This window comes from Lycium barbarum, chromosome 7 (assembly GCF_019175385.1).
Source record: "Lycium barbarum isolate Lr01 chromosome 7, ASM1917538v2, whole genome shotgun sequence".
Lineage (NCBI taxonomy): Eukaryota > Viridiplantae > Streptophyta > Magnoliopsida > Solanales > Solanaceae > Lycium > Lycium barbarum.
The window spans coordinates 52,404,307-52,476,395 of NC_083343.1; the positions used below are offsets into that span (position 1 = coordinate 52,404,307).

At 38.5% G+C, this 72,089-nt stretch overlaps 1 protein-coding gene and 1 pseudogene across 2 annotated transcripts; one reads left to right on the top strand and one right to left on the bottom strand.

Annotated features, from left to right (window-relative positions):
• The first annotated feature begins 32,761 nt into the window (after window positions 1–32,761).
• LOC132603432 (photosynthetic NDH subunit of subcomplex B 4, chloroplastic) lies at window positions 32,762–35,073 on the top strand. 2 transcript variants are annotated; one of them, XM_060316494.1, is made up of 7 exons: window positions 32,762–32,920; window positions 33,014–33,058; window positions 33,722–33,881; window positions 34,014–34,069; window positions 34,153–34,224; window positions 34,789–34,930; window positions 35,025–35,073. In XM_060316494.1, exons 1-6 carry the CDS (start codon window positions 32,831–32,833, stop codon window positions 34,915–34,917), a joined length of 552 nt encoding a protein of 183 aa, XP_060172477.1. In that variant the 5' UTR covers window positions 32,762–32,830; the 3' UTR covers window positions 34,918–34,930; window positions 35,025–35,073. The 2 variants fall into 2 exon arrangements, with proteins under 2 accessions (XP_060172477.1, XP_060172476.1); XM_060316493.1 differs by having other exon boundaries at window positions 34,789–35,073.
• Window positions 35,074–35,488: 415 nt separating this feature from the next.
• LOC132602270 (thioredoxin-like 1-2, chloroplastic) lies at window positions 35,489–37,847 on the bottom strand (annotated as a pseudogene).
• Window positions 37,848–72,089: the final 34,242 nt, after the last annotated feature.

Consider the following 72,089-nt stretch of genomic DNA (forward strand, 5'->3'; position numbering starts at 1 on the left):
TAGGAATATACCTAGGCACCGCGTTCAATTAAATACCATAAACGAATTGCGTTCTTAACAAGTCAATTCCATAGGAATATAGGCGGCGAACTGTTTTGAATAGGCGAGTAGTAGTTCGGGAGAATACTATGAGAGTTAGTAATCCGGTAAATTAGAAATCACTGGCAATTCGGATTAAAGGGAAATAGTTCCAAAACTCAACAGGATTGGTGAACCAACCACAACCCTGGAACATTCATCTCATTGATAATATAAAAACCCGCTCTTTCTTTGCTGAAGTTCACAAATTGTCTCTTTTATCTTCAATTAGTTTATAATCACAATCTTCGAATTTCATCTCTTGTATAGATAATTTGGATAGTTTAATTTAGTTGATGGTTAATCATAACTCCCTGTGGGTTCAACATACGATTTCTAAAATCACTATATTACTTGTACGACCACGTACACTTGCGTGTGCATTTGGACGCAACAGAGCTCTTGCCAAAACAAGTTAATAAAATCTGAAAGCTAACAGTCAATGGATAGAATTCAGGATGGTATTTGAGACAGTGCTGAGAATTATTGGTAAAGATTTGGGAAAATACGATATTAGAAAATGAATGCTTATAAAAAGGAAGAATACGACAAGAAAATGATAACGATTAACTTAAAAGATATTATAAAGGGTAGCAAGGCTATACTGGGTTAGAGGTTACGATGTTGGTAACGGAGCTATTAGCTAATGATATTGTGACCTATAAGTAGCAAAGGAGAAAGGGTAGGAAATATCTCCTATAGTAGGATATGAGAAAACCAAATGGTAAACACAAGAAGGGAAAGGAGTATGGCGAAATAGACAGCAAGTGAGTGTTAGTACAATAAGACATATGGAACAGAATAAGCCAGGAGAAGGAAAGACTATGACTAAGATTGGATGCACTTTGTACAAATTGTACAAGAATAGTTATATAATCTACGAATATTTCGATACTAAAAATGAGATCAAGCGTGTACTCGATAAGAAGGGTGAGAATTCAGTAACGAAAATGTGGGTATGACAAGGAAAGGTGAAAAATGGTTCGAACCAAATTGTCGGGACAGGATTAGTGCTAGGTTATACCTCAGAGAGATAATGAGACTTCACGGTGTCCTCACAGCCATTATCTCCGATAGAGAAGCTTAGTTTATTGCTAACTCCTGAAGATCCTTCCAGGAAGGATTGGGGACACAAGTGAGTCTTAGCACAGCATTTCATCCTCAGACTGACGGGCAGGCCGAGCGTACTATTCAGACATTACAAGATATGTTACAGGCCGGTATTATTGATTTCAGGGGCAGCTGGGATGATCATCTGCCACTTATTGAGTTTGCCTATAATAACAGCTACCATTCGAGTATTCAGATGGCACCGTATGAGGCCTTGTATGGGAGGAAGTGCAGGTCACCTATTGGTTGGTTTGATGTTAGTGAGACTAAGTTAATAGGCCCAGATATGGTTCAGCAGGTTGTTGATAAAGTGAAGCTTATTCAGGATAGATTACTGGCAGCCCAGAGTCGGCAGAAATCATATGCAGATAATCGACATCGACACTTAGAATTTCAATTTGGTGACTGGGTGTTCTTGAAGGTGTCACCCATGAAGGGTGTTATGAGATTCGGCAGGAAAGGGAAGCTAAGCCCGAGATACATTGGGCCTTATCGGATTATCCATAGGGTAGGCCGAGTTGCCTACGAGTTAGAACTACCGTCTGATTTAGAAGCAGTGCATCCAGTCTTTCACGTGTCAATGCTTCGCAAATGTATAGGCGATCCTTCCAGAGTATTTCCTGTAGATGATATCCAGGTGATAGAGGAGTTATCCTACGAGGAGCAGCCTATAGCCATACTTGATCGGCAAATTAGGAGGTTGCAAACTAAGGACGTGGCTTCCATCAAAGTATTATGGCGAAACAACAATAGGGAAGAGATGACCTGGGAAGCCGAGGAGGAGATGAAGAACAAGTACCCTTACTTGTTCCCTACGCCTACAGGTAACTCAAACTCCTCACTTGGTTATATTGATTGCCTGATAAAACTATATGTTATAACGATAAGGGAAACCTTCCGAAAATTCTTATAGAACCTTACGGGACCAATTCAACATTCGGGGACGAATTTTCTAAAGGGGGGAAGGATGTTATACCCCGTATTTTCATTCGTCGAGTTATTCGCAAGGGAATCGGCTCAAGTTAAAGACGGAATCATTCCCGGACACGGAATAGAAACCCTTAATTTTCAATTTTTAAATTAGAATATAAATTGTTTATAAATTTTATTTAGTGTAAAACAAAATATTATTGGAGATTAGAGATTAATTAATTGTGATTAGATTATTAAGTAGGAATTAGTAATTAATTAAGTTAATTATGTTTAATTATTTGGTGGGCCCCACCCGATTTTTTATTAAAAAACTAAAAATAGAAAATCAAACAAGTGACACATTAGGGGGCACGTGTAGGAACCAAGGAGCAAGTATATATGTCAACAAGATGATTCATAAATCATCAATGTGACATTTCATTTTGAATTAGCAAAAAAAAAAAAAGAGAAACAAAAAGGAAAGCAAGCAAACTCTCGGCCATAGCCATGGCTAGCCGAGAATGATTGTGAGTGAGAGGGAGTGTGGAAGCTTGGATTCTAAAGGAATTGTAGGTGTTCAAGGAGTTGCAACGTGAATTGGATCGTTGGAGGAGACAACGTTAAGAAATCAAGATCGTTAAGGTAAAATTCAATCTTGTTCTATATGTTGTGATAGATGTGTGTTGAAAATAAAGAGTTGTATGTGATGATGTTAGGTTGCTGTGTTGGCCGTGAGTATGGACTGTTTTAGCTTAAAAATGGTGATTAATTCTGACGTTGTTATCGCTATGGTTGTTATGAATCGTGTGACGAAAATAAAGGAGGTTGATAATTAAAGTAAAAGTTGTGGTGTTGTGAACATATTGTCATCCTTGTTAAGTTGAGAAGATTGAAGATACAACTACGTCTATATGTTGTTGTTGGTATTTATGTGTTATCAGGAGGGTAATTGGAAATTTGGGATAGGCGAATATATAGGGGAAGTGCTGCTCAATTTTCGTTAAGTTTTACCTAATAGAAAACCCTAAACGAGGTTGTGTAAGCTAAAGGATAAGTCCTATAAATAATGGGCTATATATTTGTGAACTAGAAAGTATAGCTACTAACGATAACGTTACTCTTATATTAAATAGGCTAAAAAGAGCGACGAGGCGAACGGATTTACGAATAGCGCTAGCAGGTATGTAAAGCTATCCCTTCTTTCTTTTGGCATGTCTTAGATTTAAGTGATGAATGATATGAACTTTGGGGTGATTCCATTCATAAGCTTTGAGTGATATTTATGATTCTTATTCACTTCTTGATATTACAATTCTCAAGTGATTGAGCCTCCCTCTTCAGTTTTTTGTACGTTGTATAATAGTCGATATATATCCGTTCCTATTCTTAGGAACACTATGATAACTAGTGACTGGATATCTATAAGGTGTTTCATACTATAGTGACATATGACTATGACTCATAAGGCTTTGTGATATACTTATGATGACGTTCAAGGGATGTTTGATATGTTCCGAGTGACATTCGAAAGGCTTTCGATACGACTATTGTCTTGATTTTCAAATGGTAATTCGTGTTGATTATTCTATTGCGTTTTTGAAAATGTTTTAAATTGCATATGGTTTCTCACTACTCTGCTCGTGCATGCCTCAATATGTCTTTCACTGAGTCCCGGGCCAGGATATGTTATCGTGCACAGTTCCACTGCATTGTTCACCGAGTCCCTCACTAGAGGGCAGGGTACAGTATATCTATATATATATGATGGAGTTATGCTGTGTTATGGTGTTATGCTGTGTTATGGTGTTATGTTGTGTTATGGAGTTATGCTGTGTTATGGCGCCAAAGAAGGGGTGGCGACCATGTTCACCGAGTCCCATAATGGGTCGGATATGATATATGATATTGACATGCATGATTTATGTTTCAAAGGCAAGAATTTTGGTATTCTAGTTATTGTACTCATTTTCTGTACTCCTTATTTCATTTATGATCCTGTTTACTATATTTTATGCTTTACATGCTCAGTACATATTCCGTACTGACCCCCTTTATTCGGGGAGGGGGGAGGGGCTGTGTTTCATGCCCGCAGGTGCAGATACTCGCTTTGGTGATCCGCCAGCTTAGGATTCTCTTTCTGCTATCTTGGAGAGCTCCGTTGTTCCGGAGCCTAGATTCTGGTACAGACCCTTTTTGGTGTATATATGTGTATGTTGTCAAGGGGTACGACGGGGCCCTGTCCAGTCATATTTCACCGTTGAAACTCTTAGAGGTCTGTAGACAGGTATGTGGGTTGTATTCAGATGTGTTTGGTTGTGTCTATATGATCATCGTGGATATTCTGTCGTTATAGCAGCCTTGCCGGCTTGCATATATTTTCATTCGTAGTGGCAGCCTTGTCGGCTTGCGTAGAATAATGACATATACAGTGGCAGCCTCATCGACTTGCGTATGTTAATACGATGTGATTAATTGAGGGCCTATAGTATCAGTCCGATAACATTGACAGGTACGTATGGGTGTCCAACTCGGGCACTAGTCATGGCCCACGGGGCTGGGTCGTGACAATAAGCGAATAAATGTTGATTTATTTCCTATATTGACGATGGAGAACTCATAATGTTAAGAAAGGATTGAAAGAAAAAGTAGAACCTAGAGCGAAACCGGCGAGGCTATTCTGAGATTCACCAATATGACACGATATATTCTTATTGCTCCCCTATATGAGCTATGCATCTTAGAGTTTGCAAGTACACCGGATCTAGGGCTATCAGATATGTCTATAATCAGTTAGCATTCGAGTGTGTTAATCCTAAAGTTGAGTTTCAAGTTGCAATAAGGAGATTATAGTTTCCCTAAGTATATTGTTGTCAGAATATGATTAAAGGAATTTATAAAATGTCAGTTAATAAGAGTGGTATTTAGAATGAAGCATATGACAACTCCCAGAATACAATTGTGAAAAGTAAAGTACATAGAGGATATACGAGGAGTAACTTGTGACTAAGCTTAACTTGTACGGAGTTCAAGGGAACACGACTTGGGATGAACGAAAGGATAAAGAAACTTAAAACCTGGAAAAGGATGGAACATAACAAAGGATACAACTTTATAACTTGCAGGTATGACAATGAATAATAAGGAAACCCGGTGCAATGAGTCAGAATTTGATCAGACAAAAACATGGCTCAATGCACAGCCAATAAGAGATGATCAATGCTTGAAGGTAAGTGATGGATGGTAAGAGTGGGATACCACAAAAGGAAGAACAAATAGCAGTATGGAATCGATGCTAAGGAAGATAAATATACTATTACACCAGAACGTAAGCAGGCAAGGAACTGCCGTACGAAGAACCTGATGTAACCATTAGCCAGTTCAAAGGAATTGATTGACAATAGAAGGAAATTTTTTAAGGGAATTGCAGGGCACATGAATGATATTTAACTTAAGAAATGAGCGAAGAAAGAATAGAATGAGGTAAATAGTAAAAGAAAGACAAGATAGATAGACTACAAAGGCGGAAGCGACAATGTCAAGTAAAGGATATAGAACGATCGTATCACTGTAGAGACAGAAGTGAGAAGAATGTGGAAGCATATCGAGCACAAAAGTGACAACTCTGAGTTGACAAAAGTACAAAAAATTTGAGAAGGGCTACTGGCATCAAATGATGATTTAGTAAACAATGGGATAATATGGTATCTCCAGTAAAGCATTCAAACCAAAGGGTCATATTACGCGAAGGACAAACCAAAAGGAAAATTCTAGAGACGTAGCGCGAGGTGAAGGCAATGGTAGCTTGGAAATATAGAAGAAAAGAGTTTCAAGGCTCGTGATAAGGATAAAGGAAGAGTGATAAAATGGACTTTTAAATACTCAAAAGTACATGCTTCGACTTATGGCTTCCAGTTATTAAAAGGTTCAGCTATGAAAGTAAAAGGAAAAATACGGACCGTTTGGTGTCTCGTTTGTAGCTCCAGAATAAAATAAGAAAGCATGTGATATTATCAAATTCATTGCAAGTTGTGAGTAGAAATAAGTCGAAGAAATGATAAAAGTACGCGTGAAAGGAAAATGAGAAGAGAAGCAATGAAAATATGTCAAGTTAAGGAGAACGATGGCACGATTAGACATGACCAATTGAGAGGAAGGTATGTGCAGGGCATGAGTTCAATAAGAGAATGCAAGCTAGTTTAACATTTGAGGACGAATGTTTCTAAAGGGGGAAGGATGTTACACCACGTACTTTTATACGTAAAGTCTCCTCGTGAGTTAGTTGGCAAAGATTTAAAAGGCAAAGTTGTCGTCAATGTCATAAGGAATTATACATGCTCGTTTTTCATACATGAGAGCTTGGTGTCATGCTTAGTAATCATCTGTAAGGTTGGATATCAAGCGAATCGAAGAAATTATGTTTGTTGAAACTTTGGGAAAATTTGGTAGAATTCCGGACATAATTTCTGGGTCCACTTGTGAGGGGCATATCTCCTAGAATATGAAGAGTTACGGAACCCATAACCAATGCATTCATAAGTTCAGCGAGTCTAATTTCCAATGCAATTGGCAGAACTGCATTTGCGTATCGACGGTGGGCGTTATGAACCGTCTAAGATCAACGGTCCGTCAACAGTAAGGCTGTGGACAGGTTTCCCATTTGTTATATATTGATTTGTTTCATTTTACCCTTCATTATTTCACACACCAACAGACCCTAAAGGTCCTAATTCTTCTCTCAACCCTTTTCCTAATCCCTCCATCATCCTAGTGAGATTTAAGCCCGTAAAACCTGAGACTAGTTAGAACATCGTTGTAACTTGTGTTTCTATTGCGTTGGTGGTCTTGTGGCCTTAAATTAAAGTGTTGTGGTTGAAGTTTTTGACTATATAAGGTATTTTTTCCATTTAAGCTTTGATATTAAATGGTTCTTGAAGGATTTTAGTAGTTTTAAGTTAAGGAAATTGTGATATAAAGGTTACATGTTGGCATGTCGATGTGGTTGGCTTGGGGTCTGATTTGAAGGAAGTTTTGGGATGGATTTACTTATGCTTTGACTTGTAGTTCTTGATTATGTCGTTTTTTATGTTGGTATTGATGTTTGGGATTGATTTGGAGTTGGTATGGAATGGAAATTATAAGGGAAATGCTGCCCGAATTCCATTAACTTAAGAACTAGTTTAAACTTGGATTATGAGTTTTCCCTCAACCTAATTATGTGGTAAATGGTCTTGAATGTAGATTTTTGAACTCAGAAAGATAGGCATTAAGTGAGTAAGGAGACGCAAAGGTATGTTAAGGCGCAAAGGTATGTTAAGGCTATCCTTTATTTCATTTTGGCATGATCTCATGATATGAACGAACAAACGAGTAGACGAGCTTCCACATTGCTCTACTCTTAGAAGCATTAGGAGTACCTTAGTATTTGATGTTCCTATACCCCTTTTTATGGTTTTTCCTTCTGTTCTTGGGTCTTGAGATTACGTATATTTGATGATGTTAGTCCTAAAGATGTCTATCAGAGGTAGTACGACCTTATATCACTTCGAGAGTTCTATTTACTTACTTTACTTATGCATGGCATTCATTTGTACATATGCACATTGATCGATAACCAGAAGGCATTATATACGCGTGTAATATATGTATATGGGGTACGGGGAAAGGGATAGGCGTTATATACGCATTACCCCCTGATCAGCTGGTGCACAGTGATGACGATGATGATGATGATGGCCGCAGAGAGGCCGATGGGATATGATACATGTATCGGGCTGTATATTCCTCAGCACTAACAATTATACTATGACCTATGCATAGCATACGCCCTGAGAGGCACTTTCAGTTATACACAGTTACACAGATAGTTTCAGATATACAGTCATACAGATACATTCAGATATGTAGATTGACTCTTATGTCACAAAATTCATTCATGATTCTTGTTTATATTCTATTTCATGTCTTACATACTCGGTACATTATTCATACTGACTCCTCTATTGCTCGGGGAGGCTGCGTTTCATGCCCGCAGATTTGCAGATATAAGTTGGTGATCCATCTATTAGGATATCAGCTCAGCGGATGAAGTTGAGGCACTCCATTTGTTTCGGAGATGGCAGGAGTCAGCATGGTCTTATGTATATATAGATATGTACACGCACATGTTTATGGGTATGGCGGGGCCCTGTCCCGGCCACGTTATGTTATGTTTCCAGTAGAGGCTTGTAGACAGTTATGTACTGTCAGATGGTGTCCATACTTGAAATTTCATTTGTTATCACGGTTGGTTATGATAGCCTTACCAGTTCATATAGCATGTTCAGTATTTTCATACATGTAAGTCTTTCAGAGCAGTTGATACATACATGTTCCCTATGAGTTATTGTGAGTCACATGATGGCCCTATCGGCCCACTTATGTTCATATTCATGTCAGATGTATGTTAGGTGGTACTTGACTAGTATGGTTAAGTACCCGTCATGGCCCTTCAGTTTGGGTCGTGACACCCGCCTCATAACGGTTCCAAAAGAAGTATCTTGGTTTTATAGTGAAGGTACGGCCGCATGTTCTTCGAAGTCCCCTTAAGAAAAAAGTGTAAAATAAATGCCAGGAGTGGCGGAGTTATGATACACATGCAATGACAGTTGAAAATTGCGAAAAAGTAAACACATTAACAGTTAAAGCAAATATACCCATATTATATCGAAATCCTTATGGATAGTACCTTTAATTCCCCAGTAGAGTCGCCATCTATAACTTTTTGCATTTTCGCGGGCGAGGTTTGCGCTCGGAAAAAGCTACTTCGAAATCGTTTGTGCTCTTTCGGACTTTGTTTTATAAGAGTCGCCACCTAATTTTTAGGAAATTAGGAAAATCAGTTTTGAAAGGTTAGTCATACACCTTGAAATATCCTTCATAATTCAAAGTTCTAGGTAAGGGTTCTGGTGATCCCCTAGGGAAGGTGTTAGGCACCCTAGTATTAAGGATCCGTACTATACGATTGATCTTCGAATTCTAATGTGTGAGTATTTGCATGAACTGCTTATTTGGTGTCTATTTTCCCAAAAAAATCTGTCCTTTTTTGCATATCATCTTGAAAAAAGAATTAAATATATTCCCTTTACATATAGGGTATTTAGGTTCGGATTTATAATATCCGAATACAATTAGTACCTTCCATATATAAGGATAATGTTACTTTGTAAAGGTAGAAAGTATTTTTAAAAAGTTTGGGATGAATGAAATCTGTTCATGCTTAGACTCATACATGGTTCGGATTAGTCCATTTAGTACGTTTTTAGAACACCTTTACTTAGGACTTTACTTAGTTTTTAAGAAAAATAGTTTACATGGATTTGCAAGAGTTGGTCTATGTAATCACAATTTATTATCTTGATCCTAGAATTTTGCCTTTAAAAACCCAATATGCTTATATAATACAAGAGCAAGATTTGTCATGGGCTTAGGCTCCAAATTACGCCCTCTTTAAAAAATGATTAAAGTTCGCTTAGTTTTGGCCCAAAGTCCATTATTTTTCTTCAGTTCCTGGGCTAAGCCCAACACATATTCGTTTTACTTTGTCCGAAAAAATTTAGTTAAATGGGGCCTGAAATATGACCTTTTAGGTTGGGCCTTGGCCCTCAAACTCTAGGATTTGCCTTAGTTTATTTTCAAAAAAATAATGTGTGTATTTCAATATAAATGGATTATGTATACATACACCTAAAACCATTTTTTCTGATCTTTTTGTTTAAAAAGGCAGAACTCACCTTTTTTTTTTTTGTAAAGCATATTATTCATACAGTTTTGAAAATCCATACTTTTGTCTGATTTTAGTTTAAAGAGACAGAACTCATTTTGTAAGAGCATATCATTTGCACAGTTTTGAAAGCTCAATTCTTTTCGCCTGGACTAAAATAGGATTTTTGAAAAGACTGAAACTTAATTGAAAAAAACGTTTTTCTTAGTTTTGCAAAGATAAATTATGGTTTGAGGAAAAGATGATAGCAACGCGTTATTTCTTGTAAAAGGTGGGACTGATCCCTTTATTTCCGTTATCACACTAGCCATTTTTATCCCCTTTTGGAAAATGTTTACACTAATCCGGGTTTTAAAAATCACGTTAGGGCCTAAAGTCTAACTAAACGGCATATGCACCGTTCACCTAAGATGCCTAATTCAAATGTAAGGGATTCCAATAATGTGAGTTTATACAAATACAACATTTCAAACTTGAAAAGGAAATTTGCATGCTGAAATTAAAAGGGAAAAGGAGAAAAGTTAGGGGTGTACCAAACCCCTTAAAAAGCCATCTTTACCCATGGTTGGGCCTTCGTGCCATTCTCACCCATGGCTGGGCCTTCAATAATATTTGCTTCCCTTTTTAGACTTAGAAGTTTGAAAGAATATTCTTGTTGGGCCTTTGGCCCAACAGGCTAGTTGGACTTTGGCCCAAGTGGCCGTGCAGTAGGAGGGGAAAAGAAAAGGAATTGGATTAGTATAGATTTAGTGGATCTGGTATTATCAGAATTATACATACATATAGGCGTATACATATACAGCCCCCCCCCCCCTCCCCTTTTAAAATCTATGTTTGATGAACCTAATCCTAACATAACCATACATACATATACATATTTCTCCCCACTTGATTACAAGTGTAAAACTAAGGACTTGATTGTATACCATTGCTTCACTGGAAAACATCAAACCACAAGTTACCAATGGGAAAAAGTTGTCACCACCCTTGTTCCTGACACCGCACAAGTTCCAAGGGGTTCCATGAACCCCAGGCATGGCTGGATATCGGGGAGTGGTTAGACCTATCCCCCAAAACCTCCTCAAACTCTCTAACAAAACCAGTGTTGCCATAGTACATAACCATAGTCTCAAAGTTGTGCACAAGTATCAGCTTATAGGAAGTATTTTGAATACAAAGTAACTTTTAAATGCATTCAGAATCTTGACAAAGAATGGGGTAGACACTGTAATACCATGGGACACATATAATATGTATATCAATTCCAAGATACTTAATCAAATAGGTGTCATAACCAGGTCCTACTCTTGTATTTACATATACATACTACCTATAACTAGCCTATTTTCTTATAGGTATACACACAGTATATCCATGCTATACACCTGGTATGTGTATACCATGTGTATACTCCCTTCTTTTATAAATTTGTGTAGGGTCTATGTCTAACCACACTTTTACATGTCCAACTACTATACTAAAGGCAAATCTAATCAAAGTCCAACTTTAATTTTAATTCACATCAAATAAATAATTCATCAATTTCATATATTAGCAGTTCTTATAGCAGGGGATTAGAACTTGTGTAAGGTGGTCACAAAAGCACAATAGGAGAGTATCAACAAAGGGGAAGATCCTGTAACTTGTAATCACACTAAAAAGGGAGTTGGAGCATCAAGAGGCCTAGACCAAACAACATCAAGTGAAACTGAGACTGTACAGTTTCCTATTCTTAAGAAAGACAACAGAAAATCTTTATTGTAATACAACAGTAGCCGGATCATGTTACAAAAAAGCTTCATACCAGTTGCCACTTAAGATAGACAGGGACAGACTCAACTACATATGCACCAATGAATCCCAAAGAAATGGCATAAAGTTCAAAACCCAATCTTCACATATTCAGACTCCTTTAAACTCCTAACAGATGACATTTATTATCAACAACCTAAAGCTAGTTCATTGTTTTTTAGAACAAAGCAAAGACCAACTTCTTGAAATTACCAAATCCATTACTCTTAATCTCCTAAGTGCATTCTAGACCTTTGAACATACTAGGTTTCCTAACCCTTTTTACCTTTAGACCTTTTGTAAAATGATGGGATTTAAGGAAGTCATATCCCTTTAAGACAAGAGTGTTCCCCATGGTATATAGGTTGGTCATGACACCCTCGTTTGGGGGGTAGATACTATGAGTCAAGCTAAGCTTTGCTCTTCTTTGCCTCCTCTTGAGGTGTCTTGAAAAGACCATTCTAAACCAAGTGGCCCACACCGCCCTTAAGACTACCTACCATACCCCCATAGTCAACATCAGGCCAATTCCTATTTAACACCATCTATTTTAGAGCACAAACACAATACATTAATTATTTCATCCTCCTAATGCTATGTGCGGCAGGATTTTTAAAACACTAATGATACAGGACCAATTATTACTAGACAGATCACAATTTTTATTCTTTTAATCTAAGTTATACTATAATACTCAGTAAAGTCTAGCTGACATAATTTAGTTCAAGAAATGAAAGGTTTTTACCAACCTAGGATTAACTAAGTGTTCATTTCTAAGTTCGGACCAATCTAAGTGCCTTCACATGACCAATTCCACACATAATCACCATACCAACTTTAAAACAAATTCCTCAGGAAGACAACTACATATCAGACAAGTCAAACCTCGAGAAAAGAAAAGGGAAAACATAGGTTCAAACAATTAAGTGAGTAACTCATCTCTTTAGGACTTAATAAATGGTAATTTTGACCTCTCTAATCATGACAAGGCCATGACAGACACCTACTCTTTGTTTCAAACTTAGTTTTAGGCAACATGAAATTCAAAATTCCCCAAGGCACGAGATTGATGTAATTGACAACTATCCCTCTATTCTACCTTAGCTTTAGGCAACAAAAAATCACAAGAATTTTCCCCCAAGGCTTGGCAAACCACCTTTGACCAATTACCAACTCTCACTGAACCCCACTGTCATGAGAACAAGGTTTAGGGAGTCAAGGAAGCCTTAGGTCTTGAAAGAAGGACATGATAGGGTGAGGTCATCACCTCCCCATCCCTCTCCTGCACCTTACTTTCAGTAAAAAGGGATCAAAGGCCCCAGTGGTCATTACCTCCAGTTCATGCCTAAGCTCACCTTTTACTCTCCCAAAGTAACCTCACCCCCCTTTACCTTATTTTCCTACCAAATGCCAATCACCAAAACTCATGGAAAAAAGTGGTTTGACACTGCCCACCACCTTAAAATGAGTCTCACCTAGACCCCTAATTAATCACACAAACTAAATAGTTTCTAGTCAACTTCAGTTTTAAACGATACTATGTGAAGCCTTATTGAATACCTTTAGCCATTAACACTTGAGAAAGTTGAATAGTTAAATCACTTAAGAGCTTAAAAATCAAATTGAACATCAAACTTCAGGTTCAAAACAATTCCATCCCCAATTGATCAATCAGTTTTTAGACAGTTAAAGGTACATCAGGCCTCAAATCATCTTTTAAAGCTATCTTAAACTTCTTTCGAAAATACAGACATGAATCAGATAAGAGCGAAAGTCTGATAATATGAATGCACAGTTTGAACTCTATTCAAATGAAACCAAACATGATACTTAGTCCTGCTAATGGCATATGGGATTCCACTTCACTTTAGAATATTCTCAACAGTTTTATAGACCTTTATTAACTCCTAATGGACCCTCTGACACCTTATTATCTTATGAGTAATCTTGAATCTCAAAATTTATTTTAGACTTCTTTATCCTACTCTAGGAGGTTACCTTCTTTAAAATCATCCTTAGTGCACAATACATAACTATTCAGAAGTACTTGACTTACTTAAGCAAATTTGAAAAAAAATCCAACCTCATCCAAATGAAAACAAACCTCCTAACCTTGAACGCCCTAGAAACCTACCAAAGATTTCTTACAGGAATACTTAGGTCCTTTAAACTCTGTTTTAACCTAATCATGACTCTTCCTATGTTTTATCCCAATCACAACTCAGGTCCCTTAGTTGACATCAAACAAGTATGTAGGCCCACCAAAGAAAAGATTCAGGAAAAACACAAGTCACATTCTTATTTAGAAAAAAGAGGCAATCACTTCAAATTCTTCAAACAAATGTCACAACACTTTAATGTTCTGCTATATTCAACAGGATTAGTATTAGCTTAAAAATTCATCAAATTACTATCATTACTTATGTGATCATGTCCTTGTCAGATTTAAGCATTGAACAACAAAGGTCGTAACCTTCAACATCTAACAGCATACATGAAGCCTATTCCAACATATTTAAACAGACAATGTATATTTGGGCATACACACTCAGTCTATTTCAAGAAATTACTTATTAATATCAAACATGGCTTTGAAAATAACAGGAGTAACTTTCACATCTAGGACAGGCTAATACATCTCAATCAATACCCAATCAATACATTAACTCAACTGAACCATAGGCAAAACAGCAAGCAACTAGCATTGATAAGTTATTAGCATCCAGACTAACTACTAAACAATACAAAAAAAACAAGTAAATAGGATAGAATATTACCTTTTGTGATGCATCCCTGGTCAAAAATGAATTTGAAAGCCCTAAGTTCTTCCAAAACCCACAACTCAACCACATAGACTCAAACAAAAGAGAAAAAATTTAACTCAGAAAGACCTCACAATAATGCAGTCTAAAACAATTTACCAATAGAGGCTTAACATTCAAAGTTTTATCCTTTCTTTGGATTTATCCAAATATTCTAACCTCTCAAATTCGTTCAAAAAAAATTTAACTTTAAAAACTCAGATTTTTCTCTTAAAAACCGTTTTTTCGCACTTTCTTAAACTTCCAGGCCTCCTCCTTCTAAAGAGGGTTGGGGTTGTACTTATAGAACCCCAAAATTGTCTAAAACATCAAATAAACAATGTGGGACAAACATGTTTTTCCCAAAATTGGCCTTTGTAGGCCTTTACACGGCCAAGATCATCTCAAATCAACAATGGATGGTCAGATCTGAGTCTTTCTTTACTCGATCTGACCCATCTTTGGTCCACCAATGATATTCAAGCAAGGTACAACACAATACAGCTAAGGTCAACCATAATAATCAATTTTGACTAAGTAAATTCAAAGAAAATCAAAATGGAAAAGCTTCATAACCGATTCGGGCAAGATTCGAGTAGATACAAACTCGACATTAATTTCTTACACAAAAATAATGATGCAAACCATCGCGTCTTACACACGCACTGTAACTTTTCCATTTTTATACGAGAGAGAAAAACATTTGCAGGCGGCGCTAGGGTTTAATCAAGAAAGAGGAATAGAGAGAAAAGAGAGGGGGTCTTTTTCTGAAAAGGGAAAATGAAATTAAGGGGTGGGGGGGTATGACCCCCTTTAATGTTTTAACGACCTGGGCCGGGTCCCAGCCTGGTTTGGGCTGGACTCGGTCTAGATTTTAAAGAATAAATGGGCCCTTTATTTTGGTATACATATATATGTATACTAAGTGTATACATGTATATGTATAACTTGTGTATACAATATATGTATACCTGGTATATATGCATGTATACCTAGTATACGTATATAGGTAATTTAAAGATTAAAATTGATAATATTTTAATTATAGATAAAATTAGGACATATTTATTTTATTTCATTAAAATAGTTTTAAAAATTGGCCAAATTATGTCAATGGGCCTAAAATTGCGAACAGGGCCCTAATGTATTCTGATCCAACCAATTATTTTAATAATGGCCAAATTTTTTGTTACACCTCGAAAAGATTTTGCGTCGTTCATATCGTAAGTTGGTTAATGTAAGCTTGGAATGAGACCATCCGTCAAAAATGATGGAAAAATTGAGTCCCTGAAATAATTCCACAGGACGAACAGTAATGTGGATGAACAGTGACGCGGGATGAACAGTAAAAATCAAGAAATTAAAATGGAAAATATGAAAAAAAAAATCATCATTTTCTACCGCTCTCTCACCCCTAAACTCTCCCAAGGCGTCCTAAAAGCTCTCTAAACCTTCCAAGTTGAATTCCTCCAAATCAAATCATGATTTCATCCTAGGAATTGGAAACTAGTTAGGAAAGGATTATAGTATTTGGTGCTTGATGTGTGGAGGAATATTGAAGCTTGGAGCTGGGATTTTAGTTGAGTTTTCTGGGCAATAAGGTACGCAATATACTCTACTCTTGTTAATTAAGTTATTCATGGAAGAATTCCCTAGTTTATAGTAAAGAGAATTATGTTATGAAGGCATAGATTAGTTAGTTGATATGGTTGCCTTGAGGGCTGTTTTTGATTTGAATTTTGGAGAGATTTCTATTTGTTTATATTGATATATGATGTTGTTGTTTTGATTGATGATGTTGCCTATATTGTGGACTGTTTTGGGGTTGTGTTCTTGTGGTAATTTATGGCTAGAAATTGACGTAATAACTTGGATATTCTATTGTTGATGTTGTTCTTGTTGTTTTGGTGCTGATTTAAATTGGAGGGGAAGCGAAAGATATAGGAAAGTGCTGCCCAATTTTTCAGAAAATCGTAGTTTTGTTGTTGTTTGTTTGTTGGACTGTTTTGAAGATGTAAATATGGTTTCTAATTGCTGGAAATTATAGACTCTAAAACAAAAAAAGTGAGAGTTATGCAGAAATATGTCTAATAGCTAGTAAATAAATGAACAAGAACCGAGCGGGTATCTGAGACTGTACTGAAAATCATTCGTTAAGACCTTGAACAACATGACATTGAGAGCAAATAACTCAAGGAATATTGTAAAGGATAGCGATTCTATATTGGAATAGAGGCAAAGGAATTGTCGGTAGAGTCGTTTGTTAATGATATTGCAATTTTTAAGTGACAAATAAGAAGGGACATAAAGTTGTCTATAGCAGAATATAAGATGTGATAATCAAGGGACAATTAAAGGAAAGAAAAAAGTATGACGAGATAAGTTACAACAGATAGACAAAAGAGTTTTGGTATGTATGAGATACGTAAAATAGAACGAACCAAAGTAAGGGAAGTTTACGAATAAGATTAGATGTTCATACACGAATCACACAAGAACGGTTATGTAACCTGCAAGTATTTACATGTCGAGAATGAAACCGATTGGGTACTTATAAAGAGGAGTAAGAGGTAAGCAAGAATAGTATGTTTGTGATACTCCGGGTCAGTTGAGGGAAAACACATGGTAAATTGAGTCGAAATGTTGAGTTGGAATTATCATTAAGGACAAATAGGACAATTACTCTGAATATGATGTAAGTATATGTTATATGTTTCCTACGATAGCCCTGGGGTGTGTTAGATTACTTACAAATTCGATAGGATCATCGAATAAAGGGGGTTTCACCAGAAGAATATTACGCCTTGGAACTTTCATTTTTGTATAATTGTGGTTATAGCAAATTTCCAATAGTTTACCAGAGGATTATGAAATTCTCAAAAATTATGAAGCCTTTAATTAGTCGACGAGGGACACCTACGACAGGAAATCTCGGATTGAAGTTATCTAGACTCTACAGATGTGAATCAATACCATTATTATGGTCATATGGAAGAAAAGAAGTGGGAGAGATTTGCAAACCATGTGAGACTTAACATCATTATTGAGCAAGAAAAAAGATAGACGAGTCCGAGTATCAAGGAGGATCATATCAGGAAAGTGACTCACTTATATCTCTTGAAAGGATATTCCTGAGGAAGGGAGTATTGCAACCAAGAGTCATTACTAAGAAGGAAACTCATTTTCAACTATTCAAAGGGAATGTTATAGATAGTGCAAGTCCGATGATTAAAATGGTGACTCTGAGAAGGATGTACACAGCAGACTATGCGATCTAAGTTAAGAGTGGAACTAGAGCTATAAGAATTTGAAAGAAAGACTCGACTTAATCTTCAAGTGTAGATGGATATAGTCAGTTGCAGCCAATGATGGAGGTAGCTAAATTATGATCACTTTCTTTGGAAATTCAACAAAAACTGATGTTAGGTGAAGAATTGTATTAAGTTAAGTAAGGAGAGGCACAACATGATAGATAGTAATTGATTCATCATAATATCACCATAACCAGTATACTTATACAGGACTAGTTTAACATTCGAGGACGAATGTTCTAAAGGGGGGGGGGGGGGGGAGGATGTTACATCCCGTGTTTTCATGCATTGACTATTAGAAGTTAAACAAATCGAAGAAAATAAGTTTCGTCAAGGTTTGTAATTTAGTTGAATAGAATACGGTCCAAGCTATAATATTCCGTATTTTTGGACTAGGAAATTGAACCATCTAGCATGAGAAAATTTACCCGAGCCCTAAGGATTTGATCATATTCAAGCATGAAAATCAAGAACTTGGTGTATACAAGGAATGAAGTTCCAAAATGATTTAAGACGAAAAAGTGTGACGACGATGATTGAAAACAATATTTTATGTGTGGCAAATGACGCTATGGACTAGTGTTATATCACCTGGTCATGGTAATGGGTATATGAATTATTTTAAAGGTGATCAATGTTTAAGTGAATTGAGATCAAAAAATTAATTATATGGGTAATTAGTTAAATATTTGATTATTTTAGTGGAAGATTAATATATTGATTAGCAATATATGGATAAACATGCTACTGAACATGCTCCACGTGGTTGATAACAAAAATAATTACTAAGGCATATTTTGATAGGTGGCACTTTAAGAAGGTAGTTGGAGGGTAATGGTTAAGTGGGATCTATGGTCCATTAGATGTATATAAATAGTTTTATCCTACTTTTGGGGTATATAAATACACCCATATATATATATATATATATATATATATATATATATATATATATATATATATATATATATATATATATATATAAAGGGACCTCACCCACGTTTTTGTTACATGGAGAAGATATATACTTCTTCTCGTCTTAACTTGAAGAGTAAAAATTTCCCTTACGAATCAAGTTGGCAGCTACATGGGTCAGATCTCTCGGATCATTAAACCCATTATACTTAGAGTTACGGGCTGTTCCACCTGTCAAATCAAAGGGCTATGAGTCTACTTTCTAGTGCCACAAACCGTTCGGTGATACAATATTGGAGTAAAAGGTTATGAGCATCCTACGACGGACTGTCCGGTTCAAAAGGGACCTCGCAACGAGAGGTCCATGGAACATATAGGTCGCGATGAAGCATACGGGGCAATGGAAGAAGACTAGTTCTTAGAATATAAGGTAAGAATTATCTTCTTTTAGATATATTTATGTTCATCTAGGTCATAGATAAATTGTGGGATGAGAAATACGGAATTAATAGCGGGGAATCGTATTTTGAGGTTGTTGTTGGCTTATGGGCTTTTTGGTGGCTGTTGTGGAACTTGTTATTGTTGTGTTGTTGAGATAGTTTCCTTGTATATGGAAAGTAGTTGATGTTGTTATTGTGATTTGTTGATGTACTTTATGAATTTGGAGGAAGGAAGTGTATAAAGATATCGTATACGGGCGTATATTGGATGGGTTCTTGTATATCCTTGTGTTGTTGGCAACTTGAGTTTAAGGAAGGTTTGAAGAGGTTGTGGTTGCATTTGTTAGTCTTGTTGGTTGTATTATGATGGTCGTGAAATAGGGGAAATGTTGTCTGTTTCATTTTAGAACCGAATTATTTCTTAATATATGTGGTATACTAGCGTCGCCTAAGTTTATACATGTATACATTTATTATAGGGTTGGCGTAACAGTTACGGTGAGTTCGTTGTTGGATAGTACTGAAGACTCGAGGTATGTTAAGGCTATCCCTTTCTTTCATTTTGGCATGATCCTGGTCATATGAACGAACACAGTGAGCAAGCGAGTTCCAAAGACTGTATTCTTAGATACTGTAGAGATATTTGTATCCTCGGCCTCCTATGTTTTATGTCCATAACTCCAAGAGACTTATCATACTAGCTTCTTATGTCACCAGAGGAGTTCAGAGTATCCTTTTTCGAGTCTTACATGCATTTATAAATATTATATTATATATGGATCGGGCCGTATGTTCCTCGGCACTATTATATTATATATGGATTGGGTCGTACGTTCCTTGGCACTATTATATTATATATGGATCGGGCCGTACGTTCCTCGGCACTATTATATTATATATGGATCGGGCCGTACGTTCCTCGGCACTATTATATTATATATGGATCGGGCTGTACGTTCCACAGCACTATCAGTTATATTATAACCTACGCCTATCATACACCACAAGGTCAATTTCTGTCATATAAGAGTCACGCAGATATTCTCAAATGTTAGCCACAGACGCATTCAAATATTGAGAAGGGTGTTCATGATTCATCTGTACTTGATGTTCTTAAGCCTTACATACTCGGTACATTGTTCGTACTGACATCCCTTTGCCTGGGGGCGCTGTGTTCATGACACACAGTCCCAGATTATTTTGCAGGTAAAAATATTCAGCTAGGATGGTTGGCTATCCGCTGGGATTGGCAAACTCCATTTTCCTCATGGAGCAGTGCCGAGTTAATATGGTTATCATATGTGTGTATGGGTACGTCGGGGATCTGTCCCGACTCATACGATTCAGGTGTTTACTCTTAGAGACGTTGCAGACAGTTTCCTGTGGTTAGTATGTTGAGATGTCATGTGTTGAGTAAAGCGACCATGTAGGCCGATATGTCAGTTTGACTTACTTGGTTTTTGATTAATTGAGTATCTTTCGTAAATTTCTATGGTTTGAGGGAAAGTACTTTATTATATTTCCGAAATTTTCTATATGTCCAGTTTCATTATGTGAAAGCTAGAGGGTTCGCTCAGCTCTAAGTAAGAGCTGGGTGCCCATCATGCCCTATCGGAATTGGGGTGTGACAAGATTATTCAGTTATGTTAAGGCTATTCTTTCTTTCATTTTGGCATGATCCTTATGATATGAACAAACGAACGTATGAACAGACTTACATATTACTCTAATCTTAGAAGCATTATGTCACGACCCAGCCCCGTAGGCCGTGACTAGTGCCCGAGCTGGACGCTCGTATACGTACATGTTAGCTATAATCAACCCGAAACCAAACATAATATGGAAACTTGTAAAAGCAATACGTCGTCTCAGAACTATCACATATATACATCAAGGTAACCTGTCTCCTGAGGAATCACAATTAATCTAGCATGACATAATCCGCAAGCCGACAAGGCTGTCACTACGTGCGGGAACATCCCCAAAATATATATACAAGTCGACGAGGCTGCTACTACATACAACATCCCAATATATATATATATATATACATATGCAAGCCGACAAGGCTGCCACTACGTATGGGAACGTCCCAACGATAAGTCATGCTAACACAACCGAACAACATCGGTACACAACCCACACATATGTCTACAGACCTCTAAGAGTATTAACAGTGACATATGACGGGACAGGGCCCCGCCGTACCCCTGGATAAACATATATATACATAAAAAGGATCTGTACCAAAAGTCTAGGCTCCAGAACAATGGAGCACTCCAAGACAGCTGAGTAGAATCCCTAAGCTAAAGGATCAACAAAGCGAGTATCTACACCTGCGGGCATGAAACGCAGCCCCCCCCCCCCCCCCCCAAAGAAAGGGGGTCAGTACGAAATATTTACTGAGTATATAAAGCATGAATTACATTAAGGAAGATCATAACTGAAGTAGAGATTCCAGGAGACAAGTATGATAATCAAGAAATCACTGTACCTGTGCCTTATGAAACAAAATCATACGTATCATTATCATATACCATACCCGGCCCATTATGGGACTCGGTGAATAAAGTCGTGTACACGTATACCATACCCGTCCCATCATGGGACTCGGTGCCATAATCATATCACCATATTGTCATATCATGATATCATCATATCATCATATCATCATATACATATACCGTACCCGGCCCTCTAGTAAGGGACTCGGTGAATAATGCAGTGACACTGTGCACGATAACATACCCGGCCCGGGACTCAGTGAATAATATAATAACAGTATGCACGAGTAGAATATCATGAGCAGCCATATGCAACTAAATCATCATCTGAGACTCAATAGAATAAGTAGAATAGATAACACTCGAGTATCAAAGGCGATAGTCATGTTGAGTACCCCTTTAAATATCGCTATGGACTATATCAAATAAAGCCTCAGGAATCATAGACATGTATCAAGATAATATGAAATAGCTTATGAAAGTCAAGGACATTAGTCATCGTAGAGTCTCTAAGAATAGGAGCTTATACATACCAACTACTATCCAACGTACAGAAGACTCGAGAGGCAATAGCTCAATTACCTTAAGAGTTCTAACATCAAGAAGTGAATAAGAATCATGAATCACACTCGAAACTTATGAATAGGATTACCCCAAAGCTCATATCATACGTCACTTATATCTAAGACATGCCAAAAGAAAGAAAGGACAGCTTTACATACCTTTAACGCTTATCTATAACACAATACGTATACGCTGCCCGAAGTGTCTCAACCTATATTAAGACGTCAAGAATTATGGTTAAACTACGGGAAGGTTCAAAACATATTCCAACGTTAGTAACTCCTTTCTAGGTAATTAGACGACGTATCCCTTACATTCAAACCAACTACATAACAAACAAGTCAACATCAACAACCACACGTTCAAGTACCATATTAAGACTAATCAAAACAAGATTCGAGAACACTATAAACAGCCCGCATGACATTTCAAATCAGTCCACATATCATAGTAATCGATAATAACCTACATACGGCTACGACATATCCAAGTTATTCTTAATGATCCTTAGCCATAACATTTTCATTGAAACGACCTTATAACAGCCCAACCAATATAACAACATAAAGGTGCCCGAAAATCTTACAAACATCTACAAATACACCAAGCAAACCACATACGCTTTTTATACATTATTCCATACATTCCTTTCATCTAAATTAGTGAATTATACCAGCCAACACACGACAACAACTTCATTCATTCATATGCAAGAAAACTACATTAATATCACAATAAGTTCTACAACAGCCAACAAAACCAGTACAACTTCAACTTTAACCATTTAATTCCTTCATTCTCATCACCTAATCCATGACAACAACAACCAAAATGTTACTTAAAATTGATTCGCCATTTCCAAATAAAAACAGCCCCCTACACGGCTTCAACAACACTTCAACATCAACATACATAATTCCATCTATCCAATTCACATTTACCAAACTGTAACAAGTCCAAATCCCTACTAAAACGTGTAGAAAATAATCAAACCTTACCTTACCAACTTGACTTCTCAACGTGGCTGAAATTTAGTGAATTTAAATACACTTTCTTACTGCCCTTCAATGGTTAATTCTCATTCCCATGACCTTCAATTAACTTATAACACCTTGGAAAAATTAAATTTGAATCAAGATTTGTGAGCTTGATTTAGCTCAGCCATAGCCGTGAGCTCTCCTTCTCTATCTCTATAGTTCACAAAATGTGAAGATGATGAAAATGAAATAAGGGCTGGTCTATTAGTCATCAAGTTGGCATTTATATGTTATCCATGGGCTGGACACATGCCCCACCCAAGGCATGGGCCAATCAGATTTGGCCATGCCATGGTGGGGTCCACACGGCCCACTAACCTCTTATTAAATGATAATTAGTCTTAATCCCTACTTAATAATCTAATCATGGTTAATTAATCCCTAATCTCCACTAATATTTCTTTAACAATTAAAATTTATAAGCAATTCGTGTACTAATTAAAATCGAAGATTAAAAGTCTCTATCTTATTCCCCGAAATAATCTTGTCCTCAAATTTACCTCAATTCGCTTAAAAATATTCCAATGTACAAAAATACGGGATATAACACATTAGGGGTACTCTAATCTTTGATGTATGTATACCTCTTTTATGATTATTCCTTCTGTTCACGGGTCTTGAGATTACGTATGTTGATGATGTTAGCTCAAAGATATTTATCGGAGTAGCATGACTTTATGTGACTCCGAGAGTTCTAGTTATTCATCTTATTTATGCATTGGATTTATTTATACATATGCACATTGACCCATGACCATAAGGCATTATATACGCGTATATTATATGTATATGGGGTATGGAGAAAGGGATAGGCATTATATACACATTACCACCTGATCAACTGGTACACAGTGATGATGATGATATATGGATCAGGTTGTACGTTGCACAACACTGACAGTTATTTTATGACCTCTGCATATCATACGCCCTCAGAGGCACTTTCAGTTATACAGATATTTACAAATTTTAGTCACAGATCCATTCAGATATTCAGATTAGCTTTCATGTTTCAGATGTCTCTCATATATTTTAAGTACTTGATGTTCTTATGCCTTACATACTCAGTACATTATTCATACTGACTCCCTTTTTTTGGGGGGGGGGGGGGGGGCTGCGTTTCATACCCGCAGGTCTTCATATACAGGTTGGTAATCCATCTAGTAGGATGTTAGCTCATCGGTTAAGATTGTTGCACTCCATTTGCTTCGGAGATGCCAGGGGTCAGCACGATTATATATGCATGGGTATGGTAGGGCCTTGTCTCGGCCACGTTATGTTATGTTTTCCAATAGAGGCGTGTAGACAGTTATGTACAATCAGATAATGTTCAGTCCTATTGTTTCATATATTGCCACACAGATGATCATGACAGCCTTGTTGGCTCATAGATTATGTTCAGCATATCCATATAGATGAGTCTTTCAGACTATTTAATACAGACACATTTTCCTTATGATTTTATTGAGTATCGTATGATGGCCCTACTGGCCCTCCTATGTTTATGTTGATGTCACAAATGTATGTCAGATGGTGCTTGACTAGTACGGTCAGGTGCCCATCATGGCCCTCCAGTTTGGGTCGTGACAGAAGTGGTATCAAAGCAGTTCTTTCCTAGGGTTGTCTGCAAGCCGTGTCTAGTAGAGTCTCACTTATGAATGTGTTGCAAGCCACATTCATAATTGGGAGCCTACAGGGCATTTAGGATGGTTACTTTATTTTCATCTCTTAGATCGTGCGATAGAACCAAGTCATAAGAAATAAGATTCATTCTACTAACCATTGATTGTTTATAGCTGAAAGATGGATTTTGCGGGAGAGATGACTAGTGCTTTGGGGGCTATAGGACTAAGTACTCATATGAGACGAATCCATTTTGATTTCTGTATTCTGTGGAGACAAAGGGAGACAAATTTATGGTTTTGATGAAATGCTATAATGCAATGAGTATACTTCTGAAATATTTGTAAAATGTGTCGGCGGTAATGGGTAGAGTTATTAGTTTGTTCGAGGGAAGAAGTAAGGAGTCGATATTAAGAAAAAGTAAAAGTAGAAAATTATGACTAGACAATGAGTTAAAGTTTGTGGTTATTGATTAAGTAATGGAGATTGTTATATTGAAAAAGGGGATAGTATGACTAATCGAGATATGTCTATTGTAAAGAAAGATAGGAGAATCGAATAAAGTTTAACCCAATGATGAATTCGACTTGTAAGATTGCGGATAAGGGAAGTTGAAAGAAGTAGTATAGAGATAAGTGTCCCGTAATTGCGACTAGGAAAATCTAAGGGAATGGGTTAACAAAAGTTAGATGCTATGGCTCGAAGCTGTAAAGAAGGATGTGCAGATGCGCTACATGAGGTAAGTTTTACTACGTTGCACTTTACTCGACATTGATAGCCCTGTGTGGCTAAGTTGTAGTTTATATATATATATATATATATATATATATATATATATATATTTGGCCCTGTGAGGCATTGGACGTAATTTCTGGGCTGTGTGCAGGTTTCGGATAGTGAGAATTACAGGGGAAACTCTGCTGAAATTTTCCTAGAATTTAAGAGAAGCCATAAGATTCTTGTGCATTTTAAAAGGGTGAAAATGTTATGGCAAGATGAATATGACTTAATAATAAATGGTCAGAAAAAAGGAGTTGATGACGAGTTCTTAAGCGTAGAAGTTAAGAGGCGACCTTAAATGAGGAAGAGTGAATAGTAAGATGGTACAATGAGAAAATAAGAAGAAGGGCACATGGTTGCTATGAAGTAGGAGTGTTTTTTTTATGCTAAAAGAAGGGAAGAGTTTTGAGTGTGTTTATGAATAAGGAATCAAGGAAGATAATAACCTGAAATCCCTATGACACTTTAAGATGATGGATTAGGAAGGATATCCCCTTGAATTTTGGATTAAATAAGAAATGGGTATGCAAAGGAAGATTGCTATGATTGATATGGAAAGAATGTTAAAGAAAAAGAAGGGAAAATTAGTTGGAGTAAAAGAACGGGTAAATATATGATTGTAAACATTTTTAGTAAATGATGTGAAAGTTTGGAGTCGATCGGATCGAAAAGAATACATTTCGTCGGAAAATCCGAAGGAGGCAAATCCATGGTTGGTTTCCACAGTCCATGGGATTTTTTTACGATCTCTGGGAAGGTGGAGTTACCACTGTGAAACCAAAACAGAACTGGGAATTTCAACCTCCTTTTCACGATTCAATTTAAGGGACTGTGGAATTATTCACGGCCTGCAAAAAAAAAATCCCAGTCCGTGGAAATGGTGTCGACTGAAATTGTGAAATGTTATAAATTGAGGTGCTCAACTTGAGGCTTCATTTGTCTTCAAAACCTGAACCCTAAGCTCTCCAAAGTGCCCTCCAAACATCCTAAGCTACCCCAAAATAAGGAAAATAAACAAGAGTGAATGATTAAAACGTGCAATGGGAGGAAGAAAAGAAATATTTTATAAACGTTGAAAAAAAAAGGGAAAAGGAAGCGATTTCAGAATGAGTAATCCGAACCTATAAGGCATGGTAACTAGAATGACCTTTGACGGAGGAAAGGTATATTTTCTGGCAATATTTGGGAAGTAAATCGAGTAAGATACTCTAAAGAAGTTAAGATGTGAATGCGATACCAGAACAAGTTGGTGAATGTTATACTGACCAGTTAGCAAGTGGTGAACACGTCTAAAGTAAAATGTGGAGAGTAGACATAAGTTTGTGAAATTAAGTGAGGATAAGACCATGATAAAGAAATTATGATGGGAATCTTCGTTATAAGATATAGCGACAACAGAGGTTGGAGAATAGAAGGATAAGTATCCAGTAGAGAAAGAGAACGCGAATGTAAGTGGTGATTTAACTTAAGAAAGAGAATTTGGAGTAAATAAAGGATATAAGTTAAAGGGACGACTGTGAGACATAGGACTATCGAATGTGAGCACGATAATTAAGGAATAATTATTTTATGAGTGACAATTAAGGAAGAAGGATGTAAGGAAATAGTTGTATAGTCAGGAGTAAGATGACGACAACATATTGGCGAAATTGCCAACGATACGACATGAATATAAGAAACATTTGTGAAGAGTCATGGATTAAATGATGATAATGTACTGACAAGATCAAAGATGATCTAGGATAAGAGTATTAAGGAAAGAATTGAAAGGGGAATACGAAAGGTCTTGATGAATGGCGGTATTGGCACAAGAATAGAAGTGGTGTGATGAGCTACCACCTTACGGAAGTGTAGATTCGATACAATGCGGAATATGTCCACAAGGGCTTACTAATGAGAAACGAACGACTCAAAAGGATAATATGGGTCATAAGTCAAAGGGATAATGGTGACATAAGTTTGGAAAGAAAGTCGAAAGGAATAATCAACAGAACTTTAAGGGGAAGAATGTTCGCAAAGTAAATTCGAGGGTTAAGACGGTTGTCCCCGTATGATAATTGTAATGATAAAGGGGAAGATAACGGATAATACTCCACCCTTCACGCTACTTATGAGAATACTCAGGAGCTATTCAACTGGTATCACATGGGATATAATAAAACACCGGTAAGAATAAAGATGCGGCAAAAAGATTGTAAATCCAAGTTATGGAAAAGGATGGGGAGAATGGAAGTAACGGAAGAAACATTTTAAACGTCTTAATATGTAAAGGATGACTGGTGTAATAGAATACATGGAATTATGGCCTATGAAGAATTCAAAGTTATATAACACGGGCGACGATGAAACAGACTTTGGACTGATAAGTTAAAGGAACCATCAGCCACAAGAATACGAAAGCAACTTGATTCATAACTGGAGAAGAAAGGAAGTGTTCGGAAGTAGAAAGATACAAAATACTAAAACGAAAGAGTATGGGTGTCGATGTTAAGTGATTATCTAGAAAGATAAGTGCATCGGGGAAACAGTTATGTTACATAAAAAGTAAGGAAGAAATACCATATGAGGGGTATAATCACCAAAGGTTAAGCCAGGATATAATGGAACTCCTACGTAACGATGGATAGTACTAAAGGCTACGACATCTCCAATCTATGAAAAATGTATAGTAATGCCTTAAGAGTGGGACATTACAAAAGACATAACAATGAATTGTCAGTAATGAATGGTGATGGGGAAAATAATAAAGCAGAACTGCAATGAGAACCTTAGTCAAGGGGAAGTTTAATTCTAAATAATAAAGATTTAGCTCAATGTGAAATGTCATGCGAAGGACAAGAGTTAAAGTGGAATTATCGAAAGCGAAACTTTGTTAAGTGTAGCAGAGATGAAATCTCTGAGGTAAGCGTACGTCGAGATGAGAAGTACGTATGTAAGCATAATAAAGGGGTTCGTACAAGGCAGATCTGAAAAGCAAATTAAAGAGAACAGTTTGAATTGAATAAATTAATCGGGTCGGTGAAGAAGAAGAAACTCTAATAAGAGCGACATTACGGCCAACATGTAATAATATGGACTGAGATCGAAGAAAGAGAAGGATTATTAGAGGAAAGGGATAATAGGCAAGGACGGAAACTTGTAAGACAAGATCGTGATCGTGAGTTAATAAGATAATGAAAGGTAAAAGACTGGAATAAAGGCGACAACAGATGTAAGGCGATTAGGTTAATTATGACTTGGGTACAAAGATTAAGCAAGATCAGCGCCATAGGCTGAATGGAAAACAATGAGTGTACGAGAGCAATGTTAGCACCAGTGATGTAAAGACAAATTGTGATGCTACTTTAACATTCGAGGACGAATGTTCCTAAGGGGGGGAGAATGTTACACCTCGAAAATTTTTTACGTCGTTCATATCGTAAGTTGGTTAATGTAAGCTCAGGAATGATACCATCCGTGAAAAACGATGAAAAAATTGAGTCCCTGAAATAATTTCACTGGATGAACAGTATCGCGGATGAACAGTGACGCTGATGAACAGTAAAAAAACAAAAAATTAAAATGGGAAATCTGAATTTTTTTTCATCATTTTCTACCCCTCTCTCACTCCTAAACTCCCTCTAAACTCTCCCAAAGTTGAATTCCTCCAAATCAAATCAAGATTTCATCCTAGGAATTGGAAACTAGTTAGGAAAGGATATAGTATTTGGTGCTTAATGTTTGGCTGATTATTGAAGCTTGGAGCTAGGATTTTAGTATAGTTTTCTGGGCAATAAGGTATGTAAAATACTCTACTCTTGTTAATTAAGCTACTCATGGAAGAATTCCCTAGTTTAAAGTGAAAGGAATTATGTTATGATGGCATAGATTAGTTGGTTGATATGGTTGCCTTGAGGGATATTTTTGATTGGAATTTTCGAGAGATTTCTATTTGTTTATATTGCTATATGATGTTGTTGCTTTGATTGATGATGTTGCGCATATTGTGGACTGTTCTGGGGTTGTGTTCTTGTGGTAATTTATGGCTGGAAATCGATGGAATAACTTGGATATTCTATTGTTGATGTTGTTCTTGTTGTTTTGGTGCTGATTTACGTTGGAGGGGAAGCGAAAGATATAGGAAAGTGCTACCCAATTTTTCAGAAAATCGTAGTTTTGTTGTTGTTTGTTTGTTGGACTATTTTGAAGATGTAAATATGGTTTCTAATTGCTGGAAATTATGGAATACAACCTGACTATATTGTGGCTATTGTTGTTAAGATTATTCATGTTTTAATTGAAGGAAGTGAAAAAGAAACCATGTAAAAACTAGGACACGGAATTGAAGGTTGAAGAGTTAAAATATATGGACTGTTTAGAGATTATCTTTATGATGTTTTGGGTGGAAAAGGATATGGTAAACATAAGTATAATGTTATGAAGGGTGTGGATTGAATTATGAAAAAATAATTGGGTTTGAATTGGGCTTTGTTATTCGTTAAACGAGCTTGTCACTCAATATGATTCTTAAAGTAATCGAAGAGGTTTATATTGGATTATATTGTAGTTGTTGCTATTGTTGGTTGTTGTTTTTGTGGTTAGGCAATTGATGACCTTTCATTTCTTTTGGGATGTAGTATAAAGAAGGGAAATGCTGCCCGTTACTCCGGAGGTTATAAGATTAGCGAAATACGATAGTCATGACCATATATGTTGACGACGATATCATTTCACTTATTGTAGATGCAAGAGGATTATGTTAAGTTTGGTTGTGGATTGAGAAGGAGATTATCCAGGTATGTTAAGGCTATTCTTTCTTTCATTTTGGCATGATCCTTATGATACGAACGAACGAACGTATGAACAGACTTCCATATTACTCTACTCTTAGAAGCATTAGGAGTACTCTAATCTTTGATGTTCCTGTACCTCTTTTATGATTATTCCTTCTGTTCACGGGTCTTGAGATTACGTATGTTGATGATGTTAGCTCAAAGATATTTATATGAGGTAGCACGACTTTATGTCACTCCGAGAGTTCTAGTTATTCATCTTATTTATGCATTGCATTTATTTATACATATACACATTGACCCATGACCATAAGGCGTTATATACGCGTCTATTATATGTATATGAGGTATGGAGAAAAGGGATAGGCGCTATATATGCATTACCACCTGATCAGCTGGTACACAGTGATGATAATGATATATGGATCGGGTCGTACGTTCCTCGGCACTATTATATGATAATGGATCGGGCCGTACATTCCTCGGCACTAACATATGGGATATGGATCGGGCTGTACGTTCCACAGCACTGATAGTTATATTATGACCTATGCATATCATACGCCCTCAGAGGCACTTTCAGTTATACAGAGTTATGCAGATATTTACAAATGTTAGTCACAGATCCATTCAGATATTCAGATTAGCTTTCATGTTGCAGATGTCTCTAATATTTCTTATGTACTTGATGTTCTTATGTCTTACATACTCGGTATATTATTCGTACTGACTCCCCTATTGCCTGAGGGGAGGGGCTGCGTTTCATGCCCGCAGGTCTGCATCTATCGGTTGGTGATCCATCTAGTAGGATGTCAGCTTAGCGGTTAAGATTGTTGCACTCCATTTGCTTCGGAGATACCAGGGATCAGCATGATTATATATGCATGGGTATGGCGAGGCCTTGTCTCAGCCACATTATGTTATGTTTTCCAGTAGAGGCTTGTAGACAGTTATATACAGTTAGATAATGTTCAGTCCTGTTGTTTCATATATTGCCACACAGATGATCATGACAGCCTTGTTGGCTCATATAGTATGTTCAGCATATCCATATAGATGAGTCTTTCAGACTATTTAATACAGACACATTTTCCTTATGAGTCTATTGAGTATCATATGATGGACCTACTAGCCCACCTATGTTTATGTTAATGTCACAGATGTATGTTAGATGGGGCTTGACTAGTACGGTCAGGTGTCCGTCATGGCCCTCCAGTTTGGGTCGTGACATTTTTTGCCTTAATTGATTTTAATTCAGCTGGTCATTTTAATTATGGCCATATTTGGCCTAATTAGCAAGTTTAAAAATCAAATTGCATTGGTGACCTTGACTAATTTAAACCAATGAATTTGGTTATTTCAATCAAGGCCATTAAAAGGCTAATTTTACAAAATTGACCTAATTTTCTTGAACCATGAACTGGTCAAGTTAATTTTGGCCATAACAAAGTAACTTAAACCTCAATTTGTAATAAGGACCACTTAATTAACTAATTAAAATATTTATAGATAATTGTACATAAATGTGATAAAACAGCATGCAAAATTTAAAGATTAAAGGTGAAATGGTTAATTATTTAAATTACTCAAAATCCATGGATTAAAGGGAATAAAGTATTTGCTAATTTTGATAATTTTAAAAATTAAATAATAATTATTATTTTAAGACAAAATGCCCTTTTCTCTTTGATTAAATCAAATAAGTATCTTATAAATGTCATAAAAATGCCAATTAATTTCTAAACAACTTTGTGATGTCATGAAAAAAAACCTTTGTGATGTCATAAAAAACCCTTCATCAATTTAAAGGAGCAAAATATTGTTCTGAGCAATTTTATAAAAATTATTTAAACCTTTTAAGGTGGATGGCTTATTTTATTTATTTTCCAAGGACTCTGAATAATTAAAGTAAATTATAGGAGGTAAAAAATTAGGTGTCAACACTCCATATTTTTTATTCGCCGGTTGCTATGTTTTGAATTAATTTTGGTATGTAATAGGGATCTCGTGAAAATAAGATTTCAAAAAATTTTGGTAAATATGTATTAAGCCTAAAAAGTAAGATTAAAAAAAAGTAATATTCAAGTGAGCAGTAGTACGTAAAAATAAAATAAAAAACATAGAGAGACAAAAAAAGGACCCCAGTTGGCACTACCGTCATCAAAGTTTTATGATGTGTGGTAAAGAAGAATACGCATAAAAGAAAAGACTAATTTGACATTTGGCCCATGCGGGTCTCGAACCTGCGACCTTCGCGTTATTAGCAAAACATTCTAACCAACTGAGCTAACAGACCAAGATAATGCTCTTTGCAATAAGAATTAACTTTAAATCGCAAGAATTTTCTTATCTGCTTTCCTAACCTTATAACGTAAAAGGAACAGAGAAAACCAACTAATTATTATCCAAAACTCAAGATTGTAACGACCATTCATGGCTGAAGCTGTAATGAGTTTCACAGTCATCAAACCAAGTATTCAATGCCACGCTCCTAAATTGGAGTTGCACCCTTTCACTAAATCAGTTAAAGCTTTACTACTTTATCTCAAACTCATTTTGCCACTTTTATTATTCTTTCTGCTTACTTCTTCTGTTTTCTTTTTTTCACTTTGGCAGTTTAGGCATTGTTCTAGCTCAGCGTTCGGAAATGGCGGGCACCAGGTAAGTTCCATTTTACCGTCTTATATATATTCATAGCATAGACGAATTCAGAATTTAAAGACCGTATTGCCATTTAATATTATATATATATATACATACATACACACACTCCTCATGAAGTTTAATTATATAAATTTTCACACTAACAAATCAATTAGAATGTAAATACGGGTAGTTTTCCATAACAATAGAATTATTAAACTAAAATATATTGAAATCACTTTTTCGTGAGTTCATACTCCAACTATCCATTGTTCCCTTTACCTACCTAAACTATCACTCCCTTTGTATTAAAACACACCTCGATGCTGAGTTGGCCAACTCTTTAAACTTGATAGACAACAGGCACATGAAGGTCAACTCAGCATCGAGGTGTGTTCTAAAACAAAAGGAGTGATAGTTTAGGCAGCTAAATGGAATAACGGATAGTTGAGGTATGAAACTTGCGAATATGTTATAGTTTAGGTGTGTTTTTGACCACTAACTCTATTGAAATTAACCTTGTATAACAAGCTAAATTGCACAAACGATGTATGAAAATTATTACACAATTGATGGAGTCTAGCTCGAAGAAGTAGGTGCACTTGTATGTTGGATCAGTTGTCGCAATAATTCTAATCATATAGTATTATCTACTGATACTTTTTGGGGATTTATCATTAGATTCAAGTTGGGAAGAGCAAAAGAAATTCTGGTTTTAGAGTGAATGCTCTCCCGGATTGGCCATTAATGGCAGTATTAGTTGAGCATATGGAAGGTCAAAGAGACCTCATAACTCACAAATCTGTTTGGCACCTTAGTGATGAAGCCATGAAGAATGTTTGTGAGTACTATATATCATGACTTAATATTTCATTCTATTTCACTTCAATATCCATTGTTTAAAAGTCTGGTGAATTTATGATTATAATTGATGCTTTCCACTTCCTAACCTAATTTTGTTTTTCCATTTTAGACACATTTTACATCATGTTCACTGTTTGGGGATGCTGTTTCTTCGGTTCTACCAAAGTAAGCTTTTCCGGATAGTTATGTATTTGGAAAAACTTCCTAAAATAAAGTTGTATTTTTGGTCTAACTTGTATCTCTTTTAGGATCCCTACTATGATTCAGAACAATACAGAGGAGATGGAGGTGATGGTACTGGACATTGGGTCTATGAGAAGGTACTATCTATTGAAATGCTTCTTCTTCTTCTTCTTCTTTTTTTTTAATGGCAAATGTGCCCGCGCACGTATATGGTTAAAAAAGTAAAATAGAACAAGAGTCATTCTGAATAAATTCTAACTGTGACTTTTTTCTTGTTCACCACAAAGAAATGTTTATAGTTTTGAGTCAATATTGAGAGCTAAGAGTTAAAGCTTTGATAGGTGAAAAAGTTTTTTGAAGCGGTGACATTCATCTAAATTGATACAAGAAAGTTATTTTTGATATTCAACAGAACCTCAATTTTACTTGTAGTTGTGAGTGGGCACAGTTTTTGTTGAAAGAACATCTCTCTCTTTCAAAAAGATACTTTACTGAAATATTCTATGCATATAAATGTCAAAATCATAGCTAGTTTCGAATTTGTTTCAACATTAAGTCGTGAAGAAAACATAAATTGTCATATTTAAATGCCCTGCTCAAGATATATATGGATATCTTTACAAGGTGTAATGCTAGGATTGTTATCTAGCAAAATATCTAGCGAGTGGCACTATAAATGAATTTGATTTGTGGTGGTGCAGCAAGAAGACATAGAAGAAGCAGCAAGAGCAGAGCTGTGGCGCGAGGAACTGATAGAGGAGATTGAACAAAAGGTCGGGGGTTTTCAAGAACTTGAAGAAGCTGGGAAGAAGGAACAGCTAGTCAAATGATCATCTCCATCTGGTATATATAGCTGCATATGCTAAGAACAAACTTTATGATGCTTCCCAGTTATGTATATACAATATGATATTCCGTTTCCTGTTCCATAATACAGACTTCAAGTAAATGTTGAGGAAATCCAAGAAGGAATATGTGATTGGTCATGGTTGTTTGCCCTTCACTGTGATGCAAGACTCTTCTTTAAGATTGCCCTTTTTATACATTTTCTTATCAAAATGTCACGAATTTTAGCATGGGCAAGCTGTGGCACTGTACAAAATCATAGCAGTACTGAATAGAGAAATTTTCTCTGCTCTCTCTTTGTTTTGGCATTAGCAAGTCATGCATTGCACTTTCGATAAGCGCCTAAACCAGCATTAAATTGATTATACACACCAGGAAATGAAAAATTACTTCAATAATAGCCAATATGTCCACTGGTTGAGAAGGTTGGAGGGTTTGCTGGCTTAAAGTTACAAAATACATTTCGAAGTTCTAACTTTCGTAGTATTTCTCGGCGATGTAACTAGCAAGACGGGTATTATGTATAGGGGCAAAAAGATGAACGAACACGGGGACTGATGTAACAGTGTTTGAGGATTCATTAGTCATTACTCTATTACCCTGCTTAACAAAATTATCATGTTGGTGTTGGATCAATGAGAAATTGATCATTACATGCTTATCACTAAAAACACTCAAAACCCTGCGTTGGAAAACCTACTAATACTATGTACATTTTTAAGCAAAATTGCTTCTAGTAAAAATACCATCAGAATCAAGTAACCTTCTATCAGAAAAATCTATATTCTAGACCATCAACAACTCTGTGCCTTTGCTAGATATATCTACTCCTGTTAAAACAAATTCTTCAAATCTCTGTTTTGAATCTAAAGATGAACTTTTTGACAATTGGCCAATTGAGGCTAAAGCCAAAAGCTCAGATTCATCAAGCCCTTTAGCTGGACCAAGACAACACCGTTCACTCCCATGCCTTGTTAATACATCTTTGAATTTCTAGATCTGCACAAATACAAAAATTTACCATAAGAAACTTGGAGTCTTTTGGATTTCTTGCCAGAAACAAATACAGAGAAAGAGAGAGGCACATTTAGAGCAGATTCAAGGGGTTCAACTAAACTTACGACTTTTAGCTTTAATCGTTAATACATATGTCAAAAATTTCAAAATATAAATATACTTCCTCCATCCCAATTTAAGTGTCTTAGTTTGAATTGGTATAAGTTTTAAGGAATAAAAAGAGATTTTTGAATCTTGTGATCCTAAATTAAAGGTATGCGTAATATACTAAAATGTCCATTGAATCTCATTTGAAACTTGTCATGCCGGAAGTTTGAATTTTCAACTTACTAAATACAGAAAGATGCACTCTTTTCGGAAAAGACCAAAAAAAAAAGTAAGACACTTAAATTGAGACGGAGGGAGTATAATAAATGGCTTCTCAACTTTAAACTTTGAATTCAGGAGAAAGTAAAATACGAAAAAAAAAAGAAATTACTTACTGTTGCATTAGTACAGCTGAAGCTACAAACTTTGCCTTGTGCACCCCTGTAGAATCTGAAAAAGGGTAAGACATGTATGTGGAGAGCATGACACATGGTTGTTAGTTCTTCATAGTTCACTTTGAGAAAAATGGCATCAGAGTTTGATTCAGCTAGCTGACAGATCTGTAAAAACATTAACAAATAACATTAACATCATTAACACAATAAATGCTTCATGATTTTAAGAAATAAAAGAAGAATATTAACAAGTCAATTGTATTCCTAAATTTAGTACCTTAGGATGTAAAGCCTTGCAACCTCCACATCCAGGGGAGTAAAAGTCAATTATCACTAATCCGTTACCAGCATTTGATAGTGAATCCGCAAGTTCTTTTGCTGAATGGATTTCTACCATGTTGGGTTTAAGGGTCTTTTCCCACCATCTCATTGCTCTGCTAAAACATATTGATGCTTGTGCCTATCACCAAAACATAAACCTTATAAACTCAAAAAAAAAAAGCATAGAAGAAACAAATAGAAAGAAAGAATCCTTTAAAGACCAATAAATTGAAACATACATTGACCAAGACAGGTTTTGAAGATTTAACATTCCAATGTCTCGAACTTGACTGATTCGTAACATCCAATGATTTTCCCAAAAACTCTTTGGCTGATAAATCGGGAAGGTGCAGAGTGCCAACAGAAGAGCAAAGGCTAGAAGACCCTTTTGATTTGGACTTCAAGATCGCCTCACATGAACCATAAATAGAAAAACTAGTCTTTAAAGAAGCTGTCATTTTAGCTAATACGTGGACTTGTCAAGCTTAAAGCATGTAACAACAAATTCCCACCAAATCCTACCTTCACTTTTGGATCAAGAACGAATTTTCCAAATATAAATGAAAGAAGAAATTCAACTAATTTTTCGATAGAAAGTGGCAAGATATGAGCCAAAAGTTTGTATCGTTTTGGAACTATAAAGGACCAAATGAAATTGTGGTTTTCTATTCTTTCTAAAGCTTCAAAAGAGCATAAGAAGGATTGAACAAAATAAGTGGCGGAATGAATTATTAAAGGTAAAAAGTGAAAGGGAAAAGGTGATAAGTAGGATCATTGACTCAGATTAAAACTTTCAACTTTACCCATAATATTATCCACATTAGTTTAACTTCTAATACTATCGGTTGGAGTTGGTCAAATTATATTTTTACACCATTAAATCCAAGTTTTATCCAGAACACAAGGCTGTAGTGATGGGGTTTAAGAGAGAATTAAGGCATGTTTATAGTATTTGGGTTAGCATTTTCATTTTGTTTGATTATGGATGATTGGATGAGATGATTTTCAGGAAGAAAGAATTTGGAATATGGGTATCTGATACTGAGCTGCTAATTTGCTACATTATCGATCAGTTTTTGGCAGTTAGCAATTGTAGTTTCACCTCGTAGCTGACTCTGTCTTTACAAATTCGATTCTTTTTTTGGATAGACCCACCAACTCACCAATTACAAGGAAAAAACATATGCCACTTGCAACATTAATGTATGTGGATATCCATAATGTTCTTCCCGCATGGATACATAATTCAATCAACGTGAATAATTTTCAAAATTTTTTAAGTGAAGACTATTCATGTGTACAATTTTTTTTTTTTTTGCGCTTCTCATATGGTATCTGGTATCTGTATTGGGGTCCCACTAAATTTGGATTCGAGCCGGCATTCTCACATTGGAGGGCAAAGAGCTATATAACAAAGGCAACTCCATATTCAAGAGACTCGAACCCGAGACTCTAGTCAAAGATGACAGCGTACTTGCCGCGTACTTGCCGCGAACCACAACCCTTGTTGGTTATCGTGTACAATTATTGATTTCACTTCTCATGTTGGACAGCGTGGAACTGTTATGTTACTGTTGATTTTTTGACTATTGGTAGCGTAAATAATACAAGTACTATCTAGGGAAAATGAGTTTAGAAGAACAATGAAGTCTTCAATTAAAAAAAAGGAACGTGTTTAGAAGAACATTGAAGTCTTCAATCAAAAAAAAGGGACATGTGGGTCCCCTTTTTTCTTTTTCTTTTCCCCCCGCTTAAACACTAATGAGGGAGAATGGCTTCAACTTATAATATTCACAACTTTGAGAAAACTTCCACCTCTCGTGCTTCTCCTCTCCTATATCGACTTCAACAACTCCAAAAAAAAAAAAATCCTATCTCGTTCTTCTCATCTCTCTGTTCTTTTATGTGATTTTGGCTTCAAAAGTTTTACTTTCAAGATTGTCATCTTGTCGTAATAGTAGGTAAATTTTCTTTTCTTTTTTATTTCAAACTGTTAGAACTAGGGTTTATCTCCCAATCCGTCTTTTACTGTTGTTGGCTACGATTTTTAATTTGACCAAATATTTACAGCTATTGTAGCTGCGGTTTTCAGTTTAGGGTGTTCCCAATTGTTGTGATTTTCAGTTTGTCAGAACTATTCGATTATGTTCTTGTTGTGGAGTTTCAATTAGGGGTGTTCATGGTTCGGTTTGGGTCGGTTATTGATTAAAATCATAATCAATTCAATTTAGTCGGTTTTTAAATGTCTAAAACCATAACCAAACCAAATAAAATAATAACCATCGGTTTGGTTATTGTCGGTTTGGTTCGATTTTTTGGTTTATGACTAGCAGCCAAGAGACTAATCAGTAAAACATTAAAAAGTTGAAAAAGACGTGTCTTTTTTTTTTCAAACGATAACTTTTATTTATAGTTTAAGGTGGAACATACATCATAGAAACATTTTCACTATTAGTGATAATGTAGTACTCAAGTTATCCAAAGTTGCTAAACTATTACATATAGAGCTAAAAACTAACTTAGTGGTAGCTGCATCATTTTTGTCATCTTAATACACATATCTGGAAATAAAGTAGAGCATAAGAGCTTTTAGTTGTTGTTACAAACATACATATTAATTAAATATAAAGACTACCTAAAATTAAAATGAAAATATATGAAATAAAAAACTTTGTGTAATGATCCCAAACTTTGAGGCAGTATTTGGATTTTGCCCTCAATTCTCCCATTTTATTAAAAAAAACTTTGTGTAATGATCCCAAACTTCAGATGTTTGTCTATCATTTTCCCCAAGGCTAGAGTCTCAACTACAAGGAGTTGTTATTTTCTGCTTTTTAGGAGGATTACCCACGGAAGAAGTATTAGGGCATTACCATGTGTTTGAGTTGTAACAAATGCTGATGTTACTGTAGTATATTCTATAGGAACCTCCAAATCTACAACCTCTGTTCTTTTCATGTGAAAATTATTAGAAGTTTAGCACTCATTCAAACAAGAAAAAAGAAAGGTACAAATTCAAAAAAAAAAAAAAACCTAAAATTAAATGGCTGACAAAGAAAGGCTAAAAATTTAAGTTAGAGACATTAGACTCGAACGTGAGCTTCTGTTAGTAGGCTTATACTTAACACTTAAAGAGTTAAAAGACTTAAAGACATGGGCTTAGACATATTCTTAAAAACATGGGCCTTAAACAATCATGTGAAATAAATAGACCAAAAATCAAATTAATGATTAAAAGGTATAAAATATTTATAATTATTTATGAAAAACTAATATTATACATATAAATAATTATAAAATTTATGTATATAATTTATCGGTTTGGTTCGGTTATTTTTTAATAGAACCATAACCAAACCAAATATTATCGGTTTTTAAAATTTAAAACCAAATCAAACCAAATGTCAGTTTTTTTATTCGGTTTGGTTAAATTTTTAGTTTGGTTTTGGTTTTAACCAAAACCGTGAACAACTCTAGTTTCAATAATGCTTTCAAAGAATGATTATAAAAAGAAGATGTTGTGTTCTGGATTGAACTTTAGCACCAACTATATTGTATTAAAAAGAAAATTATGATGCTTCAAATTCGACAGCAGGTCCCCAACAACTATTGCAGTTGTTGGAACAACTTTCGTAGTTGTTAGGTGATGTGCCGTGAAATTATGGCACATTTGATGCTTTTTAACTCTAAGTTTTACTTGTTTTCAAGTGAGTTTTTGTCAGTTTTATGTGTTTTGTGTATGTTGCGGGTATTTAGAAGTTGGAATGCAAAAATAGTTGAAAATAAGGAATTTGGAAGACAAGGCACTGTTATGCACTTGTACGGACTGTCAACATGCCCGACGGTCCGTCAAACATGTCGTCAATGTTACACCTCGAAAATTTCTCCGTGAACGAACAATGAATAGACCAACGAAGAGTATGAGTGTACGATGTTTTACTAAGAAGGGGATGACTACTTATGAGTTTTGAAAATGCGAAAGTTGCAGATTTGCACTTCGGCCCAGTTGGTCGTAAAATAGAATACGACCCGTAAAGTGGTTTACGGACCGTAAACTGCTATCGTCTTTCAACATTCCAAAACTTCAACTTTCTGCCAAATATCTAAATGGTTAAATACGACTCAGAATACGGACCGTAAATCGAAATACGGCCCGTAAACTGTGACCGTAAACCACCATGACCTCCAACAAACCTTTCTGGTTCTGTTATGCTTAAATAAGGTCGTGAAGGACGGACCGTAAACCAGAATACGGCCCGTAAACTGGGTTTACGGCCACTGTACATTTCGACTACTGTTCATAAAAATCAGATTTTAAGTTAAGTATAAGGGACCCTTTTTCATTCCATTCATTTCATTTTCACTCCACACTTCAGGAAACATCTAGAATACTCTCTAATATTCATCCACAAGATAATAAAAGGAAAATCAAGATCAACAACACTAAATCCATGAAATCAAGAGTGTGAAACTCATCAAAGTTCATCTACACCAAGAAATTGCAAAGGAAGTGAAGTAGGGTTTTTCTTATAGAAGAGTATTGCTACTCAAGGCTCGTTCCTACCACATCCAAGGTAAGTTTTATGACTTTCTCATGATGATTGAAGTATTTATACGTTGAAACACTTGGATTATAGAAGAGTGTAGTAAATGGGTCATAAAATGTGAATAGTGCCATAGTGGAATGATAGTTGGATTGAATTATGAATGTTGATGAGTTGGGAGTATAAATATGTTATAAATGACGTTTAGACCATGAAATAGGTGTGATGTATGAGAAAATGTGATGATGAGCTAAAACCCATAAATGTGGAGAAATTGGGGAAATGGTGGAATGAGGTAAATGTAGATAAATGACGATTGTTGATACGGTATTGTGAGTGTTGTTGTGAATGTTTGGTAGTTGAAATGAAACATGGAAAAAGTAGTAGAAACAAAGGAAATGCTGCCCAATTTTCTCTATTTCCTTCAAGGCGAGGCACGATACTCATAAACGTTCATAATATAATCGGGGGTTCACGACCTTACGTCACCCCGACCTAGTGTGGTTGCCCTTAAAGCTTAACGTATGCTCTTAATGCTAATATATGATATGTCTATAAGATGAGTAACAATGGTAGTTTGTAATACGATGATGATATGTATAAGATACCAAGAAATGATAAGATGATGCTATGTTATGAGATGTGTAATAGTGATGTGTTATGATTGATTTTGTGATGATAAAATTCCACCGTGCCTATTTGGCCGGGCATGTCACCGCGGATGCGGGCTGCGTATGATTCCACAAAGCCTATATGGCCAGGCATGTCACCGCTAATGCGGGCTGCTATGTTTACACCGAGCCTAGAGGGCCGGGCATAATCACCACTAGTGGGCAGCATATGAGGATTACCCGGATGCGGGTAATGATATGGAGTACGATGTGACGATGTACGTGATGATGATGTATGTGATGATGAATGTGATGATATATGGGATATGGCAAAACATATACTATGATGATGTAAAATATGATATATGTAAAAAGTATGTTGCTTATAACACTCAAGCAGGTTATATCTTTTCTTATGATTCATGATGCTTCTATGACATTTTTCATTTCATTCCTGCCTCACGTACTGACGTCCGTTTTCTTTGGACGCTGTGTTCATGCCCACAGGCAAACAGGGAGGAGATCTTACTCCGGACTCTTAGAAGCTGTTAGCTGACTGAAAGCACTCCTTTGTTCCGGAGGTGCTCATGATGAATCTTTTGTGTACAGTTGTATGTGTAATCCAATAGAGGCTCGTAGATACTCAATGTGGGTTATGTGGTTTCACGACGTGGATATTGTGTAATTATATTGATATATGTTATTGTATAAAAGCATTATGTTTTGTAATGAAAAGTAGTTTCTTTTGTAAAATGAGAATGACATCGATAAATGATTGTTGAATGAGTCTAAGAAGTAATGGTACGAGCGGTGCTCGGTGGTTAGCCCCGGATACCCGTCGCGGCCCCTAGCTGGGTCGTGACAGAAGTGGTATCAGAGCAGTTCATCCTAGAAAGTGTCTACGAGCCGTGTCTAGTAGAGTCTTGTTTATGGTGTGTTGCGCGCCACATCAATAAACAAGAGGCTACAGGGCATTTAGGAAAATGACCATCTTTCTTCTTATGAGATCGTGCGATAGAGCCGTGTATAAGATCTTATCCTCCCTAATAGTGTGTTGTGATTTCAGAATGTCGCCCAAGGGAAAAGCTATAGCCGCCCAGAAGGGCAAGACTACGACAAAGAGGCGGGTAGAAAGAGAGCCTCCGGTGAATATTGGAGAAGGCTAGTCACAAAATGAGACTCCATCTAGCACTTCCTCTACCCCGCCTAATGTGGAAGAGCAAGGAGGAGCTCCAGCTCCAATTCCTCCGCAGGTTGCTTCGGGTCAACAAATGACCGAGGCCATTCAGTTGTTGATACTGTTGGTTGCCACCCAGGCACAGCGACAAAATGCGAGCCCAAGTGATCGATCAGCCAGTACTAGAGCCCGTGACTTCATGACTTTAAACCCTCCAGAATTCTTTGGGTCAAAGCCGGATGAGGATCCGCAAGGCTTTATCGATGAGATGTTGAAGACTTGAAAGATTATTCATGCCTCCGAGACTGAATCCATGGAGTTGGCCTCTTATAGACTCCGGGATGTGGCAGTCTTATGGTATAACAATTGGGTATTATCAAGAGGAAATAATGCGCCTCCACCCGTATGGCGGGAATTTGTGGATGCTTTTATTCGTCATTATTTACCACCCGAGATTCGCCGAGCTAGGGCGGATAGATTTCTAAATTTGAAGCAAGGAAGTATGAGTGCTCGGGAGTATAGTATGCAATTTAATTCTTTGGCCAGGTACACCCCGGCTATGGTGGCTGACATGGGAGATCGTGTTCACAGATTTGTGAGTGGTTTGGGACCACATTTATTCAAAGATTGTTTGACGACTTCATTGCAAGATGGGATGGACATTTCGGGTATATAGACCCATGCCCAGAACTTAGAGGGGCGATAGCAACCATCAAGGAATGATCGTGATATGGACAGGAGGCAAAGCAAGAGGGATAGATCTATGGGAGTGAGCAGCGAGTACACAGGGGGATTGAGGCAGAATTATTCTAGGCAGTCAGGCCAGACGGTGACTAGCGCACCTCCAAGATTTCCAGATAGAAGATTTGACCGCTCCTTTCGCTCGGGATAGGGTCAGAGCTCGAGGGCTTCAAGTTCCCAGTTTGAGGGTGATTATAGTCAAGGGAGACCCCCAGTTCCACGATGTAGTCGGTGCCGCAAATTACACTCAGGGACATGTCGCCAGGACACAGATGCCTGTTATGTTTGTGGGCAGACTGGGCATATGATGCGAGATTGTCCCTCACGGTATGATAGAGGTGGGGTTCAGCCCACAGGCTCAGCAGCTGGTTCCTCGTCAGCGCGCCCGGTAGGGCAGGCTTCCCAGATGTCAGCGGGCCGAGGTAGAGGCAGAGGGGCAGCATCTACTTTAGGTGACCCAGCCCCGCGTATATGCTTTAGCCGAACGACAGGATCTCGAGTCCTCCCCGAATGTGGTTACATGTATATTGTCTATATTCTCCCGTGATGTGTATGAATTGATAGATCCCGGTTCTACATTCTCTTATATTACCCCATATGTTGCTGGTTGTATTGGGGTGAAACCCGGGTCAATTAAACCTTTTGAGGTACTCACTCCGGTTGGTGATCCCGTGATAGCAAGGCAAGTGTACAAAAATTATGTTATTGTGATATGTGATCGTCAGACCAAAGCTGATTTGATTGAGCTGAAAACGATAGATTTCGATGTAATCATGGGCATGGATTGGTTGGCCTCGTGTTATGCAAATGTTGATTGCCACACAAAAGTGGTTCGTTTTCAATTCCCGGGAGAGCCCGTACTTGAATGGAAGGGTAACACGGCATCCCCAAAAGGTCGGTTTATTTCCTACCTTAAGGCGAGGAAGATGATAGCGAAAGGCTATATTTGTCATCTAGTTCGGGTGCATGACACAGAAGCGAAGTCGCCAACATTTCAATCTGTTCCGGTGGTGAATGAATTTCCAGATGAACTCCCAAGTCTTCCCCCAGAAAGAGAAATTGATTTCGTCATTGATGTGTTGCCGGACACCGAGCCCATTTCTGTTCCTCCTTATCGAATGGCTCCGGCAGAATTGAAGGAGCTAAAGGCACAACTGAAAGACTTGCTTGACAAGGGGTTTATCAGACTGTTACACCTCGGGAATTCCCCCGTGAACGTACAGTGAATAGACTAACGAAGAATAGGAGTATATGATGTTTTAATGATAAGGGAACGACGTTTGACGACCCTAAGTAAGATTTCAAAGGCAATTGCAATGAAAGGTAGGTTATGCTCCACAATGACTAACTATAGGTTTTGGAAATGTGAAAGTTGCAGATCTGCATTTTGGCCAGTTGCACGTAAAATGAAATACGGACCGTAAAGTGGTATACGGCCCATAAACTGTCATGTCGTATTTTGGCTTCCAAAACTTCAACTTTCTGCCAAATGATCAAATGGTTAAATACGACCCAAAATACGGACCGTAAAGTGGTTTACGACCCGTAAACTGTGTCCGTAAATCACCACGTCTCAGCCTGAGTTTCTGGTTCTATTATGATTAAACACGACCGCGAAGGATGGTCCGTAAACTGGAATACGGACCGTAAACCAAGTTTACGACCACTGTACTGTTCACTACAGACCAGATTTTAAGTCATTAAATAAGGGATCCAAGTTCATTATTTCATTTCCACATTTTATCCCTTCTCTATAAAACATATCTCTACATTTATTCCACAAGATTTCAAGGATTATTAGTCATCAACAACACAAATCAAGTGAATCAAGTGTAAGGAAACCCATTAAGATTATTCAAGTCAAGAAAATCTTATTGAAGGAAAACTAGAGTTTTTGCTCAAGTGAAGTATTTCGACCAAGGCTCATTCCTACAACATCTAAGGTAAGATTTATGGTATTTATATGTTGTTCAAGGTAGTTGAGAGTTAAAATGCTTGGACATTAGATGAGTATAGAAAAATTGGTCATGAATGATGAATGGTGACATTTTGAGAGATAGTTTGAATTGAACCATGATTCTTGTTGTGTTGTGATATGAATGTGTTATAAATGATGTTAAGATCATGAAAATGGGCATTGTATATGAATGGAAGAAGTCGGGTGATATGACTATGAATATGGGCGAATTGGGAGCGAATTGAGAAACCTAGATAATGTGGTTAACGTAAATGATTAATGGCCATTGTTATGGTATTGTGAATGTATTGTTGACGTTTGGGAGTTGATATACGTTATGGAGGAATGTTATATAAATAAAGGAGATGCTGTCCTATTTTCTCTAGCTTTAGTCATATATGCTAGCTATCGATTCTAATGATAGTATGACTTTAATGAAAGTAGAAACGCTAGCATTGGAGGAGAAAGCGCAAGTGTAGAATAGTTGAACGGAAAGGTATGTAAGGCTAACCCCTCTTTCATAAGGCATGGTTCTTTGGCCAATCATCTAAATCTTCTACGATCTTATGATATTCTCCAAATGCTTCTATCTTCAAAGCTACTAAGCTTATGATTCTCGATATGCTACGATTGTACTAGGTTCCTCGTATGACGAGTAGGCCTATTAAGGTAAATGTGATGGTTGACGATAGTAGTAATAATGATGTTGATGATGATTGTGATAACGATGTAAATTAATAAAGATGCTTATGAGCTATTATGTATATGTGTCTATGTATGACTAATATGGAACCCCGAGCTTACGAGGCCGGGTAAGATATGTAAATAAGTATATATATGATTACGTAGCGCACGCACACCTCTGCAGATGGTACGGACAACCCTGACGCCTTAGTAGGGCCAGGTAGATGTCACCCAGAAGCCTTGGTAGGGCCAGGTATGAGTAACCTTGAGCCTTGGTTGGCCAAGTATGTATGAAACACCGATCCTACGTGGTCGGGTATGCTATGTAAATGCTATATATATGATTTGATTATGTATATGATATGAATACGAATATGATATGACTACGTATATGAATGTGAATAAGGGGCATGTATACGAATACGAGCACAAATATGGTACGGGTACTATTATGAATACAGATAATGATGTATGTACACAAACACGTATTAGAAATGGGAAGTTCCTAAGAAAGGCAAGAAAGTGCATATGACGATGATATTGCCATCTCCCATTTGATGCTATTTCTTATGTTGCTATCTATGCTTCTATATTGATATTGATCATGCTTTACATACTCAGTACATTCTTCGTACTGACGTCCTTTTGTTTGTGGACGCTGCGTCATGCCCGCAGGTGCACAGGGAGAAAGGCTTGATCCATAGCTGCTTACTCAGAGATTACATAGCAGAGCTCCATTTCATTCGGGGCCATAGCTTTTGGGTACTTATTCTTTTGTGTACATAATTATGGGCATAGCGGGGTCCTGTCCCGCTTATGTGATATGTTATACTCTTCTTAGAGGCTCGTAGACATGTGTATGTGGTTAGAGATATCTGGCCTTGTCGGCCTATATTTTGTATATCATTTTGATAGCTTTGTCGGCTCGTGTACATTGACGTGGTATAGATGCCAACCGTGATATAAAAGCATTGACGTCCGATGGGACTAGCATGAATGATGAATAGAAATGTATGTTTAATTATGTGGCTCACCTAGATGTAAGTATAACTGTAAGCCAAGGGGTGCCCGGTGGGCTAGCACCCGGGGCTCGTCGCGGCCCCCTAGACGGGTCGTGACAAAAGTGGTATCAGAGCAGTTCAATCCTAGGGTGTGTCTACGAGCCGTGTCTAGTAGAGTCTTGGTTATGGGTGTGTTGCGCGCCACACTTATAAACAAGAAACTGCGGGCATTTTAGGAATAAATGACCTTCTTTCTTCATAAGAATCGTGCGATAGAGCAATGATATAAGAAATTCTCGTCCCTTAATCGTGTGTTGTGTATTTCAGAAATGCCTGTAAAGAGAAAGGCTACAGCAGCCCAAAAGGGAAAAACGGTGGCAGAATAGCGGGCTGAAAGTGCACCGCCACCGGTAGTAGAGGAAAGTGAGTCCTAGAGTGCGGCTCAATCTCAGTCCTCCCGTTCAGTACCTATATTAGAGGAGCGCGAGGGAGCCTCAGCCCCAGCTCCAACACCTCTAGCTCCTCCACCGGATGCTTCAGGCCAAGATGTAAAAGAGGCCATACATTTGCTTACACAGTTGGTTGTTGCCCAGACTCAGCGGCAAAGTACAGGGCAGGGTGATAGGGCTGTTAGTGCAAGAGCCCGTGACTTCATTACTTTGAACGCTCTGAAATTCTTTGGGTCAAAGCCGGAGGAGAACCCTCAGGATTTCATCGATGGTATGTTGAGGACGCTTCGATTGATACATGCTTCGGACACCGAGTCAGTGGAGTTAGCGTCGTATAGATTGAGAGATGTCTCGATCCAATGGTACACAGTGTGGATGGCTTCACGGGGAGCCAATACACCTCCCCCGGTATGGCAAGAGTTTGTTGATGCTTTTCTCCGACATTACATGCCTCCAGAAGTTTGGCAAGCTAGAGCCGATAAGTTTTTAAATTTGAGGCAAGGTAGCATGAGTGCTTTAGAGTACAGTTGTTACACCTCAGAGTTTTGGTTGCCGAGCGGTGAAGGGGCTAACGTAAGTTAAAGCGAACATGATGTCCCTACAAGTAAGAATGGGTGTTTAATAATCCTAATTAAGATTCCAAAGAAGTTAGCAGCTAGAAAGAACAATTTGTCAAACGAACTCCGGCACAGTTCAGTGAAAAGGGAGTTCGACGACCGTCCTTTGTACCGTCGAACTGGTCGATGCTTCGTCGATTGTACCGTAAAGATGAAATGGGGTAAAGACCACTCGACGGAAGTATCGACGCTCCGTCGTTCACATCGACGGGCCATCCTTCTCACCGTCAAAAGGAAAGAAATGACAGATTGCTCACTGGAAATTTAACATCATCGACGATCAGATCGACGCTCTGTCATTCCGATCGACGCTCCGTCGATCTCTCCGTACATTTTGATCGGGACTGATTTCATGAAATAATATAAGACCCTCCTCTCATTTTATTTCATTTTATTTCTCATTCTCCCCACACCAAGAACTCTCTAGAACTTTCTACACCACTTCTCCCACAAGAAATCAAAGGAAACCCTTGATCAACTACACCACATCCATGAAATCAAGTTTGTGAAACCCATTAAAAGTTCATCTAAGCCAAGAAAACTCAAGAAGAGTGAGTTAGGTTTTTGAAGCAAGAAGAGGAGTTCCACTCAAAAGTTGTTCATCCATCATTAGGTAAGTTTTATGACTCTTCTTCAATGGTTTGGGAGGTTAAAAGATGTAATACTTGGGTTGTGGGAAGATATGGAATTGGGTCATGAAAAGGGTGAATAGTGTCAGTGTTGAATAGTGATTGGGATAAATCATGAATGCTGATATGTTGTGATCACGAATACATTATAAATGGCGATTAGGCCATGAAATAAGTGTGATGTGTGAGGAAATGTGATGATAAGTTAAAACCACTAAATGTGAGGTAATTGGAGGAAAATGGTGGATTTCGCTAAATGTAGATAAATGACAATAGTTGATATGATATTGTGAGTGTTGTTGTGGATGTTTGGGAGCTGAAATAAAATATGGAAAGGTAGTAGAAACAGAGGAAACACTGCCCAATTTTCTCTAAGAAATAACGACGCGTTCTTACAGTCGCTTAACTAACGTTAATACGAATTCTCTCATGAAGGTAGCAACGCAACATTGAAGAAGGACAAGTGGACGATAGCTTAACTAAACGACAAAGGTATGTGAGGCTATCCCTTCCCTTCTATGGAATGAATCTTATAGCATGATTTCCTTTCTCCTTTGTGAATTTCTCAGATGCCGGAAAGCCTATGACCCTAATTTGCTATACAAGGAAATGAGTTAGAGTACGTAAATGCTAAATGTTCACGATATGATGTTTCCAAGATGTTAATGAATGCTCTAGTGTGAGGTTTACCTCTTCTTTCAAAAGAAAGCATGAGTCCTTTAAGTTTTCCATAATTCTCCTATAGGATGAAGCTCATGAGTCTTCCAATACAATGTAACGCACAAGAGTATGGAAACGATGGCAATGAGCTAAAGTATAGTGATTTAGGAAGTTGTGGCTGACATTCCTATAACGATGATGATGTTGTTCTTGTCAATAATCGCCTTATGCTTTATTTCCTTCAAGGCGAGGCACGATATTCATGAATGTCCATAATAAGATCGGGGGTTTACGACCTTACGTCACCCCGTCATAGCGTGATTGTCCCTAAAGCCTAAAGCATGCTCCTAATGCTAATGTATGACCTGTTTATAAGATGATTAATGATGTTAGCTTGTAATGCAACTATGTTCTGTATAAATGCTAAGAAATTATAGGATGATGCTATGTTATGAGATGTGTGAATGTCATGTGTAATGATTGATTTTGTGATAATATGATTCCACCGCGCCTATTTGGCCGGGCATGTCACCGCGAATGCGGGCTGCGTATGATTCCACCGCGCCTATTTGGCCGGGCATGTCACCGCGAATGCGGGCTGCTATGTTTACACCGAGCCTAGAGGGCCGGGCATGATCACCACTAGTGGGTGGTATATGAGGGTTACCCGGACGTGGGTAACAGTGCAGATTATGATGTGATGATACAGGTAATGATGTATGTGATGATACAGGTAATGATGTATGTGATGGTATATGAGTTATGATGATACGTGTAATATAATAATGCAAAATGTTAGATATACACATATACATAAGAAAGTGTGTTGTGCATGACATTCAGGTAGGTTATAATTTCTCTTATGATCCATGATGCCCCTACGATATTGTTCATTTCATTCCTGCCTTACATATTCAGTACAATATTCGTACCGACGTCCGTTTTCCTTGGATGCTGTGTTCATGCCCACAGGTAGACAGGGAGGAGACCTTACTCCAGATTCTTAGAAGCTGTTAGCTGACTGAAAACACTCCTTTGTCCCGGAGGTGCTTATGATGGTGCTTTTGTACATGTTTGTGTATGTCACTCCATAGAGGCTCGTAGATACTCAGTGTGGGTTATGTGGTTTCATGACGTGAGGAGTATGTATATGTATATGTCTATTGATGTATGTTTTGCACGAAAGTATTATGTTTTGTAATGAAAAGAAGTTCCCTTGTAAACTGAGCATGAATTTGATAAATGATTGTTGAATGAGTCTAAGAAGTGATGGTAAGAGTGGTGCTCGGTGGTTAGCCCCGGGTACCCGTCGCGGCCCCTAAACGGGTCGTGAAAACAGTCTCCACTTCAATTCCTTGGCTAGGTATGCTTCGGCCATGGTAGCGTATATGGGGGACCGGGTACACCGATTTGTGAAAGGCCTAGGGCCACATTTGATGGATAGATGCTTGACTGCGTCCCTTCAGGACAACATGGATATTGCACGCATTCAGGCTCATGCTCAGAACTTAGAAGAAAACCTACATCAGCAGAGAAGTGAACGCGAGCAGGTTAGGGATCATGGTAAGTGGGCCAGATCTTCAGGTCCGATGAGTGAGTTTAAAGGTGGGCACAGACAATAGATGTCCAGGCACTCAGGCTATTCTATGACTAGTGCACGTCCACGGTTTCCAGGCCATAGATTTGATAGATCTACTCGTTCCGGGCCGAGTCAGAGTTATTCAGGGTCTCAGTTCAGAGATGATTTGGGTCAGGCAAGGCCACCCGCACTACGATGTTCCCTGTGTGGGAAGTTACATTGGGGTCGATGCCGATTGGGTTCGGATGTTTGCTATTCATGTGGTCGACCAGGCCATATCATGCATGATTGCCCCTCAATTCATGGTAGAGGTAGGACCCAGTCTTCAGGGTCGAGAGCCGGATCTTCAGCATCTGTACGCCCTATGGGGCCAGGTTCACATGCACCAGTAAGCCATGGTAGAGGCAGAGGGAGAGTTCCCAGTTCTAGCGGTCCTCAGCACCATATTTATGCTTTGGCTGGACGTCAAGATCTCGAGTCTTCCCCTGATGTGGTTACAGGTATATTATCGATATTCTCTCGCGATGTATATGCTTTGATTGATCCAGGATCCACATTGTTCTATGTTACTCCATTTATTGCGGGTCGATTTAGAGTCGAACCGGAGTCAATCAAACCTTTTGAGGTGTCTACACCCGTGGGTGAATCGGTAATAGCTAGCCGGGTATATAGAAATTATGTAATGGTGATTTGTGATCGTCGTACCATGATTGACTTGCATGAGTTAGAAATGGTGGATTTTGATGTTATTATGGGCATGGATTGGTTGGCTTCTTGTTATGCCAATGTGGATTATAGGATGAAAATGGTTCGTTTCCATTTCCGGGAGAACCAGTTTTAGAATGGAAAGGGAATACGGCATCACCAAAAGGTAGGTTTATTTCCTATCTAAAGGCAAGGAAAATGATCACGAAAGGGTGCATTTATCATTTAGTGCGAGTTCAAGATGTAGAAGCTGAGTCGCCGACTCTACAGTCAGTTCTAGTGGTGAATGAATTTCTGGATGTGTTCCTGGAAGAACTTCCAGGCCTTCCTCCCGAGCGGGAAATTGATTTTGCTATTGATGTGCTACCAGGCACTAAGCCTATATCTATTCCTCCCTATAGACTGGCTCTCGCAGAATTGAAAGAGTTGAAGAAGCAATTGAAAGACTTGCTTGAAAAAGGCTTTATTAGGCCTAGTTCATCTTGTTACATCCGACATTTTTGCATATTCGAAAAATTTGAGATGACTTGGCTTGTAATGAATAAGGCCATAATTGGACCTTACTTGGTATGAATGTGTTGGCTATGAATACATTGGTGTGGAATTACGAAAGGAGGCCAAGGGCAAAGTTGGAATTTTGGAAACTTGTGCCATGAATTACAATTATTTAGCCAACAATTGGGCTAAAAAAAAAAAAAATAAGGCCCAAAAAGGGAAGGCCCAACCGGCCATATGCCCTTGACCCAAGCCCATGGAATTAATTTCCATGTGGTAATATATATTCATCTATATCCTATAGAAGCTTCAAGAAAAACAAAGAACAAACAAGAGAAAAAGAGAGAGAGAGAGCACGACCAAGAGGAGAAGAGAAAGAAAAGAAAGAAAAAATTTCTTGGAGCCTAATATTGGTTCAAAAAATTCATTTCTTGTGGGATTATTACCAAGCTCAAGGTTCTCTACAACTTGGTATAATTATTTTGGCAAGAGGACAACTCTAGTGGCAAGTGAAGAACTTGAAGGAAAGGTAAGGATTCTATGCTTTTGTTATGTTATGGAAGGTATATGTATGATGTAGTGTGTGGAAATGAATGAAAAGCATGAAAATTTTGTGTGTTGGGATGTTTTGCATGTTGGCCGTGTGCATATATATATATATTGCATGCTTATGATGACTTGAATTCATGTTGGAATCTTGTTGTAGTTAATGTGGGAATTGTATTAGAAATGAAAGTTGAACGAATTAGTGGAAGTTGGAAAAAAATAGGTTGTGGCCGTGTGGTGTGATGTGGATAATGGAATGTGAATAAATTTTATTAGTATGTTAAATGTGTAATTGTGAAGTGAATGAAAGAGTAATGATTTTTGTTGTTATGGAAAAATGATTATTAAGTTGTTGTAGGAAAACATGCAAGTTTATTATAATTATGTAAATGCGGAAGTGAAAGTAGGAAGATGCAAATTATGGTTATCATTGATGGAGTTGGAAGGTAAGAATATGTTATGGATGTTTATGCTAAAAGATTGGAAATTGTGGATGAATTATGCCTTTGGTAGGAAGCTTGTATATTGTGTATACCTTATGTATATTTGGCGAAAACGATATGATATGTCTCCGAATCATGTTGTAATGACCTTGATAAGTGATGAATATGAAAATGGTAAGATTGGTTTGGAAGTGTAAGGTCGGAATGAAAGATATTGTGTTATGTCGGAAAGATGGCTAGCAATGCCATATTGCATATTTGGTAATACTTGTTGTTGTTATTGATGTTGTTGTTGGGTGCTGTGTTGATATATTAAGCCGAGCTAAGTCTCGGGGATGTTAAATATATAGGGGAAATGCTGCCGAAATTTCGGTAGGCAATTATGTGATTAAGTATGGAATCCTAAAGGCTTGAATTGACAATTGGTAAACTTGACCATTTCTAGATTCTGGACGAAATTGGAATCGAAGCCAAGCGAGCGTAAGGCGCAATCGAGGTATGTAAAGCCTTCCCCTTTATTCTTAGGCATGTTCTAAACATGATAGGCTCGACCGCGAGCCTTAAATACGACTCCGTTCCTCGGAATTCGATATGGAAATCCGCTCCAATTCCTTCAGTAAGATTGAAACCATTTCCTTATAAAATGTCTTTAAAGTGAACTTTTGTATGAAACTTTCCATAAACGGAGTCGGAATACTTCTAAATGATTATGGATGACCTCATAAGGTCTTTTATCAGTCATTTACGCATGTAGCCTCGAGTTGGTCCGAGGTGGGCCCATGGAGCCCCGATACCTCTTGTATGGCCTAAATTGCCTTCTTTCTGTCCGTTTTTCACAGGCAACATCTGAACTATCATTTTGACCATGATATGACTGTGTTTTATATAAATCTTGCAAAATGGTTTTGACATCTGAAAATATGATTCTGGTGATAATCTGTCGTGCCTTCCCAAGTAGGATATAGGCGCGTATTATGAATACCATCCGAATACTCTGATTTGACTCGCCGCTTGGCATACTTCAGTTTGATTGAGTCTGTATGTGTGTGGTTTCTCCTTAATCTGTTCGTGGATGTCTCAATGCTTCCTTCACTGCGTCCCGGGCCAGGTACTGTTATCGTGCATATTCCTCTGCATTGTTCACCGCGTCCCTCGGTGTGCGGGCCGGGATCTGTTTATATCGGTATGATATTATAATCTGTGTATGGGGATGGCGGCCAGGATGGCACATTATCTGATTCTGTCTGTCCACCGCGTCCCGTACTAAGAGGGCCGAGTTCTGTTTACCGCGCCCCCATGACAGGGCCGGGATCTGTATGTATGTATGTAAGTGCTATCAGCATGTATGTAAGCACATGACTCTGTATGATTCTGTATGACTCTGCATGCATAATTCTGTCCGGCACACGTCTGTCTGTCCGTATGTATTGTGATTCTGTCTGTCCGTATGTATTATGATTCTGTCTGTCAGTCTGGACCATGATTCTGTCTGTCCGTCTGGATTATGACTCTGTCCGGTATACTTCCGTCTGTCAGTTCGGCTTATGATGCTGTCTATTATATTTCAGTGTTTCTGGTCCAGATTATGATTATGTTTAATACATTTCCGCTTTACATACTCGGTACATTTTTCGTATTGACCCCCGGTTCTTCGGGGGCTGCGTTACATGCCCGCAGGTACAGACGCACCTGGAGATACACCGCCAGTCTAGGACTCAGATTCTGCTATTTTGAAGAGCTCCTTTGATCCGGAGCGAATACTTTTGGTAAATATCTTCTGACATCTGTATATTCTGTATGTATGATAATTCTGGGTACGGCGGGGCCCTGTCCCGTCATATGATTATGTATGTCTGTTAGAGGCCTGTAGATATGTATGTGGGTTACGGGTTGCTACGATTCGGGTAGGTACGTACGATTTTGTGACTCTGTCCGTTATGTTAGCCTCATCGGCTTATATGTAATTTCAGTATGTTCGGATATGTGTACGTTATAGCGCGCGCTGCATTTGTATTGGCTTATGTTTGTATACAGCTGGTGTGAATTATCTGTCTGATGCGCCAATTCTGGTAGGTAGGTACGTATGGGTATCCAGTTAGGATACCAGTCGCGGCCCACGGGGTTGGGTCGTGACAGAAGTGGTATCAGAGCGGTTAGTCCTCGGTATGTCTACAGGCCGTGTCTAGTAGAGTCTTGTTTATCGGTGTGTTGTGCACCACATCTATAAACAGGAGGCTACAGGGCATCTAGGATGTTACCCTTCTTTGAATCTTAGATCGTGCGATAGAACTGTATTAGTAGGATGATCCCCTCCTGATGATTTGTTATATTTTCAGCGATGCCTCCGTAGAAGGCAACAGCTGCCCAGAAGGGCAAAGCGGGGGTGGAGGTAGGAGAAACCAGCCGGGCCCAGAGAGTTACTAGGGCCAGTGCGCGGTTAGCGCTTGAGGATGAGCCCCTGTCAGCCGGCTCTGTTACACCGCCTTTATCAGAGGAGATTGGAGCAGCAGCAGCTGCTGATCAGAGGGCGGCTCCACCGCGAGCTCCCGGGGTTCCAGTGCCCGAGCCTCCAGCTCCACAGCCAGGGGCGGAGGACAGGGCCATGCGAGATGCAGTTCAGTTATTGACCACACTGATGACAGAGCAGGTTCGCAGGCATGGATTTGGGGGTGGTCGTGTGGACAGGTATGAAAGCTCCAGGGCTCGCGAGTTTTTGACATGTAATCCTCCAGAATTCTCCGGGACAAAACCCGAAGAGGACCCCCAGGAGTTCATTAGAAAGATGGAGAGTACGATACGGTTGATTAAGGCTTCGCCGACTGAGTCCGTCGAGTTGGCTTCGTATCGGTTATATGAGGTAGCGGCGAACTGGTATGAGTCCTGGCAGCTATCCAGGGGTGACGATGCTCCCCCAGCAGTATGGGCCGAGTTTACTAAGGCCTTTCTTGATCATTTTCTACCTCCAGAGCTGCGGAGAGCTAGGGTTGATCGATTCTTGAACCTGAGACAGAACGGTAGGAGTGTTCGAGAGTATAGCCTAGAGTTTGACTCACTGGCTAGGTATGCACCCGCTATAGTAGCTGAGATGGCCGACAGGGTGCACCGGTACGTGATGGGGCTGGACCCTTATTTGATTGATAGTTGCCTGGCGGTGGCTTCTCAGCCAGGGATGCATATTGCCCGGGTACAGGCACACGCCCAGGGCATGGAGGACCGACGTAGGGAACGTCGGCCTGATAGGGGTCACGACAGGAGCCGGCCTAAGAGAGCCAGATCGACCGGGTATTCCGGGGGATTTCAGAGCGAGTTTTCTCAGCGGCAGGGTAACAGGTATTCGTCCCAGCCAGCACACAGTACGCCCCCACAGTTCTCAGGACAGAGCTCCAGAGTTCCAGGCTCACAGGTGAGCAGAGGTCCCGGTCAATCGAGGCCACCTATGCCCCCTTGTTCTTACTGTGGGAGACCCCACCCGGGGGAGTGTTATCGCGCTACAGGCGCTTGTTATTTTTGTGGTAGCCCAGATCATCTTGTCAGAGAGTGCCCGCATAAGGGTGGTTCAGGTTCAGTCCAGCCTGCTGGGTCAGCTGCTGGCTCATCTTCTCCTTCGGCAGCCATACGCCCCACGGGGCGAGGAGCACCAGCACCAGCACCAGCGCCAGCGAGTCGTGGCAGGGGTCGTGGTGCAGCTTCTGGTTACAGCGGTCCTTCGAACCGCGTATTTGCATTGACCGGCCGGCAGGACCCAGGAGCGTCTTCAAGCGCACACCCAGGTATGTTAGTGATCTTTTCTTGAGGAATATGTGTATGAATGGGTCTATACTTTATCATATTATGTGATTTTCTTCTTCTGGGTATTAATAAGAGCAAGGTAATTGTTAACCTGATAGACATTGAGAATTCGGAAGGGCGATATGGAAATTGTAAGGTTTAGCCCGGGGTGGGACCCATTATGAGAATTTCCCGAAAATTTATTAAGACCCCGATCTGCCCTAAATTACGTGACAAAGGTCGTGCGGGGCAATCGACGAAATTATATTAGCCGTAACGCGCCAAAATGCATGAAAGTTTCGAGGTTAAGCGTGCTAAGGTCAGAGCAATTCCGGGATGGGTGACCCCCCTGGGAAGTAATGCAAAATTTTTCACAAGTGTAAGTATGATAGATATAAATGGAAATTTGGGGGTAACCTAAAGAAAGCGCGAATGTGTGGAGTAACTAGTGCCCTTACATGAGTCGCGCAGACCGGTGTGGACTAAATGGGCGAAAAGAAGGAGCGCAATACCGCTCGAGAAATTGAGCGAATTTGAATAACGGTCGGAGACGTTCGCAAGTAAGATATTAGTAAACGTATATGTATGTGTGTATTTGTATGTGTATGACCTTCGTCTGGTGCCCACGTGGATCAAGAGCCGAGTCCCGGCGACTAATGGTGTGATAAACGAAAGGTTTTACTAAACCGAATACATGAAACGAAGCAAAGACGAGGATACGAATGTGGTCAAAAATATATAATAGATAAACTCCGGTTACGTTACCACTTAGTCTAGTGCGACGATATCCGAAAAAGAAAATGAGTATGGATAGTAGGAAAGATGAAGAATAAGAAATGTGAATAAACAGAATCCTCGAAAGAGTTGACAAGCGACGCGTAAGACGATTTGTATAACAATCTGACGAACAAGTTTGTGAATGAGTAAACGGATTTTGACGAGATAATCCGTGGTATAATTGTCAGGGTGAACAATGAAACGTCGACAAAGGGAAATTTTCGTAGATCACTGGAGCCTTAATAGGGGTGGTTTGATGCTAATCAAAACTCTATCTGTTATACACTTCTGCACTTCTGACTTTGATAAGGTTCTGCCTAATACGCCTCTGTACTTCTGAGTCCGATTACGTTTCTGTCTGATATGCCTCTGTACGATTGACTCTGGATACGAATCTGTCCGATATATCTCTGTACGTCTGATTCTGATTACGAATCTGTTTGATACATCTCTGTACGTCTAATTCTGATCGCGGATCTGTCTGATACCCTCCCATGCATCTGACTTTGACTACGAATCCGTCCGCCATAGTTTAGTACGTTTGCCTCCGATTACGAATCCGTCCGATATGCTCCTGTGCGTCCGATCTCAGTTCTGAATCTGTTTGGTACGACGTGGAATCATGATGATGTGGTAAGGAACCGAAGAGTATGAGAAGAAGTGATAGTAAGTATAATGTCTGAAAAGATTTGAAGGAAAAGGAAGAAAGGACACAATGTCTGTGAAAGAGCGAAAAGCATTCATCTGTTACGAGAGTATAGTTCATGGCCTAGTGACTCTGTGGGATATGAGAAAATACGTTATGAAAGCATATGAGTCAGCAATGTGAAGAATTACTCCGTTATATTAGTAAAGAATCCATATCGGAAAGTCAACGAAGGACGATTATAAAAAGAACCCTCCCGAAGTAGTATGACGCCCCATGAGGTCAATTTAACATTCGAGGACGAATGTTTTAAAGGGGGGGGGGGGGGGGGGGAGGATGTTACATCCGGCATTTTTGCATATTCGAAAAATTTGAGATGACTTGGCTTGTAATGAATAAGGCCATAATTGGACCTTACTTGGTATGAATGTGTTGGCTATGAATACATTGGTGTGGAATTACGAAAGGAGGCCAAGGGCAAAGTCAGAATTTTGGAAACTTGTGCCATGAATTACAATTATTTAGCCAACAATTGGGCTAAAAAAAAATAAGAAATAAGGCCCAAAAAGGGAAGGCCCAACAGGCCATATGCCCTTGACCCAAGCCCATGGAATTAATTTCCATGTGGTAATATATATTCATATATATCCTATAGAAGCTTCAAGAAAAAAAAATAACAAACAAGAGAAAAAGAGAGAGAGAGAGAGCACGGCCAAGAGGAGAAGAGAAAGAAAAGAAAGAAAAAATTTCTTGGAGCCTAATCTTGGTTCAAAAAATTCATTTCTTGTGGGATTATTACCAAGCTCAAGGTTCTCTACAACTTGGTATAATTATTTTGGCAAGAGGACAACTCTAGTGGCAAGTGAAGAACTTGAAGGAAAGGTAAGGATTCTATGCTTTTGTTATGTTATGGAAGGTATATGTATGATGTAGTGTGTGGAAATGAATGAAAAGCATGAAAATTTTGTGTGTTGGGATGTTTTGCATGTTGGCCGTGTGCATATATATATATATATATTGCATGCCTATGATGACTTGAATTCATGTTGGAATCTTGTTGTAGTTAATGTGGGAATTGTATTAGAAATGAAAGTTGAACGAATTAGTGGAAGTTGGAAAAAAATAGGTTGTGGCCGTGTGGTGTGATGTGGATAATGGAATGTGAATAAATTTTATTAGTATGTTAAATGTGTAATTGTGAAGTGAATGAAAGAGTAATGGTTTTTGTTGTTATGGAAAAATGATTATTAAGTTGTTGTAGGAAAACATGCAAGTTTATTATAATTATGTAAATGCGGAAGTGAAAGTAGGAAGATGCAAATTATGGTTATCATTGATGGAGTTGGAAGGTAAGAATATGTTATGGATGTTTATGCTAAAAGATTGGAAATTGTGGATGAATTATGCCTTTGGTAGGAAGCTTGTATATTGTGTATACCTTATGTATATTTGGCGAAAACGATATGATATGTCTCCGAATCATGTTGTAATGACCTTGATAAGTGATGAATAAGAAAATGGTAAGATTGGTTTGGAAGTGTAAGGTCGAAATGAAAGATATTGTGTTATGTCGGAAAGATGGCTAGCAATGCCATATTGCATATTTGGTAATACTTGTTGTTGTTATTGATGTTGTTGTTGGGTGCTGTGTTGATATATTAAGCCGAGCTAAGTCTCGGGGATGTTAAATATATAGGGGAAATGCTGCCAAAATTTCGGTAGGCAATTATGTGATTAAGTATGGAATCCTAAAGGCTTGAATTGACAATTGGTAAACTTGACCATTTCTAGATTCTGGACGAAATTGGAATCGAAGCCAAGCGAGCGTAAGGCGCAATCGAGGTATGTAAAGCCTTCCCCTTTATTCTTAGGCATGTTCTGAACATGATAGGCTTGATCGCGAGCCTTAACTACGACTCCGTTCCTCGGAATTCGAGATGGAAATCCGCTCCAATTCCTTCAGTAAGATTGAAACCATTTCCTTATAAAATGTCTTTAAAGTGAACTTTTGTATGAAACTTTCCTTAAACGGAGTCGGAATACTTCTAATTGATTATGGATGACCTCATAAGGTCTTTTATCAGTCATTTACGCATGTCGCCTCGAGTTGGTCCGAGGTGGGCCCATGGAGCCCCGATACCTCTTGTATGGCCTAAATTGCCTTCTTTCTGTCCGTTTTTCACAGGCAACATCTGAACTATCATTTTGACCATGATATGACTGTTTTTATATAAATCTTGCAAAATGGTTTTGACATCTGAAAATATGATTCTGGTGATAATCTGTCGTGCCTTCCCAAGTAGGATATAGGCGCGTATTATGAATACGATCCGAATACTCTGATTTGACTCGCCGCTTGGCATACTTCAGTTTGATTGAGTTTGTATGTGTGTGGTTTCTCATTAATCTGTTCGTGGATGTCTCAATGCTTCCTTCACTGCGTCCCGGGCCAGGTTCTGTTATCGTGCATATTCCTCTGCATTGTTCACCGCGTCCCTCGGTGTGCGGGCCGGGATCTGTTTATATCGGTATGATATTATGATCTGTGTATGGGGATTGCGGCCAGGATGGCACATTATCTGATTCTGTCTGTCCACCGCGTCCCGTACTAAGAGGGTCGGGTTCTGTTTACCGCGCCCCCATGACAGGGCCGGGATCTGTATGTATGTATGTATGTATGTAAGTGCTATCAGCATGTATGTAAGCACATGACTCTATATGATTCTGTATGACTCTGCATGCATAATTCTGTCCGGCACACGTCTGTCTGTCCGTATGTATTGTGATTCTATCTGTCCGTATGTATTATGATTCTGTCTGTCAGTATGGACCATGATTCTGTCTGTCCGTCTGGATTATGACTCTGTCCGGTATACTTACGTCTGTCTGTTCGGCTTATGATGCTGTCTATTATATTTCAGTGTTTCTGGTCCAGATTATGATTATGTTTGATACATTTCCGCTTTACATACTCAGTACATTTTTCGTACTGACCCCTGGTTCTTCGGGGGCTGCGTTACATGCCCGCAGGTACAGACGCACCTGGAGATACACCGCCAGTCTAGGACTCAGATTCTGCTATTTTGAAGAGCTCTTTTGATCCGGAGCGAATACTTTTGGTATATATCTTCTGACATCTGTATATTCTGTATGTATGATAATTCTGGGTACGGCGGGGCCCTGTCCCGTCATCTGATTCTGTATGTCTGTTAGAGGCCTGTAGATATGTATGTGGGTTACGGGTTGCTACGATTCGGTTAGGTACGTACGATTTTGTGACTCTGTCCATTATGTTAGCCTCATCGGCTTATATGTAATTTCAGTATGTTCGGATATGTGTACGTTATAGCGCGCGCTGCATTTGTATTGGCTTAAGTTTGTATACAGCTGGTGTGAATTATCTGTCTGATGCGCCAATTCTAGTAGGTAGGTACGTATGGGTATCCAGTTAGGATACCAGTCGTGGCCCACAGGGTTGGGTCGTGACACATCCCCGTGGGGAGCACCCGTATTATTTTGATTACCGGCAATTGAATAAAGTGACGATTAAGAACAAATATCCTCTTCCGAGGATTGATGATTTATTTGATCAATTTCAAGGTGCCAAATGGTTTTCAAAGATAGATTTGAGGTCCGGGTATCACCACGTGAGAGTTAGGGGGAAAGATATCCCTAAGACGGCCTTCTGGACAAGATATGGTCATTTTGAGTTCTGGGTAATGTCGTTTGGGCTAACAAATGCGCCGGCAGTGTTTATGGATTTGATGAACGATGTGTTCAAGCCCTTTATGGATTGGTTCATGATTGTATTCATCGACGATATCTTGGTATATTCTAGATCCGAGGCAGACGTGTGGATCATTTGCGTATTGTCCTTGGAGTTCTTCGAACTCGAGAGTTGTTCGCAAAATTTTCTAAATGTGAGTTTTGGTTAAACTCAGTAACATTTCTGGGGCACATTGTTGCAGCCGATGGTATTTGAGTAGATAGCCAAAAGATTGAGGCTGTGAAGACTTGGCCACGGCCCACGACTCCTACGGAGGTTCGTAGCTTTCTGGGCTTAGCAGGTTATTACAGGAGATTCGTTGATGGTTTTTCTTCTATTTCTGCACAGCTCACAAAGTTGACCCAGAAATCGGCAAAGTTTCAATGGACAGATGCTTGTGAGCGTAGCTTCCAAGAGTTGAAAAGTAGATTGATTTCTGCCCCAGTCTTGACACTTGCAGAGGGATTGGAAGGATATGTTGTTTATTGCGATGCTTCAGGTGTTGGGCTAGGCTGTGTATTGATGCAACATGGTAAGGTTATTGCGTATGCTTCAAGGCAATTGCGGAAACATGAGAAGAACTATCCGACCCACGATCTAGAATTGGCTGCAGTGGTTCATGCGTTAAAGATATGGAGACATTATTTATATGGTGTCTATGTGGATATTTATACAGACCATAAGAGTCTTCAGTATATCTTCAAGCAGAAGGAGTTGAATTTGCGGCAACAACGATGGTTGGAATTGCTAAAAGATCATGATGTCGATATTTTGTATCACCCTGGAAAGGTAAATGTTGTAGCTGATACTCTTAGCCGCAGATCTATGAGAAGTTTATGTGATGTACGACCAGAGAAGAGAGAAATGGCCCGTGAGCTCCAGCAGTTAGCTAGCCTAGGAGTTCGAGTGGTGGACTCAGGTAGCAGGGGAGCTACTATTCAGAATTCAGCAGTCTCGTCACTAGTAGCAGAAGTGAAAGAGCGACAATACGAAGATTCCATGCTAATGCAGTACAGAGATACACTCCCCCAGAAAGAGGAGTCATCATTTGATATTTCAGGAGACGGAGTTCTTCGCTGTCGAGGCAGGTTATGTGTTCCCGATGTGGCAGACTTACGCCACCAAATATTGAGAGAAGCTCATTGTTCCCGTTATTTTGTTCACCCCGGAGCGACGAAAATGTAACATGATCTTAAGTCTATATATTGGTGGAATGGGATGAAGAAAGATATAGCGGAATTCGTAGCTTAATGTCCCAACTGTCAACAAGTGAAAATTGAGCACCAAAAGTCGGGTGTGTTATATCCCGCATTTTTGTACAATTGGATAATTCAAGACAATCGCGGGAAGACTACAAGCAAGGCCCTATTTTTGTTTTGCTTGGCATATGAGTTGCTTATGAAGAATTTAGAAGCAGGAATATTAAGAAAGGTCAAGGGCATAAAGGGAAATTTGCAATATGATTCGTGGAATTATGGAGGAAGACGAAGGGCAAATTTGGAATTTGGAGAAAAACAATTTTTCATTAGTTGTAAGACCAAAATAATATATGGGCTTGGAAATTAAATGGACCACCTAGTAATCCATATGGTTGGGCTTAGGCCCATAAAGAATTAATGAATGGTATTAAAAGATGAATTAGTCATCTTAATTCCATAACTTTCTAGAGAATTCAAGAGCAAAAAAAAAAAAAAAAAGAAGAAGCAAAACTCCATAGGCATTTCGGCCAAGGGTAAACATTTCCAAGGAAATTGACAAAAATTTCTTCAAAAATCATTTCCTACCAATTGAAGGGCCCCTAGTAAGGTGGAGTGGTCTTTGGAGCAAGAAAAGTCCATATTCATAAGTTGGAAATTCAAGCAAGTTGGAGAATCAAAGAAGGAGGTAAGAATTTATACTCTTTTATATGTTATGGATGTATATGTATGTTGTAGTGTACAAAAATGGTTGAAATTCATAAGGAATGTGAACATGGGAGTGGTGGCCGTGTGATATATGTGTGTGTGTGGAAATTATGTGCCAAGTATTTTGGTTAGTGTTTGGTTGTTATTGTTGTGAATGTTATGTTGATAATGGAAGTTGAATGATTTTGGAAAGGTTGTAGTTGTGTATGCATAAAGGTGGCCGTGTGGTGTATATTGTATGTATAGCCGTGTATATGTGTTTAATTATGAAGGAATGGTGAGCAAGTTTTATTTAGTATGTTGGTTGTTGTGTTCTGAACTTTATGTTGCAAATAAAAGCCTAATGAGCTTAGTGAAGTATTAGTAGTTGGAGGCTTGTCTTGGAAGATTATGTACATTGAAATTATGTCCTTACATGTATGGAAAATAATGATATTAGTATGGTGTTGTTGGAATATATGTTATAAGGTTGTTATCATTTTTATTGGAGTTGGAAGGTTTTGAAGGAAGTGATAAATTGATTAAGTTGTTATAATATATCTTGGATTGAGTATGGAAATTGTTAGTATGGTTGTTGATATTATGATTGATAGTTTGGCCGGGTTGAATTCCCGGATTGTTGTTGATGAGAATTGGCTAAGTTGATCTTTGGGAATTATGTATTTACAGGGGAAGTGCTGCCGAAATTTCGGTAGCCAAGTATTATCTTAAGATTCCAATTCCAAATGTTCTAACCAAAGTTGGTAAATGTGACCAATTTGTAGATTTTGGCGGATTTGCAACCTGAATTTGGAATAGCATAAGGAGCGGAAAGAGGTATGTAAGGCTTCACCCTTCTTTCTATGGCATGTCTTAGACGTAATATGTTGGATGTGAGCCTCGGGGATAACTCTACCCTCCGGAATCCGCGCCTAAAGTTTCCCCTTTTTTCATTCAGAAGAATTGAATTAAAAATTGTGTAAAATGTTGGAAGAACTTCCTAAACCTCTAGAACTCGCATAAATAGGACCGACTACCCTAAAACCCTCACAAGTAACGCCATGACATGTAACATATGTAAATTTGGTACGCCGCCTCATTTGACCCGAGGTGGGCCCATTGTTCCCGAATTTTCCTTATTGTTCCGCTTGACTTACTTGAAGCTGAATCCAAAAGAAACCTTCGATCCTTATTCCATTACCAAATGACAAGTACTATACCTATCCCAACGAGAATACTTCTATGACGATAATGATAACAATGATATTAGAAAAGAGGATATGCCTACGATAAGTATGACTAGAATGATTCCATGACCAAGATTTCTAAGCAAAGGATTCAATGTGAATACGAAGGTGACTAACTAGTTCTTGATCCTTATCTCTATTTCTTAGCTATGACACTATTTCCTAAGGATTTCAAAGCCTATGAATTGACGTCTATTATGCCTATGATTTCATACTACGTTTTTCTTCTAGTACTATTCTTCGTTGGCAGTCTCGCCTTAAAATACTCGTTCCTTCAAGGTGAGACAAAGCGGTCACGGTTATTCCATAATGCAATCGGAGGTCACCGACCTTACGTCACTCCGATGGATATATGATTTTCTTTGGGCTCTCTTGCATGCTTATATGATATATATATTTATAAGCTATGAAATATGAATATAAACATGGGGTGGGGCGAAGGGATACATGGGGATGGGAAGGGAAACATGTTTCACTGCCACCTGGTCAGCTGGCTTATCATCCCGGACGCGGGATGCCCGGACGCGGGATATAAATATATATATGGGCGAGCCGATGTATTTTGGCGCAATGTGGGCGAGCCGACATTGTTCGGTGCTATGATATTACATAATATACTATGATATGCTATGACATGTTACACTGTGAAATAAGCTTTATTTTCTATGAATATGAAAAAGAAATGTTTTCAAAAGACAGCCAAGCATGCATGGTATCCGGCCTGGAAGGGCAGTCCTATGTACAGGTTACTTTCTTGTCTTATTATATGTCTACGACCCCATGATATTGGTAATCATAATCTATGTTCTTGTTTGTATTAAATTCCATGCCTTACATACTCGGTACACATTCGTACTGACGTCCCTTCTTGTGGACGCTGCGTTTCATGCCGCGCAGGTCAGCAGGTAGACGGACCTGATTTCTAGGAGTTCTATCAGCGGTTATCGGCAGCGCTCCAGTTGTCCCGGAGCCTCAGTTTCTTGGTACTATTTTGTGTATATATGTTCGGGCACGGCAGTACTCGGCCCTTCCTATGTATATGTATACTATGTTTAGAGGCTCATAGACAGATATGTACAGTTAGATGTTTTGTACTTTTGATGGTCCTAGTCGCTGTATACTGTGCTAGTAAAGCTTATTAGCCTATGTTTATAAGTATGCTCCTAATGTTAACGTTTAGTAAACAAGAAAAATATATGGTATAGTTCATACGGCCCGCTCAGTAATACACGTAAGATGATTGATAAGGGGTGCTCGGTACAAGTATCAGGTACCCGTCGCGGCCCTAGTTGGGTCGTGACAGGGTGGATTGTTGCAAGCTATAGAAATCCCAACTTGGAAATGGGAAGTGAGTAACATGGACTTCATTTCAGGCTTACCCCGTTCTCGACGTAAGTATGATTCCATATGGGTGATTGTGGATAGACTCACAAAGTTAGCTCATTTCTTACCAGTCAGAACGACGTATATGGCAGAAGATTATGCAAAGCTTTATCTTAAAGAGATAGTAAGACTCCATGGTGTTCCGGTATCTATTATCTCTAATAGAGGGACTCAGTTTACAGCCAATTTTTGGAAGTCTTTCCAAGAGGGTCTAGGGACCCAAGTGAGCCTTAGTACGGCATTTCACCCGTAGACTGATGGACAAGCCGAGCGTACCATTCAGACTCTTAAAGATATGTTGCGGGCATGTATGATAGATTTTGGAGGAAATTGGGATGACCATTTGCCACTCATTGAATTTGCTTACAATAACAATTATCATTCTAGCATCCAAATGGCATCGTATGAAGCTTTATATAGGCGAAAGTGTAGATCCCTGATTGGGTGGTTTGAAACAGGAGAGACCAGACTGATAGGGCCAGACTTGGTCCAGCAAGCCATAGAGAAAGTCAAGCTCATACAAGATCGGTTATTAGCAGCCCAAAGTCGTCAAAAGTCCTACGCGGATAATCGCCGAAGAGACTTAGAGTTCCAAGTGAAAGATTGGGTACTCTTGAAAGTGTCACCGATGAAAGGTGTAATGAGATTTGGCAAAAGGGGAAGCTTAGTCCCCGGTACATTGGACCTTATGAGATTGTGTGCAAAGTGGGCAAAGTGGCCTACGAATTAGATCTACCTCCGGATTTGGAGTCAGTTCACCCTGTTTTCCATGTCTCGATGCTTCGAAAATGTGTTGGAGATCCTACTAGGATCGTGCCAATAAGCGATGTGTAAGTGACAGAAAAGTTGACTAATGAAAGTGGCCTCAGTTAAGGTTTTATGAAGAAGCAGTAAACGAGAAGAAATGACATGGGAAGCGGAAGAAAGTATGCGATCCAGATACCTTCATTTATTTCAGCCCTTGGAAGAGATTCAGGATGAAACATCAGCGGTATGAGGTATGTATGACTTCCTTTTCATGCTTTTGGTCATGTGTGGCCATAGATATGTTGATATTGTGACGTAGCCCTGTGAGGCGATGACATTTTGGGTTGTTGTGGCAGGTTGGTAGTGCCATATTATAGGGGAAACTCTGGCGAAATTTCTATAGAATCCCCAAAGACTTTAACATTCGAGGACGAATGTTCTTAAGGGGGGGGGGGGGGGGGGGGAGAATGTTACACCTCGGGAATTCCCCCGTGAACGTACAGTGATAGACTAACGAAGAATACGAGTATATAATGTTTTAATGAGAAGGGAACGACGTTTGACGACCCTAAGTAAGATTTCAAAGGCAATTGCAATGAAAGGTAGGTTATGCTCCACAATGACTAATTATAGGTTTTGGAAATGTGAAAGTTGCAGATCTGCATTTTGGCCAGTTGCACGTAAAATGAAATATGGACCGTAAAGTGGTATACGGCCCGTAAACTGCCATGTCGTATTTTGGCTTCCAAAACTTCAACTTTATGCCAAATGATCAAATGGTTAAATACGACCCAAAATACGGACCGTAAAGTGGTTTACGGCCCATAAACTGTGTCCGTAAATCACCACGTCTCAGCCTGAGTTTCTGGTTCTATTATGATTAAACACGACCACGAAGGACCGTCCATAAACTGGAATACAGACCGTAAACCAAGTTTATGACCACTGTACTGTTCACTACTGTGACACCTCGGAAAATGTTTCGTGAGCATACAATGAATAGACCAACGATGAGTATGAGTGTACGATGCTTTACTAAGAAGGGAATGACTACCAATGAGTTTTTAAAACGCGAAGGTTGCAGATTTGCATTGCAACCCAGTGGTCGTAAAACACAATACGGCCTGTAAAGTTATTTACGGACCGTAAAGTGCCGTCGTCCTCCAACTATCAAAACTTCAACTTTCTGTCAAATGTTGAAATGGTTAAATACGACTCAGAATACGGACCGTAAATCGAAATGCGGCCCGTAAACTGCGACCGTAAACCACCATGGCCTACAACAAACCTTTCTGTTTCTGATATGCTTAAATACGGTCGTGGAGTACGGACCGTAAACCAGAATACGACTCGTAAACTAGGTTAACGGCCATTGTGCATACCGACTACTGTTCACAAAAATCAGATTTTTAAGTTAAGTATAAGGGACCCCAAGCTCATTTCATTTCATTTCTCATCTTCACAATTCAAGAATTCTCTAGAATACTCCAAAACACTTCATCCACAAGAATTCAAGAGAATCAAGGGAAAATCAAGATCAACAACGCCAAATTCATGAAAACAAGAGTGTGATACCTAGCTCAAGTTCATCTTCGTCAAAGAAAACCAAAAGAGGTGAAGTAGGGTTTTGGTGCTAGAGTAGAGACTCCACTCAAGGCTTGTTCCACCATCATCCAAGGTAAGTTTCATGACCATTTCATGTTGTTTAAGGTATTGGAAGGTTAAGATACCCGAATTGTAGAAAAGCATAGCAAATGGGTCATAAATGAGTGAATAGTGCCATGAGTGAATGGTAGTTGAATTGAATCATGAATGTTAGTGTGTTGTGAGTATGAATGTGTTATAAATGACATGTAGACCATGAGATAAGTGTGATACATGAGAAAATACGATAGCGAACCCAAAACCATAAAGGTGATAAAAATGAAGAGAAATGGTGGATCATGGTCATTGTATATGAATGATGATTGTTGATTGCTATATTGTAGTTGTTGTTGTGGGTGTTGGGAGTTGATATGGAATATGGGAAAAGTAGTATAAACAAAGGAAGTGCTGCCCAATTGTCTCTAGAAATAGTAGTGCATTCTTATAGTTGATTAAGTAACGTTAGTACGAATCCTCTTTTGAAGGTAGAGACGTGACATTGAAGGAGAATAAACGAACGCTAGATTGCTTAAACGAGAAAGGTATGTGAGGCTTAACTATTCTTTCAAAAGGCATGAATCCTTCAAGTTTTCCATAATCCTTCTATAAGATGAAGCTTATGAGTCCTTCTATATATCGAATCACCTATAAGCATGATAATAATGACAATGAGCTAGAGTATAGAGATTCAAGAAATTGTGGCACGATGTTCCTACAATGCTAATGATGTTATTATTGTTACCACTCGCCTTATGCCTTATCTCTTTCAAGGCGAGGCATGATACCCATGAAATGTCCATAACACAATCGGGGGTTCACGACCTTACGGCACCCCGACATAGTGTGGTTGCCTTAAAGCCTAATGTATGCTCCTAACGCTAATGTATGCTATGACAATAAGATGATAAATAATGCTAACTTGTAATACGACTATGGGATGCATGGAATACCAAGAAATGATAACATGATGCTATGGTATGAGATGCGTAAGAGTGATGTGTTATGATTGATTTTGTGATGATATAATTCCACCACGCCACGATGGCCGGGCATGTCACCGCTAAGGCGGGCTGCATATGATTCCACCGTGCCTAGATGGCCGGGCATGTCACCGCTAAGGTGGGCTGAGATGTTACATATATATTATTTTGCTAGCCTAAGGGCTCATGTGTATAAAAACATTATGTTCCTAAAGGAAAATGGGTTTTCTTATAAATCAAGCATGAATCCGATAAATGATTGTTAAATAAGCCTAAGGAGTACTAGTACGAGCGGTGCTCATCGGTTAGCCCCGGGTACCCGCCGCGGCCCCTAGCCGAGTCGTGACAACTACAGACCAGATTTTAAGTCATTAAATAAGGGATCCAAGTTCATTATTTCATTTTCACATTTCATCCCTTCTCTCTAAAACATCTCTCTACATTTATTCCACAAGATTTCAAGGATTATTAGTCATCAACAACACAAATCAAGTGAATCAAGTGTAAGGAAACCCATTAAGATTATTCAAGTCAAGAAAATCTTATTGAAGGAAACAAGGGTTTTTGCTCAAGTGAAGTATTTTGACCAAGGCTCGTTCCTACAACATCTAAGGTAAGATTTATGGTATTTATATGTTGTTCAAAGTAGTTGAGAGTTAAAATACTTGGACATTAGACGAGTATAGAAAAATGGGTCATGAATGATGAATAGTGACATTTTGAGAGATAGTTTGAATTGAACCATGATTCTTGTTGTGTTGTGATATGAATGTGTTATAAATGATGTTAAGATCATGAAAATGGGCATTGTATATGAATGGACGAAGTCGGGTGATATGACCATGAATATGGGCGAATTGGGAGCGAATTGAGAAACCTAGATAATGTGGTTAACGTAAATGATTAATGGCCATTGTTATGGTATTGTGAATGTATTTTTGACGTTTTAGAGTTGATATACGTTATGGAGGAATGTCGTATAAATAAAGAAGATGCTGTCCGATTTTCTCTAGCTTTAGTCATATATGCTAGCTATCGATTCTAATGATAGTATGACTTTAATGAATGTAGAAACGCTAGCATTGGAGGAGAAAGCGCAAGTGTAGAATAGTTGAACGGAAAGGTATGTAAGGCTAACCCCTCTTTCATAAGGCATAGTTCTTTGGCCAATCATCTAAATCTTCTACGAGCTTATGATATTCTCCAAATGCTTCTATCTTCAAAGCTACTAAGCTTATGATTCTCGATATGCTACGATTGTACTAGGTTCCTCGTATGACGAGTAGGCCTATTAAGGTAAATGTGATGGTTGACGATAGTAGTAATAATGATGTTGATGACGATTGTGATAACGATGTAAATTAATAAAGATGCTTATGAGCTATTATGTATATGTGTCTATGTATGACTAATATGGAGCCCCGAGCTTATGAGGCCAGGTAAGATATGTAAATAAGTATGTATATGATTACGTAACGCGCGCACACCTCTGCAGATAGTACGGACAACCCTGACGCCTTGGTAGGGCCCGGTAGATGTAACCCTGAAGCCTTGGTAGGGCCAGGTATGAGTAACCTTGAGCCTTGGTTGGCCAAGTATGTATTAAACACCGATCCTACGTGGTCGGGTATGCTATGTAAATGCTATGTATATGATA

Coding starts and splice junctions, on each gene's coding strand:
- LOC132603432 (XM_060316493.1), top strand. CDS start 32,831: ATGGCTGAAGCTGTAATGAGTTTCACAGTCATCAAACCAAGTATTCAA. Junction 33,059..33,721: donor TCGGAAATGGCGGGCACCAG/GTAAGTTCCATT, acceptor ATTTATCATTAG/ATTCAAGTTGGGAAGAGCAA. Junction 34,225..34,788: donor GACATTGGGTCTATGAGAAG/GTACTATCTATT, acceptor GTGGTGGTGCAG/CAAGAAGACATAGAAGAAGC.